Source organism: Lathyrus oleraceus, chromosome 1 (assembly GCF_024323335.1).
Source record: "Lathyrus oleraceus cultivar Zhongwan6 chromosome 1, CAAS_Psat_ZW6_1.0, whole genome shotgun sequence".
Classification (NCBI taxonomy): Eukaryota; Viridiplantae; Streptophyta; class Magnoliopsida; order Fabales; family Fabaceae; genus Lathyrus; species Lathyrus oleraceus.
In genome coordinates, this window is record NC_066579.1 from 153,603,387 (window position 1) to 153,675,475 (window position 72,089).

A 72,089-nucleotide genomic window follows, 5' to 3' on the forward strand; every position below is an offset into this window, starting at 1 on the left:
TTGACAGCACAACCCTTGTACCGTCATGAACCCTAATGCAACAATTTCATACCGTCAAACACACCTCGATTGTTAATTCAGTATGATTGATCAACACATCATTGCTTCACCATACTAACATCGGATTCCGAAGCAAATGACCATTGATCACTCAAAGGAAAACAACCATAAAGTGTTTGAATGAACGAAACAGAAATAGTATATCATATATATCGTATTTTGCATCAGAATTACTTATATCATATATATAACTTGATAGATCTCAATTGTGTAACATATGGACGATCGATGTATCACTGCTTCACCATACTAATGCCGGATTCCGAAGCATAGTCAACATCATCCAAATCGTACACACATGATGCCAAATTTAATCACTCGTTTATCATTTAATTCATTCTATCTTTTAATCATATTAATACAGAAAATACAGAAAATAAACAGCTATCAGATGCATGGTTTCGTAAGTGGCTTTGATACCACTTAAGGAGAATAGTGATCCAAAATGCAGCGGAAATTAAAATTTTCTACTTCAGTGATCCTTATGAATGGGCACGATCAGTGATAGATTGTGGCAATTGAAACCTTTGATGCAGATCTAAGGAGTGATCACGAACGTTGAATGGTGATAACGTCTCTACTCAGTCCATACAAATGGATTCCTTCAATCTCAGTGTTAGCTGCTACGAATGAAGGCTTTGAGTGTGTGTGTGTGTGTGTGTGTGAGAGAGAGAGAGAGAGAAACAAAATTTTCATCTAATTCAATGCTTCTGTACAAGGGGTCTATTTATAGAACCACTTGTGTGGGCTGCAAGCTAAAAAGCTCACCTAAGTGTATGTGGCACATATCTTATGATATACCAAAATCATTTAAGCGTGTGGTACCTTACCATATTTCGTATTTTACTTAAGTGTGATGTACCTTACGATGTTCTACAATTCACTTAAGTGCATCGTACCTTACGATGTTCCTTATTTACTTTATCTCTCATTAATCCGTCCTTTTGTGTGTGACCCTGTAGGTTTTCGCGACATTGGTAATTATATTAAATCACGTATTTTACATAATAAAAATAGTGAGCGGTATCTAGCAATACATCACTGCTACCCAAGACACGAAAATGTCATGTGATATAACAAATCCTTTTGTGATAATACTTATGTCTACAACTACCCTTTTGCCCTTATGTCTATATTGAACACAAGGCACAAACCGTGTCATCCTTGTCCAGTTCAATATTGGACCCTTAGACATTTATCCTATTACGCAGGATGGGCAAATTCCACCTAGGTCACTCATGCCCCTCAGCATGCTTCGTGGAGTACCTATCAATTGTCTTTATGGTCATCCACTTACGGGTAAAGTTTGATCAACAATAAAGCACTCGACTCTACATCTAGGGTCCATAGTGGTTTCAGGTCGAAGGGTGGTATACACCACTATCACCATGAGAATAACTTATGAGACTTTGCATAACATTCTACATAGTGTTCTCATAGCGGGTCAATCCAATATAAATATTACTCATAATATTCATACTTATGTTTAAGACTTGATAGCTCCTTATCCATGATCCATGAGATGCGATCATCAGTCTATATACATAGTAGTCTTAATGCTTTAATGTTATCCCACTTCACAACAAAGCTCGACTACATATACTTTAAGAATAATTTCCTTATGTTTAATGGGATCTCATGATTAAGTCACACTTGATACACTAAATGGACTAGCTATTCTAGAGACTTTATTAAACAAACATAATAAAGAAAAAATTCTTTTATTATTATTAAATAATTCGATACAAGTATCAAAAGTATTGGCCTCTAGGGCTTACACCAACACTTCCCCCCAACGTTCATAAATTTCAAGCTTTCTCCCTCCATTTATTTGATTATTTAGATTGGGGGACAAAGTATTCTTTAAGCACATGAGGGTGTTTTATACTTTTCTTATTTTTACATTAGTTTAGTTCATGTGTGTTGTTTTTATTGAATAAATTATCGAAATTCCTATCTGTAAAATCATGCAGAATTTTGTTAAATGAATATTATGTGTGTTTGTATGGTAAAAATTACATTTTCACAATAAAATAAAACCTAAGGTTAGAAAAACAATTAGTCATTCATTCTTATTCTAACAGTTAGTATCCTTTGATTAAATTTTGTTTTTATCAGAGCCGGAAAGATAAGCCTAATTCTAACCAACTTCCTGATTGGAACATGAATTATGTAAGTAACATTATAAAGATTTTTTTTTGTATGTTTGTTTGGATTTACATGTTTTGTCTTGAGCTAAAATAAAAATACAAATAAAGGCAGTAAAAGGAAACTAGACTTACTAAGGATAAGAAGGAAATTAATGTGATAGTTTGTATGTGAAGGGGGTCAAGATCGTGGGCACAACAAGGGTAAAACAAGTTTTGAAAAGAAGATGTCAAAATCCAAGAATCTGAAAATAATTGAGTGTTATAGTTGCAAACAGATTCAAAATTGAAAGATAAATTATCGGCAAAATACCATTTTTGGTCCTTTAACTATACTCTTGGTTCAGATTGATCCCTCAATTATTTTTCATGTCAGATTGGTTTCTTAACTCTTAAAATGTGTCATGTTTGTCCTTTTTGTCTAATTAGCGAAGGAAAAACTTAAAAATCAGTCGCTAAATTCGTCGCTAATTAGACAAAAAAGACCAACATGACGCATTTTAGAGTTAAGGAACCAATCTGACACGAAAAATAATTAAGGGATCAATATGAACCCAATGGTATAGTTAAGGGGCCAAAAAAGGTATTTTGCCTAAACTGTCCAAACAAAAAGCATGACTTATCCAATTCTGCAGATGTGGTTCAAATCAATCATTCTAGCACTAAAATCGATGTGATGTGTTTTTCATCCAACAAGTACACACATGTGTGGATTCTTGATCCTGATTATTGTTACGACATGACGCCATACCAGAAATGGTTAAATACATCCAGGTCAAGCAATTTTAGACTTATTTATCTAGGTGATGATATAACATGCGCTATCACTAGTATGAGACAAATTAAAAGTTTCATGGATGATGTGGCGTAAGAACATTAAGTAATGTTAGATATATTATAGAATTAAGGAAGACCTTAATTTATATAGGTACTTTACAGACAAATGATTTTTCCTATAAGTTTGATAGAGATAGAGACATTATGAAGTTTAACAATGGTACCTTGAGTGTAATGAGAGCAAGGGCGGTTGCAGGTAACATCTACACATTGTAGGGGAACACTTGTTGGGATTTAAGATATATATATATATATATATATATATATATATATATATATATATATATATATATATATATATTTACAAAAAAATAATCATTTAGCAGAACAATCATGATGAAAAGATCATAATCAAATCATTAATCACAAATCAAATATCAAAGTTAGGATTATCAAATTACTTTTTAAAATCTGATTTAACTTTGATCACATATGCAGAAGATACTATGGCCTCTACATAGTCCACACAAGTTTAAAGTGAAAAACAATGCTAGTCGTTTTTTGAGAAAATATGACAATTAGGATTTATAAGAGAAAAAACTCCTCTATTTATATATAGAGCTTCTAAAACTCCAGTGCTCTTATTTTAGACTCTTTTAAAATATGTCAAATCTTATTTATATTTAATTAATTTTTTTTAATTAAAAATAAATCAGGAATTTAATTAATTGTAAAGTCTTATTTACTTAATTAAATTATTTAATCAAATAAATTATATGCGTTAATGTATTAATAACTTTAAATATGATTAAGACATAATTAAATTAACTCTTATTTAATTTAATCAATAGTTCCATTATCAATACGATCTTCCGGTAGGTTTTCGTAACGGTGCCAATAATATTAAATCATGTATTTAATATTATAAATAGTGAATGTTATCTAGCAACAAATCACTACCACTGAAGTGAAGAGAATATCATCTGATATGACATAATTTTTTATGATAATCATCATGTGTATAATTATTCTTTTGCCCTATTATATATACAAACACAATACTTAGAATGTGTCATCTTGTATAATCCAATATTATATTTTTGACTTATATATTCAATTGGTCTATATAAGTTTGGTGTTTTTGATTTTCATCCCTGTCTTTTTTTGTTGGAAATAACCTCTAAATATTAAACTTATTTTGGTTTTAGTCCTTAAAATTAAAATTTGCAGAAAAACCGTAGGAAACCTATAGACTCTTCAACAGATTTTAACTTTAGAGACTAAAACTAAATGAAATTTAACATTTAACGACTTTATGAAGAAAAAAATACAGGGACGAAAAACAAATACACACCAAATTATCGAGACCAATTGACTATTTAAACTTATGTTCTTTGATAATCGAGTATATTTGATAGCAATAACTAAACTCAATATCTAATATTAACTTATTTGAGCACAATCATATATTTTACAATCATACTCTATCAAAAGGCACATAGATATTACTCTTATATATTGATGGACATGATTGATTCAAACGGAATTTGCCCATTTGGCCTCTCACTAAACGTGTGTGTGTATATATATAAACACATTTGGGGAGAGGCCAACAGGCTAAAGGGGCAAATTCCGTTTGAATCAATCATGTCCCTCAATATGATTTGTATAATACCCATCGACTATCTTTATGGTCATCAAGTTACAATGTTTGAAAAACAATAAATATCCGACTCCACACGTATGTACTATATTGGTTTAAGGTCGAAGAGTGACATTAGGGATGTCAATTTGCATATGCTAATGGGAATTCCCGTGGAGATTATCTGTTTGGGAATTCGAAGTCGGGGACATCAATTTTCATATTTAATTTATATTTTGTCAAAAAAAAGTTTTCAATTTTTATGAGAGAGATCCTTATAATGTGATCATAATAATGAAAAAAAATTAATTGTAGATCATAATAATGTTTTTCGCCTCTAGAAAAATACATTCATCTCACGTGTACGTTCAATCATAAAAAAAGTTCGACGTGGACGTGACATGCCACGTCAGCTTCTTTTAATGACCGTTAGCATGAGGGATCAAAAGTATAAACGAAAAATATAATAAAGACCATTCTTTGAAGGAAATTTTAGAAGGATTAAAAATGAAAATAACCATATTTAACCTAAATTTTATTATGTCAATACCCTAATTGTATGGATTAAATATATTTTTCGTCCTTATAAATAACCCAACATTCAATTTTAGTCTCTATATAAAAAAATTCTTCTATCAATGATACTCATAAAGTTTTCCGCCTTCAATATTAGTCCCTAACATCTATTTTCTTTAACAGACGTTGACATTGACGTGTCACTCCATATCACTTAAAATCACCTTTAAAAAGTTAGTTACATTGTGGAGGTTACAAACCTCCCCTAAATAATTAGTCTTGGTTTTGAAGAACAACAAATTTACAAAATTTTATGAACATAATAACTTAAGCTAAGAAAAAAAAACTGAACCAGTATTCAATTTCAACAGAAACTTTTAAATTATGACTCGTCCCAAGCTTAAATAAAAAAACCCAACCAACCGACTCATCAATTTTAATTAAATTTTTTAATTTAAAATAAATCACGAATTTATTTAATTATAAAGTCTTATTTACTTAATTAATATATTTAATCAAATAAATTATATGCGTTAATGTATTAATAACGTTAAATATAATTAAGACATAATTAAATTAAGAGATTAATTACTATGCATTGTTTGTGTGAAAAGTTTTATACTATTGATTCATCACCATCATCCGTTTGCATTACTTTATAGATTTTTAAAATAAAACTCAAATTTATTTTAATATCCAACGTCTATTATTAGTTGACGGTGTAAAATTCTTTTACACTGTCAGTGTATTTCAATTAAATTCTTAAATTAACTCTTATTTAATTTAATCATTAGTTCCATCATCAATACTATGTGCCGGTAGGTTTTTCCTAACGGTATCAATAATATTAAATCATCTATTTAATATTATAAATAGTGAATGTTATCTAGCAACAAACCACTATCACTGAAGTGAAGAGAATATCATCTGATATGACATAATTTTCTATGATAATCATGATGTGTATAATTACTCTTTTACCCTATTATATATACAAACACAATAAATAGAATGTGTCACCTTGTATAATCCAACATTATATTTTTGGCTTATATATTCAATTGGTCTCTGTAAGTTTGGTGTATTTGATTTTCATCCCTGTCTTTTTTTGGTGGAAATAATCTCTGAATGTTAAAATTATTTTGGTTTTAGTCCTTAAAATTAAAATTTGCAGAAAAACCGTAGGAAACCTATAAATTTTTCAACAGATTTTAACTTTAGGGACTAAAACTAAATGAAATTTAACATTTAACGACTTTATGAAGAAAAAAATACAGAGACGAAAAACAAATACACACCAACTTACTGAGACCAATTTGTTGAATTGTAATTCCTTTGTGTCAAAGAAGGTTGCTCGACAGAATAAGAAAGTGTCTAACCACCTAGAATGTTGAGTTGTGTTAATGTCGAAGCATGTTGCTTCACACAGGATTTCAACTTAGGCCTATTTTAGTAGTGTTAGCTATTTTGGGCTTTTATAGTTTTGGATTTTCGCTTGAGGTCCAAGTTAACCTAAATCTATAAATAAAGGGAGTAACCCTTATTTTTGTAATGAAGGGAATAGAGCATTCATAACATTGTATTCACAGTATTTTGCAGTTGCAAAGTGAATAAGAAGTTTTCCACAGTTTGTGGGCAGAGAGAAACTCTGCAGAATTATATTACTCTTCTCCTTCATCGTTCTTTACTTTCTTTCTCCATTGTTCTTTTCTTTTCATTGGTATTGTGTGGGTTATAACAATCTTGTTCATCAATATTGATTGAAATTCTCCATAGATTTTTGGGGATTTCCAACATCTGGTATCAAGAGCTCCGGTTTAATCGATTCGTGGGAAGAAAATTACCATGGCAACGAATCATCCAAACGGACATTTTTCAGCAAATCTTTCGATTCTCAAGAACAACAATTATGAAAATTGGTGCAAGCAGATGAAGGTTGTGTTCTGTTATCAAGATATTTGGGATCTTGTGAAGGAAGGAGTAGCAATGCTTGCAGAAGTCGCGACAGATCAAGAAAAGGCTGCACATAAAGCATTAAAGAAGAAAGATTATAAAGCTCTCTTTATAATCCATCAATGTGTTGATGAAAATAACTTTGAAAAGGTTAGTGATGCAGAGTCAATGAAAGAAGCATGGGAAATTCTGGAAAATTGTTTGGAGGCGCGGAGAAGGTGAAAGAGGTGAGGTTACAAACTCACAAAAGAATGTATGAATTGCTTCAGATGGAAGATAATGAAAGCATAACTGATTTCTTCACCAAGGTTACGAAACTGATGAATCAAATCAAGGTATATGGAGAAGTGTTGACATCAAGATCTATTGTTAGAAAGATCTTGAGGTCGTTGGCTTCAAAGTTCGACCGTGTGGTAGTAGCCATAAAAGAGTCGAAAGATTTGTCAAAATTTACAAAGGAAGAGCTTCAAGGGACACTTGAATCTCATGAATAAAGAATGGCTAAAAGAGCTGCAGGAAAGTCGAAGAGTGATATGGCTTTGCATTCTCAATCAACAAAAGAAAGAAAAGGCAAAGGAAGTTGGAATAGAAACAAAGACAAAGGAGGTTACAACAATTCGACTGGTCGAAATCATCAAGAAGGAAACTGGTTGAATCAGAAAAAACCCTGGAACCAAGGCAACCAAAGAGATGGTGTTGCAAGTAGAGGAAGATGTGGTGGTCAAAATCCAGACAAGAGTCACATTCAGTGTTATAATTGTCAAAGGTATGGTCACTATTCTAGTGATTGTCCAGAAAAGTAGAAGAATCAAGAAACTTATGCAAAGCTGGCGAAAGACGAAGAAGAAGAGACGTTGCTGATGGTTACAACAAGAGAAGAAGAGAGATTCAAGGACCAATGGTACTTGGATTCAGGATGCTCATCACACATGTCTGGAAGAAAAGATTGGTTTGTCAACATAAAACCCTCAATGAAGAACATGGTGAAATTTTCAAATGACAACACTCTAGCAGCTGAAGGTGTTGGTGATGTTCTGATTATGAGGAAAGATGGCAAGAGGTTAGTAATTTCAAATGTGTTGTACATACCAGGGTCACGAAGAGTAATTTTCTCAGCATATGGCAATTAGTCGAAAAGAACTACAAGGTATCGATCGAAGACAAGATTATGAGAGTTCTCGACTCAAATGAAAAGTTGATCTTGAAGGCTCAAATGTCTCAGAATAGAACCTTCAAGATTGAACTAAATGTGATGGAGCATAAGTGCCTTGCAATAGCATCCAACAAAGATGAATGGATATGGCATTACAGACTTGGCCATCTCAATTTCAAAGACATCAGAGATTTGAAGAGAAGAAATATGGTTTCAGGATTACCAGAAATCGACATTCCAAACGAAGTGTGTGAAGAATGTATGCAGGCAAAGCAACATAAGAACAACTTTAGTAAAGATGCAGGAAGCATATCGAAGGCAATTCTTGAAGTCATATACTCCGATGTATGTGATCCTATCCAGGTGGATTCGATTGGAGGTAACAAATACTTTGTTACATTTGTAGATGATTTGAGTCGAAAACTATGGTATTACCTAATCAAGAAGAAAAGTGAAGTAATCGAGGTATTTGCCAAGTTTAAATCTATGGTCGAAAGACAGAACGGTCGAAAGATCAAGATTTTGAGGACTGATGGTGGTGGAGAATATATGTCGCAAGACTTCGATGTATTATGTGTGAAAGAATGGATTGTGCATGAGGTGATGCCATCCTACACTCCACAACATAATGGAGTCACAAAGAGGAAGAATATAACCATTATGAATATGGTTAGAAGTATGTTGAAAGGCAAGCATATACCCAAAGAATTATGGGGAGAAGTTGTGTCGACTGTGACATATATCCTGAATAGATGCCCGACGAAGAAGCTAGAAGGAATCACGCTAGAAGAATGTTGGTCTGGTGTCAAGCCTAGCTTGAGTCATCTGAGGGTGTTTGGATCTATAGCACATAGACATGTGCCAGGTCAGTTGAGAAGAAAACTTGATGACAAGTCGAGTCAGATGATCCTAATAGGATATCATTCAAATGGAGGATACAAGTTGTTCGACCCAGTGAATAAGCAAGTGGTGATCAGCAAGAATGTGATCATAGATGAGCTTAAGGAGTGAGATTGGACTGAGAATGTCAAGAAAGATTCAATGAGAATCTTTTGTGACGAATCGACTAGTGAAGTCGAAAGAGAAATTTGACAGGAAGAAGTCAGAGGTGAAGCAAGTCCAATCACACCTCAAAGAACAAGACACATGCCTGAAAGGTTGCAAGAATGTGTGATTACATCATATGATATGGTCAATGAAGAAGGTGAGCTGGTACATTATGCTTTCTACGCAGATGTCGAACCTGTCAATGCAGCTGAGACATTGAAAGATTCGAAGTGGATGAAAACAATGGCGAAGAGCTAAAGTCAATCGAAGTCAACAACACTTGGTCACTTGTCGAATTTCCCCAAGACAAAAAGGAAATCGATGTGAAGTGGGTATACAAGGTGAAGTTGAATCCCAGAGGATAAGTTACTCGACACAAGGCGAGACTTGTGGCGAAAGGATTTCTTCAGAAAGAAGTAATCGACTTCGATGAAGTTTTTGCACCTGTTGCTAGAATCGAAACAATCAGGTTGGTTGTTGGTCTAGCAAACATGAACAACTGGAAGATGTGTCAGATGGATGTAAAATGTGCATTCTTTAATGGCCCCTTAGAAAAAGAAGTTTATGTTGCACAACCAGCTGGGTTTATGAAACGTGTCGAAGAAAGAAAGGTGTACGGGCTGCATAAAGCCCTGTACGGACTTAAACAAGCTCCAAGAGCTTGGAACAAAAAGATAGATTGTTTTCTAAGGGAAAAGGAATTTGTGAAGTGCAAATCTGAACATGGAGTATATGTAAGAAGAAGCAATAGTGAATTGCTTATACTATGCCTCTATGTCGATGACCTGTTGATAATAGGTAGTTGCAAGAAGGAGATCGAAGACTTCAAAGGTGATCTCAATAAGGAATTCGAAATGTCAGATCTGGGTGACATTTCATATTTCCTTGGAATCGAATTCTACAAGAGTGGTAAAGGTTTGATGATGCATCAAAGAAGGTATGCAGGCGAAATTCGCAAGAGATTTGAGATGCAAGATTGCAACCCAACTTCGACTCCAGCTGAGCCCAGATTACAATTGTCGAAAGATTCAGATGAAGATGATGTCGATCCAACCCAATACAGAAGACTTATTGGGTCACTTCGATACCTTTGTCACACAAGGCCTGACTTAGCATACAGTGTAGGTATGGTGAGTAGGTTCATGCAGAAGCCAAAGGTATCCCATCTAGCAGCGACGAAGAGGATACTAAGGTATCTGAAAGGAACTCTCGACTATGGCATTTTATTTCCTGCAGCTGATGAAGGAAAAGAATGCAAATTAGTGGGATACACCGACTCAAGTTGGTGTAGTGATGCTAAGGATCGAAAATCCACAACGGACTATGTGTTTATGCTAGGTAGTGCACCAATTGCTTGGAGTTCGAGAAAAGAGCCAGTAGTGGCATTATCATCGTGCGAAGCAGAATACATAGTTGCTTCTCTTTGTGCATGTCAAGCAACATGGATGGTGAATCTAGTTGAAGAGATAACAGCGAAGAGTCGTTGAGCAATTACCATGAGGATCGATAACATGTCAACTATCAATCTGGCGAAGAATCCGATAGCACATGGTCGAAGCAAGCACATCGAAATGAGGTTCCATTATCTTCAAGAGCAGGTAGCAGATGGGAAGATGAATGTGGAACACTATAGAACTGAGAATCAGATTGCAGACATCATGACAAAGGGAGTGCAGATCGAAGTGTTCAGAAGATTAAAAGCTATGATGAATGTAGATAACTTAGATACAATGAATTAAGTGGTGTGTTGAATTGTAATTCCTTGTGTCGAAGCAGGTGACTCAACAGAACAAGGAAGTGTCGAGCCACCTAGAGTGTTGAGTTGTGTTAGTGTCGAAGTGTCGAAGCATGTTGCTTCACACAGAATTTTGACTTAGGCCTATTTTAGTAGTGTTGGCTATTTTGGGCTTTTATAGTTTTGGACTTTGGCTTGAGGTCCAAGTTAACCTAAATCTATAAATAGAGGGAGTAACCCTTATTTTTGTAATGAAGGGAATAAATCATTCATAACATTGTATTCACAGTATTTTACAATTGCAAAGTGAATAAGAAGTTTTCCACAGTTTATCGGCAGAGAGAAACTCTGTAGAATTATATTACTCTTCTCCTTCATCGTTCTTTACTTTCTTTCTCCATTGTTCTTTTCTTTTCATTGTTATTGTGTGGGTTATAACAATCTTGTTCATCAAGATTGATTGAAATTCTCCATAGATTTTGGGGGATTTCCAACACAATTGACTATTTAAACCTATGTTCTTTGATAATCGAGTATATTTGATAGCAACAACTAAACTCAATATCTAATATTAACTCATTTGAGCACAATCATGCATTTTACAGTCATACTCTATCAAAAGACCCATAGATATTACTCTTATATATTGAGGGACATGATTTATTCAAACGGAATTTGTCCCTTTGGCCTTTTGGCCACTCCCCAAACATGTGTGTGTGTATATATATATATATATATATATATATATATATATATATATATATATATATATATATATATATATATATATATATATATATATATATACACACACACACACACGTTTGGGGAGAGCCCAAAGGGGCAAATTTCGTTTGAATCAATCATGTCCCTCAATATGATTTGTATAATATCCATCGACTATCTTTATGGTCATCAAGTTACAATGTTTGAAAATGAATATATATATATATATATATATATATATATATATATATATATATATATATATATATATATATATATATATATATATATATATATATATATATATACACACACACACACACACACACGTTTGGGGAGAGCCCAAAGGGGCAAATTTCGTTTGAATCAATCATGTCCCTCAATATGATTTGTATAATATCCATCGACTATCTTTATGGTCATCAAGTTACAACGTTTGAAAATGAATAAATATTCGACTTCACACTTATGTACTATATTGGTTTGAGGTCGAAGAGTGACATTAGGGATGTCAATTTGCATATGCTAATGGAAATTCCCGTGGAGATTATCTGTTCGGGAATTCGAAGTCGGGGACATCAATTTTCATATTTAATTTATATTTTGTAAAAAAAAAATCAATTTTTATGGGAGATATCCTTATAATGTGATCATAATAATGAAAAAAAAACTAATTGTAGATTATAATAATGTTTTTCGCCTCTAGAAAAAATATATTCATGTCACGGGTTGATCAATCATCAAAAGAGTTTGATGTGACATGCCACATCAACTTCTTTTAATGACCGTAAGCATGAGGGATCAAAAGTATAAATAAAAAATATAATAAAGACCATTTTTTGAAGGAAATTTTAGAAGGATTAAAAATGAAAATAACCATATTTAACCTAAATTTTACTATGTCAATACAATAATTATATGTATTAAATATGTTTTTCGTCATTATAAATAACCCAACATTCAATTTTAGTCTCTATATAAAAAAATTCTTGATCAATTATACTCCTAAAATTTTCCCTTTAATATTAGTCCATAACATCTATTTTCTTTAACAAAAATTAACATTGACATGTCACGCCACGTTACTTAAAATCAATTTTAAAAACTTAAGCTAAGAAAAAAAAACCGAACCAGCATTCAATTTCAACATAAACTTTTAAATTATGACTCATCCCAAGCTTAAATAAAAAAAAAAACCAACCAACCGACTCATCAATTTTAAACAAACATAATGAAACAATGGTAAACTAAAAAGGCTAACCAAAAAGATGCAGCAGTTCCCATAACTAAGACAAGAGACACAGGAAAACAGAAGGCCTAATAGAGAAAACAAAGCATGTCTCTGGTAGCAGGAAACATGAAGTAGTGAAAACTTTGCAAATTTCATGTTGAACTTCCAAAAGGCAGAGGTTTATGGACTGAATATCACAAGGATCTCTGCCGCGTGAGAATGAATTGCAAGAACTAGAAGATGATGGAAACATAGGGTTTCAATTTTCAACCAATAAATCCAAAAACTTAAAAACTAGGACATGTACACGAATCAGGACAATATTAGAGGACTCAAATTTTTTAAAATTTTAATTTTTTTTATAAATATTAATAAAAATAAATAAAATATTATTAAAAAAATTCAATAATCAAAATAATTATAATTACATTTATTTTTAATTTATATATAAATGTATTTTTGATATTTCTTTTAATTATTATATTTATGTTTAAAATTTAATTAATCTAGAACAAGAGGAGAAAACAGCGTTTGAAAAAAGCTATGCTATGAAACAAACAACACCCTTTTATAAATTTCGTTTTATTTTTCCTATGTGTTTGGAATAACTTTTCATTCCTCTCTCGCTATCTTCAAATCCTTCCATTTCCATGAACCTTCTCCTCACGCTCCAACAAACGATTTCGTAGTAACATTCATCCCTTTCCGTTCTTTTTTGTTTGTATTCCCCTGTTTTTTTGGATCCGGTTGCATTTTATCTGCAGAATTTTCGTTTTGATTTTCCCTTTTTGCGTGTAGTGTGCGATTTTTAATTTTTTGTTTTGTTTTTTAGTGCATTTTTTTTATGATAGCATTCAAAGTTGGTGTGGTTTGTGTTTGTTTTGATTGTGTGTGGTTATAGTACAATTGGTTTTGGCATGATTCGTGAATTTCATGTATTTCTGTTTTGTAGATGTTGTGTTGAAGTGTTGTGTGACACTGATACATGAAGTTACATTCCATCTCAAATATGTCGTGTCTGGTGTTCCGGTTGGCGTCTGTCCTTTGTAGCGAATGAGCAAAGTACTTGTTTGTGTGTGTTGTTAAAGATTTGAAGGGAAATTTAGATATCTAGAGATTGCTGTTCTAGAATATTTTCCTTAAAGTTTATATGTTTGTAGTTTGAATGAATGAGGATTACTGAGTTTATGGCAAGATGAAAGATTCTGTTCTAGCAGTTCCTATTAGTCTTTGAGTAATGCTTCAGTTTATTTACCTTGCCATTGCATTTGTTTCGACTGTTGGTTACATATATATGTGCATAGTGCATGTTAAAAGACAGAAAGAAACACCGTATTTATTATTCGTAGTGGCGTGTCAATCGGGGATCACTGATAAATGCAGGTTGTTCAATTTTTTTTACGCCGCGGTGCAATAGCCAGCGCTGCTAATTGACAACATATTTTACTAAATAATGTATTGTGGAACATTAGTGATATATTTTTTTTTATTTTAAAATTCTGCCATGTTATAGTGCTTCTATAGTCATTATTTGACAACACTGATTATCAAGCCTATTAGCGCGTTACGCGTGAGCAAGTGACTTTAAGAAATTACTTGAATTTGTGTCTGAGATTGTTTAAATTTCATGGTAACTAGAGTGAGAATGTTTTTTCAGGAGCTGAATAACTTGCATATCCGACTTTAAAAATTGGTATTGGATCAAAGATTAAGAACAACAACTTATCTGCAATCAGGTTGTTTGATTATAGAGGTAACTGAAAGTTTGTCACGTCCTTTAAATTTATAAATTTCTGATGCAAACTCTCTTAAAAAATGATTTATGTTAATAGTTGAAGGTGAAAGGCACCCACGAGGAATTAGTAGGTTTTAGGGCCTATTTGAGAAAGCTTATGGAAGCAACTTATGAATTCAATTTGGGTTGTAGCTTTTTTATTGGCTATCTTACTAATTCGTATATTTATCCGGTCAATTTATTATTTCTCTTCAAATTTATGCAGGTTGTGCTAAGGTTTAGCTTGTACTTGAAGCATATTACATAGTTTTGCATAGAGAGAATGGGTTATATTGGGTCTCATGGTGTTGCAGCTCTGCATAGATACAAATATAGTGGTGTAGATCATTCCTATGTGGCAAAATATATACTACAGCCCTTCTGGACTCGCTTTGTTCACTTTTTCCCCCTATGGATGCCGTGAGTACTTTTTTTCTTTTCAAACTAAGTTGTTATTCTTTTTGCTATAACGTAATTATGTTATAATAAAATAGATGTTTTGCATTTTCTGACTCTTACCAAACACACACACACACTTGTAGAGACAATACTATTATTTACTCTTCTGTTGATACTATAGTTTAATTGTTCTACAATCTTATTTTTATTATCTTAATTCACTAACTTATAACTTTTTTCTTTTTTTTAATTCTCATTATTGGGCGTTTTGGCATTCTTCGTTATTTTGCAGTCCGAACATGGTACCCATTTGCTTCCTTTATTTTTGTAGTATCATCTTTAATTGTTACTCTTGTTATGGTCATAATCTATATTTCCTTGGTGCTGATATTTCTTAAATTGTTGATTCCAGATAACTCTGATGGGCTTTATGTTCTTATTATTGTCTGCAACGCTTGGCTATGTGAGTGGAATCCAAGTCCATTAATTTTTCTGATTCATAAATTGGAAAACACAATAGTGATAGTTTTCCAATGCCTCACATTAATTTTCATTTTTCCATGTGATATAAAATGAAATTTGCAATTTGTTGAAACAAATATATGAAATAGGTATCTTTAAGATTGCTGGTTAAGTTCATGGTTTATCGAGATTTTCTTTAGTGGAAGTGTTCAGTACATGGCCGTGGAAGGGAATTTGGATATAGTATGAATGGCTTTGTTGAAACAGTGAATTCTTTGATCCATTATACTGAAATCTATTTATTTATTCAGATATACTCACCTCATTTGGACTCACCTCCTCCAAGATGGGTTCATTTTGCACATGGGCTACTTTTGTTTTTGTACCAGGTTTGTAAAATTATCATGTTATAGTACCAATCTCTTGATTGGTAACCAATTCTGGTCAATTTTATGTTTAAATATATTTTTGATCCTTGAAAAAGAAGTCTTTTGAAATTAGTTCCTATTTATTTATTCTTTTATTTTGAGTTCCTTTAAAGAAATAGCTTGCTTTAGCCTTTTTTTTCCGTAAGACTTGCACTATCCGGAAATCACATTGGACTCCACTGATCACTAATCTGAGCCAATGGAGTACACTAAAACACTAACATAAATATAGTGTTAAGCTTTTTCAGCGCCTATTTTTAATCCTCACCAAGGACTTAAAACACGCTTTTAATGACTAAAACACACTATTTTTGTTAAGTATTCTTTTGATTCTTGTTTTCTTTCATATATGTGTGTTTGTTTATATGTAGACATTTGACGCTGTTGACGGGAAGCAAGCTAGACGGACAAATTCTTCAAGTCCATTGGGGGAGCTGTTTGATCATGGTTATTTTCATTCACCATGTTTTTCATTCAATTAATTTTTATCATGTATACACGTGTTTGTCATTAATGAAGATATTTTCAACTACATTGCAGGGTGTGATGCACTTGCTTGTACAGTATGTCTCTTTTAGCTCTTTGGCTATTGTTTTCAAACCATTTAAAGCAAATAAAGACAGTCATCTATTAGAACTACTTTTCAGTTTGAAGCACTTGCTTTTGGGAGCACATCCATGTGTGGAAGAAGTACTTTCTGGTGGTGGTTAATATCTGCAATTACATTTTATCTTGCAACCTGGGAGCAGTAAGTTATCACATTCAATTAATATTTAGTACAATTATTCTTTTTCCAGTAACAATACTTTTAAGCTTTTTATTTTAGAAGTCTTATGGTTGTTGTTGCCTTTTTGGATTTGACTTATTTGAGTTTATCTAGTGACATAGCACTTGTGATAATGTTTGAGGGAGTTTTTTTCGTAAACTATATACGAAATGTTTTAGGATAGCTTATATGAAAATAATTTGACTTTATTGAATCTTTTATTACAAAAATAGCTTATACCATAATCTATGTATACTTTTTACTTTAGACATTATAGTGATATTGTTTTTTTTTAAATGTTGTTTTGGATGCAGCTATTTCACCAATACACTTATACTGCCTGTTGTAAATGGACCTACAGAGGGTCTTATGATAATATACTTTGCTCACTTTTTCACTGCTGTCGTTGGTACGCCCTTTCGTTGAGTTTTTGTTATTATGTTATACATGCTTAAAACCCAATGCATATTGTAACTTACTATTTTTCTGCAGGTGCTGAGTGGTGGGCTCAGCAATTTGGAAAGTCTTTGCCTTTTTTGAATTGGTTGCCGGTTCTTGCTGGTAAGATTCTCCATCTTTATATTATGTTCTTTGTATATCTGGTATAAAGGCTTACATTTCTCTTTTCTATATTTGTACATAGTTAATCTCATTGTTGTGTAAGTTTTTGATGAATTGCTGCTTGATTTAAAATTTTTCTTTCTGGATTTCAGATGTCCCAACATTCACAGCTATATTGTGTTTGATGATAACTTTTGGTGTTATACCAACAGTCGCATTCAAGTATGTATAGCTAAAATTATCGAACTTTAATCTTTACTAGCTCGCAAATGCACATGTACAGTATTTTCTAACTTTTAAATCTGAGATAATTTCTTTTATGTTGACTTTTGATTACTTCCTCTGTTTCATGTTTATCATATTAGGAAAATAAAAATACTCAAAAATAAGTGTCGCATTATATTTTTAATGTAAAATTAATCATTATATTCCAATTCTACCCTCAAATTAATATGCATTTATGACAAGAGATTAATTACTATGCACTGTCGGTGTAAAAAGATTTACACTGTCGATTCATCATCCTCACCCATTTGCATTATTTTATAGATTTTTAAAATAAAAGTCAAACTTATTTTAATATCCAACGTCTAGGATTAACTGACGGTGTAAAATCCCTTTACACTGTCAGTGTATTTCAATTAAATCCTTATAAGGATAATTTTGTAAAATAGTTACACTTTTCATTTTTTTACAACTTCTTTTATGTGTGATAAAACCTAAAATGACACTTAATGCCAGAGCTGGAACCACTTGATGCCAGAACTGACCCTCGAACCAGATTAGTCGGTCCAGTGAAAAAAATCATCTTTATTATAATAGTAATAAGGGCACAAGTTAAAGAACTCAATATAGATATTTCATCTCAAAAGACATGCATTCAACTCTTTTTAAGTTTTAAAAGTTGTATTTTCCTATACAAAAGTTCTACAAGAACTTTTGTATTCTTTAACAAATGCCCTTAGAGCACAACATAACAGGACCCTAACAATAATAATATTTGTCTTTAGAGTACCTTGGGCGATCTTGTATGATTATTTCCTGATTTCATTAACTTCCTTTCCTTTTTTCCGTAATTGTTTTGGATTTGGAGGCTAATACTAGTAATCTCTCTATAATACATCATATAGATTTTATGTTCTATTATTTTGAATCTATATCCCACAATTCATCCGTTTTCTCTTTCCCTTTTCTAAAATCAATAATTTCAAAATTTCTTCTTCATATTGATTAATACAATTCTTTGCGAAGTTATCACACTAAAATATTGTACTCTTTGTTAGTGAGTGTACTTTTTTTATTTCCCCAAATTTTCTTGCCTTGTCAAGTTATCACGCTATTCGCCAAGAGAAATTCCAGCTACATTTGTGAATAATAACAACAATGATTTCTACTATTTCACTAATAAATTATGCTGGAGAATGATGATGATTCCTCCATCCGCTATCGATAATACTCATTGTTAATCAGTTTGGTTTTCAAATGTGTCTTTCTTTAATTAGTTTGGTCCTTGAATGCATCTCTCATCTGACAGTTTGACATACATCATTCTTATTGTTATATATGCAGCACCGACACTTCTATAAAAAGGTGTCCGTGTCCGTGTCGAACACTTGCACCGACACTTGTGATTTTGTTTAATTTATTCATTTTTCAAATTATTACTGGTCTCGCCGTGTCAGTGTCGGGGTCGTGTTCGGGGTGTCCGTGCTTCATATTCATTTAGTGATATTTTTTGTACGTGTAAACAACTATTTCTTAAATGACCCTTGTTGTTTTGTTTACTGTTTTCTAAGTTATTTGATGAAGATCTTTTCAAATGACAAAATTATTATCTATTGGTTCCATGCAGTGTTATTAATGTTTCTAAGGTTGTGAAGTCAAGAAATGGAAGTATAGCTCTTGCATTGGCAATGGTAACTACTTTTCATATTGGAATTCTTCCATATAATCTTGCTGCTGTATTGATAACTTCATTTTTTGTGCAGCTTTACCCATTTGTTGTCCTTGTCGGAGGAGTGCTTTTATGGTATAACTCAACTCAAGACGCGTCATTTTTTATTTGAAGATATGCATATTCCATTATTCTTTTGTATCTATATTAGCTTAAACAGGGGTGATTTTGGTGCAGGGATTATTTGTCACCATCTGACATCATTGCCAATTATCCACATTTAGTTGTTATGGGAACAGGACTTACTTTTGGATATCTTGTGGTAAGATAGCTATGTTTTAAATCCGTAAAACTGTTAGTTTTTGTAAAATAGCTTCTAGGGTCGAGGTAGGCTTAGGCCCTTGTTTGGATAAACAATTTTATTAAATGCTTATTGCATAGAAGCTTTTTATTTATATAAGTTTGTATGTCTAAAGTATTTCTATTGCAAAAAACAAAATAAAGTCAAATTATTATCATAAACTATCATGAAGAGGTTATGGAAATAAGCTGAAACAGATTCTTAATCATTTCTTATATAAATTTTAATTTTTTTATTCCTTGTGCATATACTCTAAATTCCTTGTATTATGACTTTTACTGAGGTAAGGTTAATTTTGCAGGGAAGGATGATTTTGTCTCACTTATGTGATGAACCAAAAGGCTTAAAAACTGGAATGTGCATGGTATTAAACTGTTTTATTTGGATGTTACTCTCAATTTTTTAAGATGCATATTATTTTACAAGTGATTAATTATTTAAGTTTGTTACACAAAGATAACTGATGTTAGCATTATTCATTTTATACAGTCCCTCATGTATCTCCCACTCGCAATCGCGAATGCACTTGCATCAAAGCTAAATGATGGGTATGTACTATGTACCGTAACTTTGCATTCTAAATTTCTCTGGTTCACATGGTTTAATGTTGATTAATTTGTTACTGTCACCCCTATCTTCTCATAGAATTTGTTCAATATATTTTTGGCAGGGTTCCTATAGTTAATGAGAGACTAGTTCTTTTTGGTTACTGTGCATTTACAGGTACATCTATACCTTTTTGCGTTTCGCAAATTGGATCTAACTCAACTCTTCAAAATTGGAGTTAAATTTTGTTTTTGGTTTATAATTGAGATGGAATACTTATCTATTTTATTATTGAACTTCTATTTCTCTTGTTTGATTATTCTGTTTCTGCAAATACAGCATCACTCTACTTGCATTTCGCGACGTCTGTCATTCGTGAAATTACCAATGCGTTGGGAATATATTGCTTCAGGTAAGTTAACTAGCATTAGATTAGTGTCATCGTTGGTGTCTTTAGTTTAGTGTTAGTGTATATAGAAAATTAGTTTTCTTTCTATTCTACAAATATGTGGATTATTTGGTTAAATTAGTACATAAGTGCGTTTTTGTTGAACTTCAATTGCGGAAAAGTTGATATTATCTTGTCCTTAGTGTGGTTTATCTATGAAACACTAACACTGAACACGTCGATACTTATAATAATTTGAACAAATGAATAAATTAAACAACGTAATCACATGTGAGTGTCGTGTCAGTGTCTGACACTAGACACACTTTCGTTTAGACGTGTGTGAGTGCTTCAGAGTGGTTTACTATTTTGCTTTAGGTCTTTATTAAGAACAATGTCTTTTGATTTAAAGTATCTTACCTTTTATAAAAATTGCAGGATAACTAGGAAGGAAGCTTGAATCTATCCATGATTTGATTTAGGTATATTTCCCTTTTATAATTCATTGCTTGAGTTTTTGGATTCTTTTTATTTCTAAATTGTCAATTTCAATTTATAATGGATTCACTTTTGTGAGAATCAAATGTGATTCTAGACATGTAAAATTGATTTTGCCTCTAGAATAAATTCTGACACAAAATCAGGATTAAGTTTTTTTTCTATTTATTACGCAATTCAATTCTACATGAATGGAATCAAACATTAATAATCACTTTACATTCAACTCATTTTCATCGCAGATCAAACACACTCAATCTATTTCCTCTCTCTCTCCATGTTAATTCACAATTTTTTGTGATTTCAGCTTGCAAGTAAAGAAAACTACTGGCAAGGGTTTATGTCAATACTAATTTTGCTACATGGATTTTTTCATTATGTATTGATTCTTAGATAGGCTAGGAGATCTATTTGTGGAAACTTAACTGTTTCACCATTATGAATATTAATGTTACTTTCAATATGTATTGGACTACTCTTTTGCATAGAATATTTTTTTTATGTAATTTTTTATTTTGCTTCCTTTGGCTCATAGGAGTGATATTGCCTTCTTTATGAGCTTTTAGGTTTTTCTTCAATATTTTTGAGTTGAATTTTAAATTTTTATTATAGTTAAAATACTCTCTTTACATCAATTCACTATAAATTTACCAAATATAAAAATAAGTATGAAAAATAGTAAGACAGTTATAGTTTTAGTCTCAATGTTTCAGTTCATTTACACAATTTATTTCTGTATTTTTGCATTCAAAATAGACTTGTCCTTTATTTTTAAATAATGAAGTGTAATTTATATTATTGATATGTCATGTTGCAAAAAGATTCATATATATAACTGTTAAAAAATGAACAAATTCATTAGCTTGTGAATGCAAAAATGATAGAAAGACAGATAATATTTAAATTTAAAGTAGTTTGATTAATTATTTGAATAAGACAAGATAGAGGAATTAAAATTATAATTTTAATATTTAAAAATGATTTAAATTAAACTACATGGAATTAAATTGAAGTGAAAAGTGATTGCACATGATTTTATCTATAACTCTTTCACATGTTTTACAAATATCGAATTATTATAGGATTAAATATGTTTGTGATTTTCTTAAATATCTCAAATTTCATTTAATTCCTTCAAAATTCTCCTAAAATTTTTCATCCACACTTTTGATCATTCATACAAACTTAACGACTGAATTAATAACTGTTTTAGCGGTGATTTATTCGCGATAGTTTTAGTAACATAATTTTTTAGTATTAAGTACCAAAATATGGATTAGAAATTTTAAGACCATTGATTTATTCGCGATAGTTTTAGTAACATAATTTTTTAGTATTAAGGACCAAAATATGGATTAGAAATTTTAAGACCATTGAATAAAATTTAAAATATTTAAGAGAACCGCCCAGATATTTAACCCATTATTTAATCCATTATTCTAATGATTGTCCCCACTTTTTTTGTTGTGTTTTACTGAAGATTTATTTTTATTGATTCATTATATATTGCTCTTTATTTAGTTTATTTTATTGTTTCATTATATAGTGTTCGTTCAAATTTAATTTGCCACTATATTTTATGTATTCACTAGTAGAAAATGTTTTTAAAAAAACAAGGAAAAGAATTGTGTTATCAAGGATAAAAGTGTACATAAAAAGTCTCACCAAAATTGATATTTATATTCTGAGTAAACCTTACATTATGATACAAATTGCATAGCTTCAAATGGCTTTCTCTAACCATTTTGGCAATGATAGTGAAGACTTCATTCCCATTCTAGTAAGAAAAACAGAATACAACATGTGCAGCAAGAACATGAAACATCCACTATTCAACAATACCTGAAATCAATCAAAACAACAACACATCAACAATGTTTCAATGTCTCAAGAAATGTAAATCAATAGAAAGAGAACATACCAAGGTTCCAAATAGGCTATATATGAAGTTCATTGAAGGAATAGAATTGACACCGACCGCAACGAGCACAAATGTAAGAGAAGCATGAATGTTGATGGTGATCTACAAGAAAATGAAAATGAATACGTTAGCGACTTTTTCGTATAAGTACATGTTTGGATTGATAGTGAATTCGGCAGACCACGTTGGTGACGTGATTATAGTGTAGATTTTGTTATGATCACGGTGGCACGCTGTGATTCTGTCAAAGTCGTTGTCAATCCAAACATGCACAAAGATGAATGAAAATTTGGGAGATAAAATCGGGGAATTTGTTACCAAAGCTAGTATGTTTTCCCTTATCAAGAAAGACGAAATCAAGACGAAGCCAACTGCGCCGAGTGATCGTACCTGTAAATCATGATTAAGCTTCTGTTATGAAAATTTGCTAAGAAAATCACATTAAATAGGTTTAAGTTTGATGCAAAAGGTGACAAATATTACAATTGTGCACACGAAAATTGATTGGCTCCAACTGGCTTCCAACCTGATAAGGCATAGAAAAACAGTTACAAAATCAATTCATTTAACATCAATTTTTGTCTTGCAGAACCAAACACACACTTATAGCTTATTTCAACTGAAAAAGTCAATATAGTTCACAATTTTCTATCTTTGTAAGACTAAGAAATTTTCGCAGTCTTGCAATAGAAATATGCATAGTATCAAAAGTTGTGTATAAGGAAATAGATTTCATACCTCCATAGAGTGCCCATTGTGTAACCGACTATACCATGCTTAAGCTGCACGAAAGAAATATTCACAAATCAAGTAATTTATACGAAGTTTTGCTACAGTACACAAACTAGGCACAGATATTTACCAGACGGAAGAAGAAGAATCGAGAGTTTGTTCTTTCATCAACACATTTATCGAGTATAAAGACGTTAATAAAAATAACCGACAACTAGAAGGGAAACACAGAATCGAGCATTTTATCGCCTAGCTAAGAAAATCAATGAAGTTAAAGGCAGGCTCACCAGGTAAGTTAGAGCTTTGACTGGACCAGATAGAACAAACAAAAGTATAGTTGTTGCAACCTACAACAAGAACAACAAAAATCTGATAATGCAATAATAACTATTCAAGAATTATCGACCGAATTTTTAGTTAAGCAACTAGCAAGTCTAACCAGAGTTTTCCTTCCAGCGTCAATACCCCATCTCATCGAGGATATCACTATCGGCAACGAGAAGAAACAACTGAAGTAATTCTGCAACCGGAAAACAAAAGAAAATGCCAAATAGTGAGGTCGAAAAATGTAAGAAATGCCTAAAACATGAATTGAATACTGTCTATCACAATCACCCATTTTTGTTCATACTAACCAATTCCCAACATAAAAAAAAAAGGAAAAAATACCGACTTTTGTTTTTGAATGGAAAAATAATCTATTAATAATAGAGAAGTGAAAACCACCGAAGTACACAAGGAAGGGATCAACTAGCACAAGAAGTGTTAAACGAAACACCAACAAGAAAAACAAAGATATAACAGAAAGCCAAAAAACAAAGAAACACCAACAAGAAAAGCCCAGAAGAAACATACAGAAAAAGCCAAAGCAACTACAAACTAGAACCACAACTCACCAAGAGAGAACCAAAAAACCAAACATACTACCGATTATTCTACTTTCTTTGACAAACTTTGCACACAAACAAATATTGAATTTTGGTTAGAGCCAACCGATTTTCAACCCCAAAGTAAAACCCTCGACAAGCAACCCGCGCAGTCACACTTTCAGTGAAATCGAAACCATAATTCTAGGTTACAATCTGCAACTGCAATTGTAGCGGCAATATAAAGATTACAGATGTTTCCGCAACAGCACCACAATCGTAATTGCAGCTGCATTTGCTTGCATGTTTATCAAGGTTCGCAGCGTAATTGCAATCACAATTTACAACCATAATCAAAACCATTCTGTGAGATCAGATGGTTCATATGATAAAACTACACAAGTCAGTTTCAACCATTCAAATTTCATAAAAAGCAATGATCCAAATTTTCAATCACAATAAAAACCTCAATGCCAAGAGAACTACCCAAAAAACATACCAAACCACACAAACAAAGATCAAATTTTTATCACATCCAACCAATTTTCAACCAAAAACATTACAAACTCATTATGCCAATCCCTTAACCAAACAATCCTATACAAAAACAAAAGACCCAAATTTTGATTCTAAATAACAAACCTCAATAGCAAGCAAATAGCCCCAAAAGTAGACAAAACCACAATCAAAGATGCAATTTTTGTTATATCTAATCAATTACAACCAAAGATAACACAAACCCATTATTCCAAATCCTTAACCAAACAAACCTATATAAAAACAAAGACCCAAATTTTGATTCTTAATAACAAACCTCAATGGCAAGAGAATTGCTCAAGAAATAGACCAAACCAGTGAGTGCAGCAAACATGGAACACTCAACCAACTGCAGTGTCTTCTGATACACTTCCCCTTTTGGCGATAAGTCCTGAAGTTGTTCATCGTTGCTGAACAGTGGTAATTCAATATTTGAAACCCTTTGAATGGGGAATGAAAGAGAGGATTGTTGGGGTTTGAGTTTGAGAGGAAGTTTTTGTGGGGGAGATGGTGGAAGAGAGAGAAAGTGCCGTTGGAGAGAGAATGTATGGAGGGGGTTTGGTTTGGAAATAGAGAAGAAGGAAGAATGGTGTTGATGAGTTTTCAGTGGAATCATGGAGGAGAAGATTTCAAGGTTGGGTTTGGTTCAATTGGAAAAAAAACATGAAAAAGTGTTGTAGAATTTTCTGTTTATTTTATTTTATTCAAAATATGTAGTTAAAAACCTCTTCTCTTTAAGGTTTTTATATAAAGAATAAAAAAATTATATTCCAAACTTTTTGATATTTTTGGATTGTTGCCCTAAATGGAATGAAATGAAATAAAGTGATAAATAACCGTATTTTATCAATATATAACAACATTTTATGATTGGGATTTGTAAGTAATGGAGAGGAATGAATTACAATGAAATTCATTCTACTATATTTCAATTAATTTGTGAATTTTCATTATCTTTTATTTAACTTATTCTTTTATGTTCCGTCAAACAAATGAATGAAATATTTGTTTCATTCCATTTCATGATGTTTTACTCCGCTATGTACCATTGCAAATATAATCGTTACATGTTGGGATAATGTCACTCATATACATATTATGACACAATTAAGTCGTCTAAAGCCATTATGTGGCATGTTAAAGTGGAATATCGACACGTTAAGGATCTAACACGATGTGATTAGGAAAAGAAATTATAGATACAAGTTGATTTTTCCTATTCTCCTTTGCTCATTCTGTTGGGGTTAGTTGAAAATATACATGTTGATACTCTTTATGGTGGAATCTGATTGTCAGTGAAGATAATGAAAGCTTATGTATTATTTTAAATCAAGGTGGAGATTATTGGGGTTGATTGAATATATATATGTTCAAGAAATCTTACATCGCTTAGTTTTGTGAATGAAGAGAGAGTCTAATGCAACATATATGATACAAGTTCTTTGAAGTCCTGCATTGCTTAGTTTTGTGAAGGAAGAGGGAGTCCAAGGTTATATATGTGATTCAAGTTCTTCATTCCAAGATGCACCAGTCAAAATCACTTTAAACTTGTATTTGACTTTCTTTATCATCTTATACTCTTGTATTAGAGTGTTGTGGGATATAGTTAAATATTTATTTTGGATGGTGTGGGTATACTGGAGGCTCGGGTTAGCCGAGGGTATATTATGTGCTGTAACAATCTTCACATAGTTTATTCTCTGGTTGTCTATTGACAACATTTCTCTACTTTTGAAGTTTCCACGTTATGTTCTTGTGTTGTGATTGTGTTCCTTTTTTTCTCTCTATACTTTGCTTTGTTTTTTCCCAACAAATGGTATCCGAGTTTTTGGTTCGATCCAGTGATAAGTGTTTTTAGTATGCTATATGGTTGCAGTTTGGGCTAGAGAAAATTGATGGAATAATTTTTTTTTAACTTGTGGAAAGTTCAAGTCAAAGATGTGTTGATACAATCAAGATTACATAAGATGCAAGATTGTGTCGGTGGTTGAAGAGCTTTCTGTTAACAAGGAAGTTGCACCACAATGTTTCAACCCGGTTTTCGACATGTGAAAATTCTTGAAGTGGTTTAGCTTCAAGTGAAGTATACTCTTCTATAGATGGAGTATGATAGTGTTTTAAAACTATGATTCTCATTGAAGACAAAGTGAAATTCTTGGAGTAGTTTTGCTTCAAGTGAAGTTTATTCTTCATGACAAAATATATGATTGTCGGTGATGACAATGTAAAATTTTTGAAGTGGTTTATCTTCAAGTAAAATATATTCTTCATGAGAGAGTATGATAGTTTTTAAAACTATAACTATCGGTGAAGACAATGTGAAAATTGTGTAGCTTCAAGTGACTATACTTTTTATGATGGAGTATGATTATCGGTGAAGACAATGAAAGTTTATGTATTATTTTCAATCAAGGTGGATATTGTTGGGGTTGGTTGAAAATATACATGTTGATACTTTTTATGGTGGAGTATGATTGTCGGTGAAGATAATGAAATCTTATGTATTATTTTCAATAAATGTGGAGATTATTGGGGTTGGTTGAAAATATACATGTTGAAAAAGTCTCACATCACTTAGTTTGTGAATGAAAAGAGAGTCCAAGACTATATATATGATATAAGTTCTTTGAAGTCCCAAATTGCTTTGTTTTGTGAATGAAAAGTGAGTCAAAGGCTATATATAGGATTCAAGTTCTTCAGTCCAATATGGATTAGTCAAAATCACTTTAAGCTTGTATTTGAATTTCTTTATTCTCTTATACTCTTGTATTCGAGTGTTGTGAGATATAGTTAAATATTTATTTTGGAGGGTGTGAGTGTACTGGGGGTCTGGGTTAGTTGATGGTATATTATATGTTGTAACATTTTTCACATAGTATTATTCTATGGTTGTCTATTGCTAACGGTCGTGGTTTTTTTCTTTGATTTTGGAGTTTCCACGTTATGTTCTTGTGTTTTGATTGTGTTTCTTTTTTTCTCTATGCTTTGCTTTGTTTTTCCCAATAACTGGTATCAGAGCTTTGGGTTCGATCCAGTGATAAATGTTCTTAAGATGCTCTATGTTTGTAGTTTTTTCTGATCTTCGACATCGTAAATGAGGGATAGTGTTGTGAAAGAATTGTTGAGTTGCAGTCACAAATTTTGTTGTGCATTTTGAGCTAGAGAAAATTGATGGAAGAATTTTTTAGACTTGTGGAAAGTTCAAGTCAAAGATGTACAATCAAGAATACACAAGATGCAAGATTATGTCGGTGGTTGAAGAGCTTTCTGTCAACAAGGAAGTTGCACAATAATGTTTCAACCTGATTTTCGAAATGTGAAAATTATTGAAGTGGTTTAGCTTCAAGTGAAGTATACTTTTCTTTAGGTGGAGTATGATAGTTTTTTAAAACTATGATTGTCGTTGAAGACAATGTGTAATTCTTACAATGGTTGATCTTCAAGTGAAATTTATTCTTCATGATAAAATATATGATTGTTGGTGATGGCAATGTAAAATTCTTGAAGTGGTTTATCTTCAAGTGAAATATATTCTTCATGATAGAATATGATACTTTTTAAAACAATAATGGTCGGTGAAGATAATTTGAAAATTCTTGGAGTGATTTAGCTTCAAGTGATTATACTTTTTATGATGGAATATGATTGTTGGTGAAGATGATGAAAATGTATGTGTTATTTTTAATCAAGGTCGAGATTGTTGAAGTTGGTTAAAAATATACATGTTGATACTCTTTATGATGGAGTATGATTATCGTTGAAGACACTGAAAGCTTATGTTGATACTCTTCAATCAAGGTGGAGATTGTTGGGGTTGGTTGAAAATGTACATGTTGAAGAAGTCCAACATCACATGGTTTTGTGAATGAAGAGAGAGTCCAAAGTTATATATATAATACAAGTTCTTTGAAGTCCCACATTGCTTAGTTTTGTGAAGGAAGAGGAAATCCAATGCTATATATAGGATTCAAGTTCTTCATTCCAAGATGCACCAGTCAAAAACACTTTAAGCTTGTATTTGAATTTCATTATTCTCTTATACTCTTCTATTAGAGTATTGTGAGATGTAGTTAAATATTTGTTTTAGATGGTGTGCGTGGGGGGCTGGGTTAGTTGACGGTATATTATATGTTGTAACAATTTTTACACAGTGTTATCCTCTAGTTGTCTATTGACAACAGTCATGGTTTTTTCTCTGGTTTTGGAGTTTCCACGTTATTTTATTGTGTTGTGATTGTGTTCCTCTTTTTTCTCTATGATTTGCTTTATTTTTTTCCAACAACTGGTATCATAGCTTTTATTTCTATCTGATGATAAGTGTTCTTAGTATGCTCCGTGGTTGCAGTTTTTTTTAATCTTCCACATAAAAAAAGAAGGGTAGTGTTGTGAAAGAGTTGTTGAGCTACAATCACAGATTTTGTTGTGAAGTTTGAGCTAGATAAAATTGATGGAATATTTTTTTTTACAGGTGCAAAGGTCAAGTCAAAGATGTGTTGATACAATCACTATTACACAAGGTGCAAGATTATGTTAATGGTTGGAGAACTTCCTGTCAACAAGGAAGTTGAACCATAATGTTTTAACCTGATTTTCGACATATGAAAATTCTTAAAGTTGTTTAGATTCAAGTTAAGTATACTCTTCTTTAAGTGGAGTATGATAGTTTTTTAAAACTACGATTGTCGGTGAAGACAATGTAAAATTATTGGAGTGATTTAACTTCAAGTGAAATGTATTCTTCATGATAAAATATATGATTGTCGGTGATGACAACGTAAATTTTTTGAAGTATTTTATCTTCAAGTAAAATATATTCTTCATGAGAGAGTATGATAGTTTTTAAAACTATAATTGTCGGTGAAAAAATGTGAAAATTATTGGACTGATTTAACTTCAATTGACTATACTTTTTTATAATGAAGTATGATTGTCGATGAAGACAATTGAAGTTTATGTATTATTTTTAATCAATGTGGAAATTGTTGGGGTTGGTTGAAAATATACATGTTGATACTCTTTATGGTTGAGTATGATTGTCGGTGAAAACAATGCAATCTTATGTATTATTTTCAATCAAGGTGGAGATTATTAGGGTTGGTTGAAAATATACATGTTGAAGAAGTCCCACATCACTTAGTTTTGTGAATGAAAAGAGATTCCAAGACTATATATATGATACAAGTTCTTTGAAGTCCCAAATTGCTTTGTTTTGTGAAGGGAGAGGGAGTCAAAGACTATATATAGGATTCAAATTCTTCGGTCCAAGATGCACCAGTCAAAAACACTTTAAGCTTGTATTTGACTTTATTTATTCTCTTATACTCTTGTATTAGGTTATTGTGAGATGTAGTTAAATAAATATTTGTTTTAGAGGGTATGAGTGTACTGGGGGTCTAGGTTAGTTGATAGTATATTATGTAATATAACAATTTTCACATAGTGTTATTCTTTGGTTGTCTATTGACAACAGTCATGATTTTTTCTCTAGTTTTGAAGTTTCCACGTTATGTTCTTCTGTTGTGATTGTGTTCCTCTTTTTTTCTCTATGATTTGCTTTATTTTTTTCCAACATATGGTATCAGAGTTTTTGGTTTGATTTGGTGATAAGTTTTCTTAGTATGCTTCGTGATTGTAGTTTTTTCTGATCTTCCACATCAGAAAAGAATGATAGTGTTGTGAAAGAGTTGTTGAGTTGCAGTCATAAATTTTGTTATGCAGTTATGGTATCATGTTTAGTAGTGAACAATGCGATTATCCAATTGTAGGATATGTTGATATCGGAAAAATAACAAAAAAATAAATTTCTATGCACGCGGAAGCATACCCACAGAAAGAAAAAGAGAAAAAAATTTGAAACAAAAAGTCATAAATTCATAATTAAACTTGTAATTTTACGAGGACAAAATTACAAACCCTTATATACAATTGCAATTTTAAGGAGAAAACTACAAATCCTCCAAATTACAATTTTTGAATTAAAAATTTGTAAACCTTGTCTTAATTACAATTTTTGGAAAAAAAATTGCAAACCCTCTCTCAAGATGGAAAAATTGAAAATCATCTCTCAACTATGATTTTTCAACGGAAAAATTGTAAACCCTCTCAACAAACTATTTTTGAACGGAAAAATAGAAAATCCTCTCTAAACAAACAATTACTCAAATCTCCAATACATCCAAAAGACTATATTTAGTTGTTCTGTTGAAAATTCACTTGGATGAATATACTATTTGATCCAACAGTTGATTCGGACTATGTTGGTTACATGGATGATAGGAGGTCTACAACATGGTATGTCTCTTACTTTAGCCAGAGGACCTATTTGTTGGAAAACACTGGTTCAATCCATAATGATCATGCCAACAATTGAAGCAGAGTACATGGCGGTAGGTAGAACTTCTAAAGAAGCCTTATGACTTACATGATTGGTGGAAGAACTGGATGTTGAGCAATGTAGAGTTCATTTGTATTATGATAATCAGAGTGTCATTTATTTAAAAAAAGCAATTAGGTGTGCCATGGAAAGACCAAACATGTTGATGTGAGGTCAAAAAATACTTCAAATATCAATAGAGGTATTTTACTATAAAAAAATACCTCAAATATCAAAGAAAGCTTAAGACCTCTAGATCATTAGTATAGTCAAAAAGATAAAGATTTATATTTGATTTGTGGGGCCAACAACTCTCAAATATTGACCGATGTAAACTTTGAAATTTTATTTTACGAGTTAGAGTTAGATTTTAATGATAAAAATACAATATATTTTCATTTTTTAAATAAAGAAAGATGTATGATTGAGGTAGACTTCAAATTCAACAAATAAGTTAGGTGTAAACATAAAAGCACAAAAAAGGAGTATAAAGCTAAACTTCTTTTCATTCATTTCAATACAAGGTACATGAAATTAGTACTTTTCATATAGCTTTCACACATAAAAGACCATGAAACAACATTTTGGAAAAGACTAAAAAACACACAAAGCAACCCACTCTCTTTTATTGATTATGTTTCACAATCATAAAGAGAACTAGAGAAAGCAAAGTTACAATAACAAAACGAAGCAATGAGCTAGAAATCATGTCATGTGATGAACTGAATATATGATATCCAAAGCATATACTTGTGCTTGGTTTTATTAATTGGGCCATTACTTATATCTTTATATGGTTTCATCCAATGCTAAGATGGTGCTGAGGTTCATTGGATTCATGTAAGCCTTAGAGCCAGACATGATATCATTGACAATAAGCTTGTTTGCCTTTTCAGATGGATGAAATGCATCCCAAAATGCATGCTCATCTCTATTGGAACACAAGTTTGAAAGTGGTGTGCATAGACCTATTCCATTGTTTGGTCCTTGTCCACAACATGCTATTTTTGATGTTTTGAAACCATATTGTCCCGGGTTGCTTATGAAATTAAGGTGAGTTTTTCCCGTGTTCGCCGCGATGAAAACATCTCTACCAAGCTTCTTGTTGAGTGCTAGTAACATGTTTTCAAGTTGAGGATTGAACAATGATGAAGCTCTTTGAATCTCTGTTGAACATTCTCCATTTCTTCCACGTTGAGCTATTTCGGATGGAACACATCCCATTGGTCCTGTTCCTGTCACAAGAACTCTTCTAGCTCCCAAATCATACAGTTTCTGTAACAACAAACCATATTCAACTTAATGCACCAACACAGACACACAAACACCAGACACGTTGACATCACAGACACACAAACATCAGACACGTTAACATCAGTAATAATATTAAGGAGGGCGTTACCTGCAAAAGTTTTTTGTACTCAGAAATGAGAAACTTGACATATTGAGGTAATGGATATTGCTGGGACCTTGCGGAATAAGGAACCAAGTAGTAATTATTCACAAAATCATTACCACCAACAGTGATTAGAACAAGTGCTTGATTCACACGAGTTTTTGCTTGTGATGCTCCAATAAGTGCACTTAATCTATTTTGATACTCTTCAAAATACTCATATTGTCTATACATTCTTATAATGTTAACAAATTGAATTCCAGTGTCATTGAGTATTCCAATTCCAGCAGAAGCAAAGTTAGCTCCAACGAGAAGCTTTTGTCCTCTTAATTCAGGACTTAAATATGGCAATGTTGCTTCTGCACCAAGTTTCTGACCTGAAACAATAATTCTATTTTAGTTAGATACAAAACTGAATGAAGGTTAATTATATATATAAAAAAAGAATGAATATGAACTTAACTGATAAGATCAGGAATGTTGAAACCATTGGAGAATCGACCAGTTGGTCTGTGAGTTGGATAATCGATTCCATACGGCGGAGCATCGGCACGAGCAGTTGTAGCCAAGTAATTGTTATTTCCATTATCAACAAGTGAATCTCCAAACACAAAAAATGTTCTTGGAATTGCTTCAACAAATAATATTCCTCCAAAAAATAAAACACCAACAACAACAAAACTTAATGACAAACAAGAATGTGCCATTTCAAAACACTACTATAGTTGTTGCTTAGATGTTTTTGGATGTGGAAAATTACGTATGATTTATGTGTTTATATAATGATGAATTCTTTCATAGTTTTATTGTGATTCCTACTAACATAGGAGGCTCTTTAATAATTGAAGGTTTTTCTTTCTGATACTTTGTTTTGTGTAAATGGTGGCAATGTTAGAAAGATTAAAAGGGATTGGTTGGATTCAATAAATAAGATTCAACTAGAATGGTAGATCATTATGTTTTCCATGCTACTTAATATATGCAGCTTATAAGTGTTGATCAAATTATTCAGCCTAATAATAAAGTGTTCAACCAAATCATAAATGATAGGCATGCAAAAGCACTTTTTCTTCTTTTCTGGTATTCCATTTTGGCACTTGTTTTCAAACTTGATGATATAATTCATTACACTGTTAGGGTTATATATATGCATATAGTCAATTACAAACTTATGATATATCAATAATGGTCCTAGATGAGTCAAAAATGGTCCTATTTGTCATTGTATTTCACCTTTCTCGAATATAAACAATAAAAATACCATATTTACAAATTTTTGTTGTGCAATGGTCATACTTAGAAATTTTAAAATAAAGAAAATAGTTACTAAATTTATTTTACTTAATAATAATTTGCCGGTGAGATTTGGTTTTGATGGTATCTGGAGGATATGGATTAGAGTGTGTCTTTTCATGGGATATTTTTCAGTGTTGGTGAATGAATACCCAATGAAAGAGATAAGTATTCAAAAAAGTCTTAAGCAAGGAGACTCCATAACACCCTTCTCTTTCTTTTGGTTGTTAAAGACCTTAACGCTTCTTTGAAAAGAGCGGTTTAGGTTGTATTTTTGAAGGATTTAAGTTTGGGAGCGAAGGGTTACAAGTGTCCCGTCTCTAGTATGCTAGTATGTTGATGATACGATGTTTATCGGGGTTTCATTGATTGACAATCTTTTGACTATTAAGGAGGTTCTCTGAATTTTTGAGTTTGCCTTAAACTCTTAAAGTGAACTTTGCTAAGAGTTGTTTGTTTGGAGTTAATATGGATAGACCTCTTTTAGATCGGGTTGAGGAGTATTTGCATTGCAAGGAGGGTACCCTTCCCTTTAAGTATTAAGACTTCCAGTGGATGCAACATCCTCTACTTAAGTTAGTATATAAGAGATTAGCTTCTTGGAGGAATATATTTGTGAATCTCATAAAAGGGTGGTCTTGTTGAAACTCTATCCCCGTGTTCTTTTTGTCTTGCATGAAGATGTTAGTTTCGGTCTGGTAGAAATTGATTGGTATGTAGAGACGTTTTATCTAGGGGGCTCCAAAAAGGGTGATAAGGTTGTATGGGTTGAATGGGCAGATGTGTTTAAGGCCAAAATGATAGGTGGTTTAGGGGTTAAGGATCTTAGACCCGTTAATCTTGGAGGGTATGGTAAGAGGTCTTAGGAGGGTGCCTCATTGGTGGATATGAGTTTCGCTTCTCTGGGCTCCCCTTGATTTGGAGTATGATTGCTTCGCCTCTTCACGTGTTAAGAGGCTTGGGGACGGTTATAAGACCGGATTTTGGCAATGACATTTAGGTTGTTACAACTTCGTTGTGTGTCTCTTCGTAGTGGGTTCTTTAGGAGTGTGGGATGGGTACGTTTGAGTTTGGAGGTTTAGATGGAAGGGTCTTCTCGTGGTGTGGGAGGAGAGGCTTATAGAGTCTTTACTTGATCTCCTTTCTGGGTTAGTGAGGTTTGGTCAGGAGGATGTTTGGATTTGGAAAACATACCCTTTAGGAAGCTTTTCAGTTAGAGTTGCATGTGATTATCTTGTTACCTTGATCGGCCTTCCATAGAATATGTTCGAGCTAGTGTTTCGAGGGCTCGCTAGGATTTGGAAGAGTTGGGAGCCTTCTAAAGTTTTAGTGTTCTCTTGGCAGTTGCTTCTTAATAGATTATAGAGTAGGTAAAATCTTCTAAGACGTCATCTTGCGTTGGATAGTAGTAATGTGGGGTGTGTTAGGCAAGTCGAATCGAATCACCATCTTTTTGTGTTGTGTGAGGTTGCTTCAGATATCTAGTATATGATTTTTACGTGGGTGGGGCGGTCTGGGCCTTTGTCGTGGTCAATTTCAAGGGTGTTCTAAATGTTTCCGTGTTTAGGTAAGGGAAAGCCCGCCGTCTTTAGGTATGGTTTCAATCTTGCATTTTGTGATCTGGATTATTTGAAAATTGTAGAATAAAGTTATTTTTAAATAGGAACGCTTGACAATTAATCACTAGATGTCTTCAATTACCGGTTTGGCATGAAATTAAGTTCTATCACATGCTTAAGTTTTTGTCATTTCTCTAATTTATTGAGACTTAACATGCTAAAATAGTTGGATATTTTGGGATGTGTTGAATGGTCGGTTGCCATTCTTTTGATTTGACAGGTGTTTGAATCTTCCTTCGTCCATCTTATTCTCTCTGAAATTCTATTGTGCTTGTCAGTTATCCTTTTTTATCTTTTTATATCAATCTAATACTTATTTCTAGCTTGTTTTTTTTCTCTTTTATATTCTATTGTTGTTTGGATTGTTCTCTTTTGGGTGTTTGCGAACTAGGTTGTTCTCGGTTCTAGTCTAATTTTGTTGGAAATGGAAGGAATATTCTATTGTTGTTTGGAGTGTTCTCTTTTGGGTGTTTGTGGACTAGGTTGTTCTCCTTTCTAGTCTAATTTTGTTGGAAATGGAAGGAATAATATATATATATATATATATATATATATATATATATATATATATATATATATATATATATATATATATATATATATATATGAAAAATTAATAATATTATACTCATGTTTTACATGAATAAGTTATTTGAAATATATAAAAATATTACTGCTACAGAAGAAACAAATATATAATAAAATGGAATGCACTCTTTTTATGTAGAATGAGATTTCAATGCAAATGTGATCTTTAGGGTGATGTTGTTGGGACAGTGATAATGCATGGCGTTACGCAAATGTCTGTGAGAATGATAATGGTTTGTGTCGGATGCTGATAATAGTGATGAAGAGTGTCAAAAAATGTGACACTCATAAATTTAAGTAATAATAGTTTTATTTTTAATAAAAGATATAAAAGGTGGTACTAAAGTCTTATTTAATGTGATTTTATGGTCTAGAGTTGTAGGTGCTATTAAAGTCTTATTTCTCTTGACCAATGACTTCATTTCTTTTTAGAGGTGAGACAGAGACGGGGGAAGAGAAAAACATATTCTAAGAATCTATTTGTTTGGTTAGAGGTAGAGAAAATATATCATCTTTATAATTTAATTACATTTATTATATTATTTTTTACTTTTAAATATTATTTTTATTTTTATTTTTATTTTTACAATTTCAAAATTATCCTTAATGAGAGTTTTAAAGTCAAACTACCTCTCTTTGCTATATTTTACTTAAGAAATCATATCGATTTCATGTGCCTCCATTAGTTCTATCTTTATCTTATATTTGCATGTCCCTTTCTTCATATCTTATCATCTTCTTAATCACATTCAACACATATCTTTCAATTTGAAAGAGATATGTTAAGATCTACTAAGCTCACATGTTTTGTTTTTGTCCCGACTCAAATTTAAGACTTTCTTTTAAAATTATTTTTTTTTACGTCCATCATGCTGGACATTCACATTGCTTGTGCATAAGGTTAAAGATAAAGATAAAGATGAAAAGAGAGAAAAGAGTGAGAAAAACGTAACTAATTTTTTAATGAAAGATGATATATGCAATTCTGTTACACAACTTGTTTAAATATAAAATTAAAAAATGTCATGTAGGCAAAATGCTAACATACACTAGCTGAGCAATGCATCTTCTGAAAACTTAAAAACAAATACAACTCAGAAGCTAACACTAAGATTCTGAGCACCAACTTCTCTGTTATGCTGAGTAAGGTTCTGAAGCCTATAACTTCTGAACAACAACACTTATGAACTATGAATTATATCTAACATCATCCCTTAATTCATATTCAGCTAACTAAAATCTACAACGCAAATTTCATCCCTCAAATGGATAAAGTGTTTAGTCTTGACAACTTTAGTCATCACATCTACAAGTTGCTTCTGAGTACTACAATACAGAACTTCTAGTACTCCATTCTGAACCTGATTCCTCAGAAAATGAAACTTTGTGTTAATATGCTTGCTTCTTCCATGCATCTCTGAATTTTTCGCAAAGCTTATGCCTGATTTGTTGTCAATCATTAGCTTCACAGGCTTGTTCACTTTGATATTTAGATCCTGCAACAAAATACAACCACTGGTTGCTTCTTGGAGCACCAAGAGGTAAGACCTCCTAGATACTTAAAGAAATATCCAAAAGTACTTCTTCTGTCAACTTTATCCCTACACCAATCGCAATTTGAATAACATATAAATTTTGATTCAGACTTAACACCAGAAGGGAATAACACTCAATACTTCAGAGTCCCCTTAATATACCTCAAAATCATGACAACAACTTGATAATGTGACAACTTTAGTTTGTTTCATAAAACTACTTACCATTGCAACTGCATAACAGATGTCAGATTTGGTGTTATAGAGATATCTCAATGAGCCAACCAACTGTTTAAAAATTGTAGCATCTACATCATCATCCTTAACATCAGAATCCAACTTATGATTCATTTCAACAGGTGTGATTGCAGTATTGTAATTTTTTAGCTCGAATTTCTTCAGAAGTTCAAGTTCATACATCAGCTGATGCAAAATGATATCCTTCTCAGAGTAGATAATCTCCATTCCTAGAAAATATACCATATTTCTTAGATCAGACATCTCAAATTCATTCATCAGCACCTTCTTGAACTTCACTATCTCATCTGAACAACTTCCTGTCAATAACATGTCATCAACATAGAGACACACCAGAATCATATTGTCTTCAGAAGTATGTTGAACATAAACGTCATACTCCATCTCACACTTTCTGAATCCCTAGAGCTTGAAAAATGGAACAATTTTCAGATTCCAAACTTCAGGAGCTTATTTTAGTCCATACAATGCTTTATGTAACTTGTACACCATCCCTTCCTAGTTCTTTTTCATAAATCCATGAGGTTGTGACACATATACCTCTTCTTGCAATGGACCATTCAGAAATGCAAATTTCACATCCAGATGTATTAGAGACCAATTCTTATTTGCAACTATAGCAATCACCAATCTGACTGTTTCATGTCTAGCTACAGATGCAAACACTTCAAAGTAATCTAACCTAGATTTTTGTAGAAATCCTCTTGCTACTAACTTTTCTTTATGTTTTCCAATTGATCCATCTAGATCCAGTTTCACCTTGAAAACCCATATGGCACTGATGGCCTTCTTGTTATTTGGAAGCCCAACCAACTCCTAAGTCTTGTTTCTTTCTATAGCCTCAAGTTCTTCTTTCATGGTCTTCAGCCACACTTTCTTCTTGAGCTCTTCTTCAACACTAACTGGTTCAGAGTCTACTAACATGACACACTGAATAAATTCCCCTTCAGAGTCTATCTAAATATCTTACTGTCATACCCCAATTTTGTCCGGGTAAGGAAAAATCGTCAACCCAGCATTCCCTATCCAATGTTATAAGACATGTATTTTATCTTAAGACACAAGCTTCATCTTAAGATTTTCTCAGCCCTTAGTGACGACAAATCTTTAGTGATATTTTCATTTGTTAAAATCCTTAAGAAGACACTTGTTGCTTTTGTCTATTATAGCTATTAAACTGAAGCATGGGATAGTATGTGCACTTTGAGACTTTTTGGTTAGCAAAGCCCATTTTGGTTTATCCATGAGAACTTTTGGTTTAAAAACGGGGGTCCATTCACATGATTAATATTGCAAAGTGTGGTGTGAATCTTTTACATTACTAATCCAAAATCCATTTGATTATTAGTAAGTATTAAGAGTCATGGACATTTTTTTATGATCGTTTGTTTAAGCTCATTTCCACATGTTTAGGCCAAAGTTTCAATCCTTCATAAATCTCTAAATTCAAATTGCATTTTTAAACATATATTTGTTTTAAGCTAAGGTGGATTGTTGAAAACCTATGATAATGGACAATGTTTTAAAGCTCACTTTGAAATTGTTTCTTTTATTGCTTATGATGCACATTTCATATTGACTCATTTAAGTGAATAATAAGCATAATTAGAAGTGACCAAGTGGAAAGTCCAATTTTGATTAATATGACCCAACCCATTTTTAGTTTGAGATATAGTTTAAATTTTCTTTTGATTAATACAATTAAATTGTTAAGGCAAGGTTTAAAATTTAAAAAAAAAGAAGACTAATTGCACAAATCATATTCCAAATAATGTTCCAAATCATATTCCAAATCATATTCCAAATAATATTCCAAGTGATATTCCAAATCATATTCCAATTAAATCCAAATGTTACAAATTACTCTAAAAAGGCCAAGGCATAATTAAAGAGAGCTTAAATTAAAATTATAAAAATCTTGCAAATAATCCAAAGGGGCTTACACGAATGATCCAAAATTTCAATTAATTCCAAGTTCCTAATAATTTAAAAAAGGTAGTTACATAACTATCCAAAAAAGGAGAAGGTTTCAAATTAAATTTCTATGTATTACAAGCAGTCCTTAAATCCTTATACAATCCAAAAGTCTATGTTACATCAGAAATAATTTTTTTTTAAAAAAGATTGAATAAGCTGTAAAATACAGCAGTTAGAAGCAATTCTCCAAAGAGTTTTCCAGGAGCTCTTCTTACAGCCCCCCTAGTTCCAAAAGCTGGCGCCGCCCCCCTTTCTCAAATCAACATAACTTCACCTGCAAATGCAAAACCAGTTCAAAATTAAAAAAAAAGTAGCTTATCAAATAAGCTCTTAAAGAGCTATAAAATAAATGGTAAAATAAACAGATAAGTATATTGCACGATGAACCGAATTGAGCGCTCAAAAAACACATTCCGATATCCAAATCAACCACAAAATCTGGAAAGAGGATTCAACAAATTATCTCAAAAGGACCAACATTCATATATAACAAAATGAATTAACAGGAGAGGACACGTTTTGGAGATCCAAAGAGAAATTGTCAAGAACTTTTTTTGTTAAACAGCAAACCAAATACAAAAGACGTTTGAAAAATCCAGAAGAAATTATCTCATATTTTTTTTCTTCTGTTAACCTAAAACAACAAGAACATATTCAAAAATCCCAAAAAGAAACAATCAACATAATTCATCCAAAACCCTAACAGTAAAGCCAATCGACAACATTCAAAGAAGAAGAAGGAAGAACAGAGGGAGCGAAACTTATCTTAACGGGAGGGGAAGCGTCGCCAGAGGTTGACTTCAAAAAGTAAGTCCATTCTCGTTCACCTTTCCATGCCATCATCTTCGCCTCTTCGCGTGGGTTAAAACCCCTCTTTCAATTTCTTCAAAATACGTCTATAGAGCTTTGAATCTGGATTTTTAGGGTTAGGTTTTTGACGTTTGAGTTTTGTTGTTTAGGTTAAGGGCGAACCAGGGTTTGTTGGCTGCGAGAGAGAGAGAGACGGTATTAGGGTTTAGATTTTCTCTTCCTTTTGGGTACCGATCCGGACATTGGAGAAGGAGTTTGAAGAAAACAAGGTCGGATTCGGAAAGAGAGGCCAAAATAAGATAGGGTTTGCATTTGGATTTTTTGGATTGGGGATGTTGGTCACCGGAGGAGACGGCGGCGCCGCCACGGTTGGGCGACCGTTGTCGCATCCGCGAAAAACAACTGGCGGGAAAAACAAAACAAACAGAGCCGCCACCGTGCGTTATTTATCCCAAAGAGGGAAAGGAAACGCTCGAAGTAAACCTGGAAAAGACATGGTCTCGCGACCAAAGAGAGATGGGATCGGGAGTCGGTTATGCGAAGGGAAGGTATTAGCACCCCTACGCATCCGTCGTACTCGACGGGATCCACGCTCAAAAAGATAGAAGAAAAGGTTGCTAAACACTGCTCAAAAGAATGCAAACACACACACACTAGAAACAACACAGGTGGGAGAAGAGGGGAAATGGCTCGCTAGGATATCGCATCCTATGCCTACGTAACTCATCTGGAATGAGAATCAGAGCTACCGTAGTTCGGCTCACGCACGCCGAAACAAAACACACACAAACCGGCAAACATGGAAACCGAATGCCAATCGTTGGACTTACATCAGACTCCGAACCAACAAACCCACACAGGAAACCAACTGCCAATCGCTGGACTTACGTCAGACTCCACACAAACAACCACCAATAGGATACGGAATGCCAATGGCTGGTCTTACATCCATCTCCTAACACACAAGAGGATAACAAACAACAAGTTACTAAGGAGTCTGGCACTCGAGCCTAGTAACTGTCAAGCAAACACACGCAAAAAGGAAAAAGGGTGCCCGGAGAGATCTCGTACGATCTCCTGCCTACGTACCTCATCTGGTATGAGGATCAGGGCAACGTAGTTCCCCTTAACAGGGGAGAAACTTTCTCCTAACCAGAGACGGGGAAATGACAAACTAGAAGGGAGACTGACTCGAGCCTAATAGTTATCATGCAATCCACCATGGTCCTAGGTTGAGGTTTCTATCTAACTTGCACAGGCAGCAAGCTATCCTAAACAGCACAGGCAAAGCAAACATACAGACAATTAACACACACTATATACAAACAAAGTGGACTCACACAAGGTTAGGCTGTGAAACACAAGCCAACTAGAATCGGGTGTAGTTAGCTCTTAACCCTAACATTGAGAGTTAGGGTGAAGCAGATGAAATGGGAAGTGAGGGTAAGACCTCACAGCTCTTATCCCTGGCCTGGGAGAGCTTCAGACAAATGAAAGTGTGGGAGTTCAGAAAGTTGGAACTCTTCTCCACATGTGACTGACTCAACAAAGATCTTGGGTTAATATCCACAATGCATCAACACAAGGTGTGTGAGCAAAGTGAATGACACACTGAATAGCAGGAGATGGATTGCACATCTCTTTTATCTTCCAATTGCCTCTTAGAGGTCTTTTCCTGCTTGGCACAAAAGATAAACAAACACAAGCATTGCCTCTTAAGGAGGACTTCAGACAGGTGCCTGCCCAAGTAACAGGGCAGGTCTTCCAGACTACATGAAGTCAGTGAGTTATACCTCAAATGGTTAAGCAACCAAGCAAAGAAAAAGCAAGTTCAAAATGAACTTAAGCAACTTATGTACCTGAAAAAAATCTAACTCAATCAGTATACAACTCAAAAAAAGTCAAACAGACAACCAATAGTCAACAGTCAACAGTATACAGTCAAACAGGCAATGCAACAAGGTGCAAGCCACAAGCTCAACTCAAATGAGCTAAAATCCACCTACAAAACAAGTCAAGGTTAGTCAACATCAAACAAATACTCCATCCAAATGAGTGAACCACTTCACTTAAGGCAATGTGCTTCTTTATCCTGAAATCAAAGCTCAAACATAAGCAACAAACCACTAGGTCAAGGCCTAGGGTCAAAGATGGAGAAAAATCCAAAACAGAACATGAAATTCAACATGAATCAACCTCAATCAATTAAGAACATAATCCAAAATGTCTCATATCAATATCAATTACCAATTTCATTTCATGAACCAAATATGGCAAGGTATGCACATTGTAACCACATTGTGACAACAGAATGAACAAATGCACATTAATTCAAAAATGCTTCAATTAATTTTGGCAAAAATCATGGGTAAACAGAACACACAACATGATCATCACACAAAAAATTAGAGCATTTGGACAACATTAGGCATGGTAATCAAATTGCATAAGGCAAGGCAAGCACAAACAAGCACATAGATGACACAACTTGGTACATCAACTTAGCACAAGCCTAAAACAGAAATGATAATTGATAAAAACCCCAAACCAAATCCAAAACAAACTTTAACATGTCTAAAAACAATGTGCAAAATTTCACATTCATAGGATAAACCACAAGCATTTCACAAACAATTGAAGTTCAAGACAATTCAAAAGCTCACAAATGGCAATCCAGAAAGAAAAATCTCAATAAAATCAGAAATCAATCCAAAAATTCCACAAACAATCATGAGAATTCACAACATCCATAAGAAGCATCATACAAAAAATAACCTCAATTGGAATTCATTTGATATGGCAATTTCATCAATTAATTTGGACATCTCAAGGTGTGACACAAATTGTCACACCTAACTTAGGAAAATCATAAATCAGCAATGGAAATTGATAAAAATGCAAACTCAACACCAAAATGTCCAGCAAGATGTCTAGTTTCAACATGCAAAATTTCATAGGCATTGGATTAAAATTGAGCATTTCACAAATGAAGAAGCAAGGCAATGTCAAGAATGCATACATGTACAAGAACCCTAGGGCAAAATTAAATCCAGCCAGGCACAATTTGCAAAATAATATTCATAAAAAACTTGAGAAAAAATGTGACATAACAAAAAAAACCACATATTTTTTGGATCAATTTTCTATTTATTATGAATTTATGGAGCCAAGGAAAAAAATAAAAAAATGCATGAAGCCATGGCATATGAACATGTGAAGAAAATAAGTGGAGCATATGAAGAAATGCTGAAGCCAAGGATCGAAGCATGTAGCATTTTGAATATCCAGCGCGCCAGGCCAAACGACAGCGTTTCAATATGAAACCCTAACGCGCGCTCAAAACATATTTCAAAAAATCCGCAGGAAATTCCCTAAGTAATGCTATGAAGGTTGCAACAGAATTCGCAGGTAAACTTGTAGCAAATCTGGACATGCATGCACACGATGAAGAACACTATGAACAACTTCATCCAATTTCCAGAAATTTTTCAAACGTTCCAGAAATGCAAATCACGTATATCATTCAACTTATCATGCATAAAGCAACAAGAATCAATCATTATTTCATGAAATTACACACAAACACGCATGAATCGAAGGATCTAACATTTCACATCCAAACTTAAATCACACAGTTCTCCATGGATATGGCACCAAATCGCTCGATTCAAAGTGCAGATTACTCATCATTTAATGAACTACAAGAATATATCAACAATTTTGAGAATTAAGGAAGTGGAAAAAGTGACCTCTTGAAGTGCAGCTTTGAATCCACGTGCTTCCAAGGCTTGGCAAGGCTTAAATCTTCGTCCAATGTGCTTCTAGAGATGGATGATGATGAAATGGAGGCTCAAATGCTCTTGAATTCGACTGAATCTCCAACTGCCATGAAAGCTTCAATCTATGAACATGAACTCTTCAGCCACGATTTCCCTTGAATCTTGATCCAAATATGCTCCACAATACCTCTGGATGATGAATGAACCAAGGAAGAATGCAAGTGTTTGAAGAAATTTGGAGAAAAAAGTGAGAGAGAATTTTGAGAATTTTGAGAATTCTAGATCTAGAATTGGAAAATGTGATGAATTCTGTTATGATTAGGCATTTATAGTCCAAGTTAATCATGATTAGGAAAAGGTTTAAGCAAATGCTAATGGAATTAGTGAATCATGAGGTGTTTTGGCCAAAATGAATTTTCATGCTCATGCACCCCCATGCAAGCTTGGCTACGTGAACAATGCCATTACTTGGTCAAGTTTCACTTAAAACATTGTTTTGAAGCCAATGGAAGTGGTACCATGTTCAAATAATGCACACATTTCAAATTCCTTTTTCCCTCCAAAAATGCAAGTGAAATGCAACTATTTATATGAATGGAATGCATGCCATGTAATGCCAATTTTGGAAACTAGAAGTTAAAACAAGAATGTTGCAAAAAGAGCCATCTCATTTGGGCTTATGGTTTGAAAGTTATGCACATTTGAAGTTTCATGTTCACTTGACCAAGTTTTGATCATATCTCCTCAACCACACATGAGAAATTGATGATCTTGGACTTTTTGGAAATGGGAGAGAAAGATCTACAACTTTCATGTTCAATAAAATTTCATTTGAAGCCATCTTGATGATGTAATCTTGAGTTGAAAACCTTTCCATTTTTGGCAATTTTGAATTACAAGTCACTTTCTATTTTTGGAAAGTTTTGTCCTGACTTTATTTTCTTCAATGTTAATGTTTGAAATGTCAAATGAGACTTGTTCGAACATGAATGAAGTATTTCTACTCACTTCCCACCTCCAAATCTAACAGTTGACTTGTGGTTGACTTTTGTTGACTGATAGATGACTTGGTCATGCACAGATGAATTTGAACCTCAATCTCTTGATGAAATGGCTCCAAAATGAAACCCTAGCTTATACAAGCCCAATAAAACCATATGATGATCCCCATCTCAATGAAGACCTCATCTCCTTGAAAAACCCTGACTGGTATAAAGCAACTGATTAGGGTTAACCAGAGGTCAAAACCCTAATCCCAAGGAACATGATCAGGCACAATGAACCTCTTGGTGATGATAAGACCATGATGATGGTGATGTACCATTGCAACCAAGATAATACCCAATCTCCTGGAGGAACCAAGAAACCCTAACTGAAGCACAAACCCTCAGATGGCTAGTGATCAATTCATGAAACCCTCAAGCTTGAATCTCTTAACCTTTCTATCTTCTGAGAAAGACTTAGGAGGATGACTTGCTTATTGTTTCCACATGGGATGCAATATGCAATGACTAATGTCCTAAAAAAAATGAGATGCAACATGCTAAGCTAGTCCCAAGAGAGGAGGGCAAATTTTGAGGTGTTACAGCTGCCCCTATTCAATCCACTATGAACCTGTCGATATGAATAGCCTCGACTTTCAGATGATCAGGGTGAAGAGTGATTGAATACCAAGAACAGACGAACAATTTACACTCTGATGGGAAATAATTAACAATGCCTATCAGAATCGGCGAAGAAGCAATCTCAAAAGAAGAAAAATTCGTCTGGTACGGAGAAAGTCGACCTGAGTACCGAAACAAAATGTTGACCTGGATACCAAAATAAATGGTAACACAAGAATAACCATGGCCTGAACACCACCTATCCGCTGAGGATTATTATTACCTTTTTTGTTTGCTTTTCTTGAACCCCGAAACTTTCTGATGATTTCCTCTTTTTCGTTTTCTTGAACCCCGAACAAATATTTTCTTTTGCGCGAATGATCCCGGATCACCGCAGTTGAACCTCGACAACTTCATAGTAGTCTTGTTTGCCAAATAATGAACCCCGCTCTCCATTTTGAACCCCAGTCGCCTGACGATAACTTGTGATCGCCATTGTGAACCCCGTTCTCCAGAAAACACCTCGTGTCTCCCTTTCTCCATTTGGACCCCATTTGTCATACCCCAAAATTTGCCCATTAATATTTCAAGACATTTCAGGGCACTCCGACTCATTTTTATGACACTTAAAGGAACAAAGGCCCAGCTCGCGAATGACCCAAAATGGCCTACTCGCTACACGCTCACCTAGTGATAATATGAAAGTGGTTTATTTGGAAGCGGAGGAAAAGGGGTGCAAAAAGAAAGAAAACGAACCAAACAGCAAAGCCCAACCCAAAGTACAAGAACACGGGTGTGGCATCTGTGACGAGCGTCACAGAGGCTGTGACGAGCGTCACGCCTACCCCTGTGACGGGCGTCACACATGGTGTGACGAACGTCACACCGTTCCCCTACTTTTTGGGCGCAGATAATGCTTCGGAGACTTGAAGGTCCGTTGGGCCCTAGATCCACGCGCGCGTTGAAGACCTTTTTTGGCAGCAGGCATGACCTAATGACAACAATATAAATAGCCACCTTGAAAACCTAAAAGGGGGGCTTTTTTCCGAGATTCTTTTTCCTTTGCCGTTTTCGCCTTTGCATTTTTTCTTCTTTTCTAGCAGCTTAGGCATTGTGTTGTACAAGTGCTACACTATTTCTTTTGCAATTCTGGGTTCCCTTTTGGTATTTAGTTGATTCCTTTCGCACAATAGTTTCTACAACGGAAACTATTGTGTGCCTTTTTACCGAATCTAATCTTACGGCGGCAGCAAGGTCACCTCCGCTCAATTCTATCCGATCGGCCAATTCAAGGTTGCGACTCAATTGCAAACAGGTTTGCGTTACTATTATCGCTTTATGTTCCTAATTCACATGTGATATCATAATTGAGATTCATAAATATATTTGAGGCTTTGCATGTAACTTAAGTATGCCTGGATACTTTGAATTGTTGTAATGGATGCCGCTGTTCTTCGGCCTATTTTGATCTTTGCCCATCTGACCTGTTTTATCATAACCATGCTTTGTTTACCTATTACTTTGGTGCAACTCTCGATTGCACCCTGATTTGGTATTCTAACCCGTTTGCTGAATTTTGCAAAGGTTCATATGTCCCGGGAAAAGATTGCTGTTTAGGTCTCCCACTTTATTTGTGGGATACCCTTGTGGAGACTCACCCTAAGTGGCCTAATTAATTTTAATGTGTTCATTTTAATGTCTTAATTTTAATGTATTAATTTTAATGTATTAATTTTAATGCATTGATTTTAGTATGGACTTAATTACTTAATTGACTTTAAAATATGACCTTTAAATAAGTGATCTTGGACCTCTCTTTGCTGCCTTACGGTATTACGGCATAACGGTCATGTCCCGCGAATGTAGGGATACACTTAGCAAAGACCCTTCGATTAAATCATCATAAAATAAATCATGGTCCCTCGGATGTTGCCTTCGAAAATACGATTTTGTCCCGCGATGACCCTTCGGTGTAGCCTACGGTTAAATGATGATCGTCCCTTCGAATGCTAAGGTATCCTCACAACTGTTGCCTTCAATGACCTATCGATGACCCTACAATGACCCTTTTACATCCCAAGGATAAAACTACTTACTTCTCAATAGTCAGGACAGTTTTACCCTCATAAGGATAGGAAATGCCCGGAATGACCTCGGACAGGTATAACCTTAATTGCTCATTCATAACAAAAAAATACTTTTCCCACCTTACACCTTTCAAACATCCTTTTTTAGAAAATCACCACTTAGCATACATCCGTACTAGGATCATTGCCAAGTTATATTTTTCTAAACCATTTTCTAAATTAAACGAGATAACCACTTTGTATACATTCATGCAAGAATCATTACAAAGTTAAATTCTCATTTTCAAAACATTTTTCACACATTTCTCAACCACCTTTTTTTTCAAACAAAGAAAACATAAATGATTGAGCAATTAAGAGCCCATGGATAACCATGGATACGAAGGGTGCCTAACACCTTCCCTTCGTATAAAGTACCTCCCGAACCTAAGAATTTAAAATTAAGGTCTTTCCTGTTCTTTTCCACCTTTCCTTATGGGATAAAAGAAAAGTCGGTGGCGACTCTTGCTAACCGCGACATTGCGATTAAAACCACAAAAAGTCCAGTTCACCGTATGACAGAACTGGCGACTCTGCTGGGGACGAAAAGAGAGGTCCATCTTAAAAAAATCATTTATGTTTTAATTTGTTCTTTCGCTTTAAGGGTATTGTTGAGTGAAAGATCCTACACCCGGATCTAGTGTACCTTAGGTAAGTAGCAATAGATCATCGCGACTATCCGGCGTATACTGGAATGGTTAAAATGATAGCTACGGTTAATGCGACACTTTGGTTGTCCTGATGGTCCTCATGTTATTTGGGGAAAAATTTGGCTTCCGCGTGGTGTCATCAAAGCATTAACCAGACCTTTAGAACCCTAATTGACTCATCCTAGCCATTAGAAAGTAGTGAGATAACTGACTTCGGTTCCGACTGAGGTTGGTTGATACTCGATGCTACACTCTTTGAGATTGGACTTTAGGAAAGCGTCGGTCAACCACTTGGTGTTGCACTGAAGTGGACCTAAAGAAAGGTCGATGATCTGAGATCCTTCTAGAACCCGGTTACTATGCTAGGACAGGTTGAACCAACCAAACTTCAGTGGGGAGGGTACTTACCTATGGAACTCATGCAAGCCTTAAAACCTAGGAATGATGGTTGTGTGACTTGCTTGTGCTTGTTATTTATTTAACCTCATAACATCATAACATCATAACATCATAACATTGTGCTAACCATTTCAAGGACTTAGGAATTTAACTTTGCTCTGTTTTGTACAAAAAAAAAAAAAACAAAAAAAAAAAAAAAAAAAAAAAAAAAAAAAAAAAAAAAAAAAAAAAGAGTTTCCTTTTTTGGTAGTCTATACAAGGTTAAATTCCAAAAGTCCTTGAAAACATTTCATGCATTGCATCGCATAACATAACATTGCATAACAGGTACTCTAAGGGGATCAATGTTCTCACGGTTTTCCTCCATAACAGAAAAATGGATCTCGAACAAACTGTCAAAGATCTCCAGACTCAGAATGCTCAGTTCAAGGAGATGATGCTAAGCTTATCCAAGGGGCAGGAGGAACTGAAGGCTCTTTTGGCCGAAAAGAAGAAGGACAAGAAAGCTGTGAGCTTCATTAACCCGGGCAGAAGGCGTAAAGGACAGGCTACGGGAATCAAATTTGGAATCCCGAATGGTCCAGAAGAGGGGGCGGAGGATGATTCAGAGGAGGAGAATGTTGATTTCTCTAACCCTGAGGATGATGATGAAGAGTATGAAAATGAACAGTACTCTCCAAGAGATGATAAGTACAAACTGCTGGAAGAACGCATGCTAGCCATGGAGGGTCAGAAGACACCTGGTCTGGATTTCGAAAGTCTGGGTCTGGTCTCCGATGTGACCATTCCCCGCAAATTCAAAATCCCCACTTTCACTAAGTACGATGGTGCATCCTGCCCTCAGATGCATTTAAGGGCTTATGTGAGAAAGATTCAGCCGCATACCACTGATAAGAAACTGTGGATCCACTTCTTCCAAGAAAGTCTGTCTGGCACTCAGTTGGAATGGTATTATCATCTCGAGAGCTCTGACATCCGCACCTGGACTGATTTAGCAACAGCTTTCTATAAGCAGTACCAGTACAATTCTGAATTAGCGCCTACTCGGCTACAGCTACAAAATATGACCATGGGATCTAAAGAAAGCTTCAAAGAGTATGCTCAGAAATGGAGAGATTTGGCTGGCAGGGTCAAACCCCCTATGACTGACCGAGAGTTAGTAGACCTGTTCATGGGTACCCTGACTGGCCCATTCTACAGCCATCTACTGGGGAGTTCTTCCTCAGGTTTCACTGAACTTATACTGACAGGTGAACGGGTGGAGAGCGGCATTCGAAGTGGAAAGTTACAGGCAGCTACTTCTACAAGCAGTAAGAAATCCTATCATGGGAAGAATGAATCGAATGCTGTGTATGGTCAGAAGAATCATAATAAGAAAAATGGTGACCACGCCGTTGGAGCAGTGACAATTGCAGCCCCGCCAGCTCAGAACTTCCAGCAAAGGCAAGACAGACCAAGAAGGCAGTTTACCAAGCTCAATATGACTTTAGCACAAGCACTGCAAAGCATGCTGAAGGTAAATTTAATCACTCTCAGAGGTCCTCCTGCAAATGTCAACACTGCTTCGCCTCGTTATAATCCCAATGCCAGGTGTGCATATCACTCCGATAGCCCCGGGCACGATACAAACGATTGTTGGCTGTTAAAGAATAAAATTCAGGACATGATCGACGCTGGGGAAATTGAGTTCGAGCCTCCGGAGACCCCTAATGTCATCACCGCTCCTATGCCTAATCATGGCAAAGCTGTTAATGCTCTCGATGACAATCCTCTCATCACTACTGTAGCGGACTTAACATCTCCTCTCCCAATTATAAAGAGGAATTTATTGCAAGCTGGTTTATTTCCAGGTTGTACTGAAGATTGCAATCTCTGCATACTCCGGCCCGAGGACTGTTTGAAATTGAAGAATGGTATTCAACAGCTGATAGACGATCGTACAATTCTCTTTGAAAGGGTTTCTAAGACGGAAAACCCTGTTGAAGAAGTATCTGTGATTGCAAGGTCCAAGGTTCCAGTGAAGATTACTGCTCCCAGAATACCTGTAAAGATCATTGCTGAGCCCGGAGTAGCTCCCCTGATCATTACTGCACCTGGCCCGATCCCGTATTCCTCAAGCAAAGCTATTCCGTGGAATTATGGAGGTGATGTTTACATCCATGGTGTAAAGCAAGTGGGCAATTCTGCTAATCCTAATGACATTGTTGGGACTAGTGAAGTTACTCGAAGCGGAAGGATCTTCTCTCCAGAGATCTCACCTCCAGTTCCCGAGAACCGAGGAAAGGAACCAGTCAACCCTTCTCAGTCAGAGACACCGATCGAAGCTACTACTGAAGACGTTGCCAAACGAGAAATGGAAGAAGTGCTGAAAATCATCCGCAAGAGTGATTTTGATGTGGTAGAACAGTTAGGGCATACCCCTTCCAAAATCTCGATGTTGTCCTTGTTGTTGTCTTCTGAATCTCATGCCAATGCCTTGATAAAATTCCTGAAGACTGCCCATGTACCTCAGGAGACCTCCGTCGATCAGTTCGAAAACTATGTTGCTAACCTGACTGTTGACGACGGCCTAGGTTTTTCCAATGCTGACCTGACACCAGCAGGAAGGAACCACAATAAGGCCCTGCATATTTCTATTGAGTGTAAGGGAATCACTTTGGCTCATGTGTTGATTGATAATGGCTCTTCCTTGAATGTGCTACCGCAAGTCGTGCTCGATAAACTTGACTGTAAAGGCATTGAATTGAAGCCTAGTGATATTGTGGTACGTGCTTACGATGGTGCGGAGAGTGTTGTCCATGGCGAAGTAGTCCTCCCTATCAAGATAGGACCTCAAGTCTTCAATACTACCTTCCATGTAATGAACATTCGTCCTGCCTATTCCTGCTTACTGGGACGCCCTTGGATTCATGGGGCAGGTGCTGTAGCTTCGTCTCTCCATCAAAAGTTGAGATATCCGATAGAGGGTAAGATTGTCACTGTGTGTGGGGAAGAAGAATACATTGTCAGTAGTGTGCATACCTTCAGATACGTTGAGATGGATGGTGAATTCTTCGAGACTCCAACTCAGTCATTTGAAGTGGTTTCTCCGCCCGATCCTGTCCTTAAGCCAACTCCCTGTGTGCCCAAGGTTATTCGTGCTCCTCCTGCTATGATTTCTCTGAAAGATGCTCAAGCTGTGGTCGAAGATGGTGGCTGTACTGGCTGGGGTCAACTGATCAACGTACCGTACAAGTCTGACAAAGCTGGTCTGGGATTCAACTCTGAGAAGATGGTCAAAGATCAAATCAATGCTGTAGAAGATGCTGACGATGATTGCGACCTGGATAGCTGGATCTACCCAACAATTGGCGACGGACTCAATAATTGGAAGGCTGAAGACACTATCCCGATCTCCTTTAGTCAGGAGTAATTGCTATTGTCCATTTAGTTTTGCAAATCTTTATTTTTTCAATTGAACTTCTTAAAGCATTGTGTCTATACCCGGGGCACAATAGCTAATTTGTTAAGGGTTTGTCATTTCATAAGCATATTCATATTCAATAAATCAATGGACTTTTCCGCATTCAAATATTGCGCTCTTTATTTTTCCTGTCGTCTTTCAAACAAGCTATGCATTCTTACACACACTCACGTCATAAATCGCAGATCCGTATCCACTCTGGATCCTATTGACAATAATTCCGCTACTGTTCATTATGACTTTGAAAATCCGATCTACCAAGCCGAAGATGGAAGTGAGGAAGATTGTGAAGTCCCTGGAGAGCTTGCCAGACTGTTACTGCAAGAGGAAAGGACTATACAGCCGCATGAAGAGTCACTCGAAGTCGTAAATCTAGGTACCGAAGTGGAAAGAAAAGAAGTCAGAATAGGAGCAGGATTGGAAAACAGTGTCAAAGAAAGATTGATTCGGATGTTACATGACTATGTAGAGGTTTTCGCCTGGTCTTATGAAGACATGCCCGGGTTGGATACTGATATAGTGGTGCATCGACTGCCAACGAGGGAAGAATGTCGTCCTGTTAAGCAAAAGGTTCGTCGCATGCGTCCTGAAATGTCCGAGAAAATCAAAGCCGAGGTTATGAAACAGTTCAATGCCGGTTTCCTAGCCGTTACTTCTTACCCTCAATGGGTTGCTAATGTGGTACCAGTACCAAAGAAAGATGGTAAGGTGCGAATGTGCGTAGATTACCGAGACCTGAATAAAGCAAGTCCCAAAGATGACTTTCCACTCCCGCACATTGATGTTCTGGTAGATAACACCGCTCAACACAAAGTATTCTCATTCATGGATGGATTCTCGGGTTATAACCAGATTAAGATGGCACCTGAGGACATGGAGAAAACTACGTTTGTGACGCAATGGGGCACTTTTTGTTACAAAGTAATGCCATTCGGTCTAAAGAACGCCGGGGCAACGTACCAGCGTGCTATGGTGGTCTTGTTCCACGATATGATTCATCATGAGATAGAAGTATATGTGGATGACATGATAGCCAGATCTCATACTGAGGAAGAGCATCTCGATCATTTATATAAACTGTTCGAGAGGCTGAAGAAGTACAAGTTGAGATTAAATCCGAACAAATGCACTTTTGGAGTGAGATCCGGTAAACTCTTAGGCTTTATTGTCAGTGGCAAAGGAATTGAGGTTGACCCGGCTAAAGTGAGGGCTATTCAAGAAATGCCAGTTCCCCGTACAGAGAAAGAGGTCAGAGGTTTCTTGGGGCGCTTGAACTACATTGCTCGATTTATCTCCCACTTGACCGCTACCTGCAAACCCATCTTCAAATTATTGAGGAAGAATCAAGAGATGATATGGAATGACGAATGCCAAGAAGCTTTTGACAAAATCAAGAAGTATCTCCAGGAACCTCCGACACTGATGCCACCGGTTGAAGGAAGACCTCTAATCATGTATTTGACCGTGTTAGAAAATTCAATGGGGTGTGTGTTGGGGCAACATGACGAGTCTGGTCGAAAAGAGCATGCCATATACTACCTGAGCAAAAAGTTTACCGACTGTGAAACAAGATATTCACTGCTCGAGAGAACTTGCTGTGCTTTGGCCTGGGCTGCTCGCCGACTAAGACAGTATATGTTGAATCATACCACTTTGTTGATTTCTAGGATGGATCCCATCAAATACATGTTCGAGAAGCCTGCCCTCTCCGGAAGAATAGCGAGATGGCAGATGATCTTAACAGAGTATGATATCCAATGTACTACCCAGAAAGCAATCAAAGGAAGCGTGCTGGCTGATCATTTGGCTCATCAAGCGGTGGATGATTACCAATCTATGAATTTTGAGTTCCCAGATGAGGATGTCATGTTTGTTACGGATAATGAAAAACCTAAACCAGATGAAGGACCCGAAGGGGGATCCCGATGGACTATGGTCTTTGATGGATCTTCTAATGCATTGGGCCATGGTGTTGGGGTTGTACTCATTTCTCCCGGAGGTTACCATACACCTCTCACTGCTAGACTATGTTTTCATTGCACCAATAATATGGCTGAGTATGAAGCATGTATTTTTGGACTCAAAGCTGCTATAGACTGGCGAATCAAGCTTTTGAGTGTGTACGGAGATTCGGCCTTGGTAATCAGTCAGATCAAAGGGGAATGGGATACTAAACATCCAAATCTCATCCCTTATCGAGAGCAGGTGATGACATTGATCCCATACTTTGAAGAGATAACATTTGAACATATCCCACGAGAAGAGAATCAGTTGGCAGACGCATTAGCTACCATGTCGTCTATGTTCAGAGTCAGATGGGACGGTGAAGCTCCCATGATTACCATTGGACGGTTAGATGAACCAGCGTACTGTTATGGACTTAACACTGAGAAGGTACAGGAGAAACCTTGGTTCCACGACATAAGAAGATATTTGGAAGCTCAGGAATACCCTGAAGGGGCATCCATCAAGGACAGAAAATTCCTGAGGAAGTTCTCCGCTAAATTCTTTCTGAGTAACGGAGTATTATACAAACGTAATCATGATTCGACTCTGCTTCGCTGTGTGGATAAAAAGGAAGCAGAAAGGATTATGGAAGACATGCATGACGGTATTTTTGGGACTCATTCTAATGGACATACAATGGCCAAGAAGATTCTGAGATCAGGGTATTATTGGTCTACCATGGAAGCTGATTGCCATCATCACTCCAGAACCTGTCACAAGTGCCAGATTTATGCGGACAAAGTACATGTGCCTCCTGCTCCATTGAACGTGTTGACAGCTCCTTGGCCCTTTGCAATGTGGGGCATCGATATGATCGGAGAGATTAAACCTACGGCTTCCAACGGACATCGCTTCATTCTCGTCGCTATTGATTACTTCACAAAGTGGGTAGAGGCAGCCTCATTCGCTTCTGTCACCAAGAATGTGGTGGCACGGTTCATCAAGAATAGTCTTATTTGTCGATATGGCATCCCTGAAAGAATTATCACTGACAATGGTACTAATTTGAACAACAAGATGATTACTGAACTCTGCACGCAGTTCAAAATTAAGCATCACAACTCTTCTCCGTACCAACCAAAGATGAACGGCGCCGTAGAGGCTGCTAATAAGAACATCAAAAAGATCATACAAAAGATGACGGTAACGTACAAAGACTGGCAGGAGATGTTACCGTTTGCCCTTCACGGTTATCGCACTTCAGTACGCACTTCGACAGGGGCAACTCCTTTCTCTTTAGTTTATGGAACGGAAGCCGTTTTACCAGTGGAAGTCCAGATTCCCTCTCTAAGAATCATGAAAGAGGCAGGCTTAGATGAAGATGAATGGATTCAGACACGACTCGACCAGATAAACTTGATTGACGAAAAGAGACTTGCGGCTGTTTGTCATGGGCAGATATATCAGAAACGCATGACCCAGGCATTTAACAAAAGAGTCAAGAGACAGGTGTATCAAATTGGTAACTTGGTGATCAAGCGTATCATTCTACCCCAAGGTGATCCCAGAGGCAAATGGACTCCCACATACGAAGGGCCATTTGTAGTTAGGAAGGTATTCTCTGGTGGAGCCATGATACTTGCTACAATGGATGGCGAAGACTTCCCGCATCCTGTGAACGCGGACATAGTTAAAAAATACTACGCATAAAAGAGACCCGCTAGGTCGACGTACCTAGGCAAAAGTAAGGGCATCCCGGCGAACCAAAAGGGTTCGGGCAAAATTAGGGATAAACATATAAAGATGTACACCCGGCAAGTCGAAAACCTGAAAAGGTGGCTTGGGCAAAAAGGGTATCCTGGTGGACTGAAAACCTGAAAAGGCGGTCCAGGCAAAAATTAGGGATTAAAGCGTATGACTATGTCCCGTTCTCAGTCAACTTTCATCCAAGTTCCAGGGACTGACCAAGCCAATCACTTCTATCCGACAGCAGGGGATGAGATGCTTGAAGACATAATGGCAGTAGTAGACTTAAAATCAATAGGACCTTTTCTGCATAGCTGTCTCTTTGTTTTTGACAATTTCCTCTTACTAGGATTTCTGTCTCCTTGTATACAATTGCCTGTTTATAGGCCTCCTTTCAAAATCAATACAACCTTCTTTCAAAAAAGATACTTTTGTTTTTACTTTTTCTGTTTTGTTTGCGTAAACGTCCATTGATTTAATTTGAACTAATATGTGCATTTGAATATGACCAATGTTATCAAAAATACGTACATAAAATAGCAATAGCAATTACTACAAAACTTCGGGATCGAGAATAAGGTCTAATCATGCTTCCAATGAATCCACTACCAATTCTCTTCCTCCAGCAAGCCTGTTTTTCCCAGAAGAAATTGGCAGTATTCCCCGGCACAGCCAGCTATTCCCCAACAGAGGTCGGCCTCATCAGGCAGATTGATCATCTCATCCATCCCTAGCCAGGCTCTGTTGAATATCTCTACCATCAGACAGAAATCAGAACCCCCAGCCGAGAGAGGGTCCTCAACACGAATATCTCCAATCAGTAGATGGGGATTTATTTTCCCCCAGTAGAGTCCCCAAGCAGAACTTCTCATACCATAACTCATTACATCATTTCGCAGCATACGCCTGCATACAACATTCGCATTCATTTTCGAAAGCATAAAACATCTCATGCATCGTGACATGGCATAAAGCTAACTTTTCTTGGCAGGTTAATTATCCTCCTGATATAGTCAAAGTAAAAGGCTCATTCAGGCAGACGCCTTTATCAATCACAGACCAGATCTAGATACATATTCCAGATGCAATTTATGGGAACATTCATTCTGACAACACTTCGATATCCTCCTAGCGATGGCATCTTTAAGCCCATCCCAAACATTTATTGCAAATACAATGTATACAGATACAGCCTAACATACGGTTCATCCGGATTCATCTCAACATATGACTCCTTCAACAACTCAAATACAGTCTAATGTACGACCAAGTTAGACCTTCCAGGCATCAGATACAGTCTAATGTACGACCAAGTTAGACCAGATGCTGCTCAAATACGGTTTAATGTACGACCAAGTTAAACCTTCATCCTTTTCTCAGGTGCTACCTTCGGACAGGTACATTCCTGAATGGTAGTCTAGTATATGGCTACTCCCTTTCTCAGGTGCTACCTTCGGACAGGTACATTCCTGAATGGTAGTCTAGTATATGGCTACTCCCTTTCTCAGGTGCTACCTTCGGACAGGTACATTCCTGAATGGTAGTCTAGTATACGGCTACTCCTTTTCTCAGGTGCTACCTTCGGACAGGTACATTCCTGAATGGTAGTCTAGTATACGGCTATTCCCTTTCTCAGGTGCTACCTTCGGACAGGTACATTCCTGAATGGTAGTCTAGTATATGGCTATTCCCTTTCTCAGGTGCTACCTTCGGACAGGTACATTCCTGAATGGTAGTCTAGTATATGGCTATTCCCTTTCTCAGGTGCCACCTTCGGACAGGTACATTCCTGAATGGTAGTCTAGTATATGGCTACTCCCTTTCTCAGGTGCTACCTTCGGACAGGTACATTCCTGAATGGTAGTCTAGTATGCGACTACTCCCTTTTCAGCAGCTTCAGCCTAACGTACGGCTCATTCTGCAACTCAGATACGATCTAGCGTACGATCCATTCTGATCTTGCATCCACAGCAAAGTCATCTGCCTAAGGAACAGCTCACTCTGGTATTCAGACACGGTCTAACATATGATCCATTCTGATCCCTCATCCCCAGCAGTATAGCATACTCTGACTCCCCAGCGAAGTCAACAGCATGACGGGGGATTCACTATACGGTCTAGTGTATGACCCGGTATGACACCCATGTCTTCAGATATCGTCTAACGTACGACACAGTCTGAAGCTCCCATCATCAAACTTCCTGGATGGCATCTTTAAGCCCATCTCCATCAAGACCAATTGACAAGCGCAAATTTTCGGGGCATTCTAGTGTTCAATAATCTTCCACCTCCAGACCACGAATGGTGCACATACCATTCTACTCTCTCGGTTCAAGAATATTGAACAGGGGCAGCTGTCATACCCCAAAATTTGCCCATTAATATTTCAAGACATTTCAGGGCACTCCGACTCATTTTTATGACACTTAAAGGAACAAAGGCCCAGCTCGCGAATGACCCAAAATGGCCTACTCGCTACACGCTCACCTAGTGATAATATGAAAGTGGTTTATTTGGAAGCGGAGGAAAAGGGGTGCAAAAAGAAAGAAAACGAACCAAACAGCAAAGCCCAACCCAAAGTACAAGAACACGGGTGTGGCATCTGTGACGAGCGTCACAGAGGCTGTGACGAGCGTCACGCCTACCCCTGTGACGGGCGTCACACATGGTGTGACGAACGTCACACCGTTCCCCTACTTTTTGGGCGCAGATAATGCTTCGGAGACTTGAAGGTCCGTTGGGCCCTAGATCCACGCGCGCGTTGAAGACCTTTTTTGGCAGCAGGCATGACCTAATGACAACAATATAAATAGCCACCTTGAAAACCTAAAAGGGGGGCTTTTTTCCGAGATTCTTTTTCCTTTGCCGTTTTCGCCTTTGCATTTTTTCTTCTTTTCTAGCAGCTTAGGCATTGTGTTGTACAAGTGCTACACTATTTCTTTTGCAATTCTGGGTTCCCTTTTGGTATTTAGTTGATTCCTTTCGCACAATAGTTTCTACAACGGAAACTATTGTGTGCCTTTTTACCGAATCTAATCTTACGGCGGCAGCAAGGTCACCTCCGCTCAATTCTATCCGATCGGCCAATTCAAGGTTGCGACTCAATTGCAAACAGGTTTGCGTTACTATTATCGCTTTATGTTCCTAATTCACATGTGATATCATAATTGAGATTCATAAATATATTTGAGGCTTTGCATGTAACTTAAGTATGCCTGGATACTTTGAATTGTTGTAATGGATGCCGCTGTTCTTCGGCCTATTTTGATCTTTGCCCATCTGACCTGTTTTATCATAACCATGCTTTGTTTACCTATTACTTTGGTGCAACTCTCGATTGCACCCTGATTTGGTATTCTAACCCGTTTGCTGAATTTTGCAAAGGTTCATATGTCCCGGGAAAAGATTGCTGTTTAGGTCTCCCACTTTATTTGTGGGATACCCTTGTGGAGACTCACCCTAAGTGGCCTAATTAATTTTAATGTGTTCATTTTAATGTCTTAATTTTAATGTATTAATTTTAATGTATTAATTTTAATGCATTGATTTTAGTATGGACTTAATTACTTAATTGACTTTAAAATATGACCTTTAAATAAGTGATCTTGGACCTCTCTTTGCTGCCTTACGGTATTACGGCATAACGGTCATGTCCCGCGAATGTAGGGATACACTTAGCAAAGACCCTTCGATTAAATCATCATAAAATAAATCATGGTCCCTCGGATGTTGCCTTCGAAAATACGATTTTGTCCCGCGATGACCCTTCGGTGTAGCCTACGGTTAAATGATGATCGTCCCTTCGAATGCTAAGGTATCCTCACAACTGTTGCCTTCAATGACCTATCGATGACCCTACAATGACCCTTTTACATCCCAAGGATAAAACTACTTACTTCTCAATAGTCAGGACAGTTTTACCCTCATAAGGATAGGAAATGCCCGGAATGACCTCGGACAGGTATAACCTTAATTGCTCATTCATAACAAAAAAATACTTTTCCCACCTTACACCTTTCAAACATCCTTTTTTAGAAAATCACCACTTAGCATACATCCGTACTAGGATCATTGCCAAGTTATATTTTTCTAAACCATTTTCTAAATTAAACGAGATAACCACTTTGTATACATTCATGCAAGAATCATTACAAAGTTAAATTCTCATTTTCAAAACATTTTTCACACATTTCTCAACCACCTTTTTTTTCAAACAAAGAAAACATAAATGATTGAGCAATTAAGAGCCCATGGATAACCATGGATACGAAGGGTGCCTAACACCTTCCCTTCGTATAAAGTACCTCCCGAACCTAAGAATTTAAAATTAAGGTCTTTCCTGTTCTTTTCCACCTTTCCTTATGGGATAAAAGAAAAGTCGGTGGCGACTCTTGCTAACCGCGACATTGCGATTAAAACCACAAAAAGTCCAGTTCACCGTATGACACCATTCTCCAGAAAATGCCTCAACACTTCCTTTTCTCCATTTGAACCCCACTCTCCAGAAACTTGTGATAATTCCGCTGGCAATGTCGGAAATAACACCAAAACATCACTCTGATGGCGACATATCAGAGGGTACACCTTCACAAAAGGAAGGTAACATGTGCATCTCTTCCTCAGAAGACACCCATAACGACCTCTGTTAACCTCATCCAAAGTCTAAGGTGACACATGAACAGAAGATAATCCTGAGGACCTCATCCCGGATATAATCTTCAACTCCAATCTCCATTTGAACCCCGCTCTCCAGAAAATGCCTCAACACTTCCTTTTCTCCATTTGAACCCCGCTCTCCAGAAAATGCCGCAACACTTCCTTTTCTCCATTTGAACTGTATTTTCGCGCTGATCGCGTAACGTCCTTTGATTTTATTTCCATCTCCGCCCGACAGAAAATTTCCTCCAGTATCGCACTACTGGGGAACATTGCTAACCTGACGTCATGATGCTAAACTCCTCAGAGCAACATCTCCAAATTCTATCTCGCACGACAGAAATTTCCTCCAGTATCGCACTACTGGGGAGTACCGTTGACCCAACGTCACGATGCTAAGCTCCTCAGAGTAACATCTTCACCATCCGGCAAAACCAAATCTCAAGCGGTAACCACGGCTCGAGTAACTGATACTTGCAATGCTGCTGATTTTCCAACTAGCAAAACCACTTCTCAAACGGTAACCACGGTTTGAGTAGCATCTTCACCCACTAGTAAAACCAAATCTCAAACGGTAACCACGACTTGAGACTAGCTTATGCTTGCAATGATGATGCATGACTTTTTTCAGCGTAATGCTCCGTAATCATGGAAGTGCTACGCAATTTATGCAATATGCTATGCTTATTCTACATGACGAATGCATAAAAAGTATCCCCCTCAAGGGACTCTTCTGGGGAGCTCGAGGCACACTGCTGAGGAACTCGACAACACTCCAATCTCCACCCTGCTGGGGAATAACGCTGCTGCTGGGAAATAGGCCACCCTCACCAGGGATAACCTCCTCTGCGCCCGATCCGCTTGGGGACTTCGCTGGGGAAAGAACCACCAACGCAATCTGTGGGGAAACCAACAATCTCTGACTTGCTGAGGATACAACAATCCCGACTCTGCTTGGAGAAACCACTACCAATAGATACCTCCGCTGGGAAGTAACAACCTTCAGGCCTGGCTGCTGAAGAAACGCCGATCTCAAACCCGCTGGGGAGATAACCATCCCGACCCTGCTAGGGAAACACAGACCTCGAATCTGCTGAAGAGGTAATAATCCCAACTCTGCTTGGGGAAACCAGGAAAGTCTGGCGCAGAACACCCGTCGACTCGTCGAACCATGGCATTCACCGTCTAAATCCACTGTCAGCTTTCCAATTTTGGTACAAACCTTCTAATCTTCAGACTTTGAAGAGTCTTCTTGATTAATATCCAAGATCGTCGTACGTCTCGCCGTCTTTTCACCATTTCTCCATCCATTCGTCCCTGATCGGACTCCTCGGGGATCTTTCGTCAAAAGGCTTCCACATCACAACCTGCAAGTGAGTGAGGATACCTAACAGTACCTGCAAAAGAGATCGTTAGATAAAAACGTGCCCCAGGCGTGTTAAGATTTCAACACTTGGGTCACTCAACCTTCCGAATAAGATTTCGAGCTTTCAATCTTATAAGCATGCATTGGAAGGGACCTGTACGTCTTAAAATGCAAGATTCTTTATCACAAACAATTGGATGTTTTTGCAATCAAAGCGGTAATGAAAACAAAAACAAAATTATTTGACTGAATATGCATTTTATTGATTGAAAAAGTGTGGCTCAAACTGAGCAATACAAAGGAAGCAATTCCTGAAAAGAGGTAATTGCGCACAAAAGGAAAAATCTATCCTAATGGCAATGTGAAACCGCGACCTCATCGAGTTCCAACTCGGTTACACCCCATATGTCCTCAGACTCTCCTTGCTTTCTACCTTCTGAACAAGATGCTTCCGACTGATCCCTACCGGGGATTATCCATGTGTCATATCCAAAGTACAAACGATCATGCTGGACGCAGTTGTTCGTTTCAATCCCTCTTTTGCCTGGACCGCCCTTTCGGGTTTTCAGTCCACCGGGATACCATTTTTTGCCCAAGCCGCCCTTGTGGGTTTTCGACTTGCCGGGTGTACAGTGTTTCCTTTTTATCCCTAATTTTTCCCGAACCTTTTCATTTTTCTTTGGTTCGCCGGGATGCCCTTTTTTTTCCTGGACTATTTTATTCTTTTTGTCCAGCGGGTCTCTTATACGAAGTATTTTTTAACTGCATCCGCATTCACAGGGGATGGAAAATCTTCGCCATCCATGGTCGTTAACAACAAGGCTCCGCCAGAGAAAACCTTCTTGACCACGAATGGACCTTCATAATTGGGTGTCCACTTGCCCCTACGATCGTTTTGAGGAGGAAGGATCCTTTTCAGCATCATATCACCTACGTGATACACACGAGGTCGCACCTTTCGGTCAAAAGCACGCTTCATTCGCTGCTGGTACAACTGCCCATGACAAATGGCCGCCAGCCTCTTTTCCTCAATCAGGCTCAACTCTTCATACCAGGTTCTTACCCATTCAGCCTCTTGCAATTTTACGTCCATCAGGACTCTTAAAGAGGGAATATGAACCTCAACCGGTAACACCGCTTCCATTCCATATACCAAAGAGAAAGGCGTTGCCCCAGTAGATGTACGCACAGAGGTTCAATACCCATGCAATGCAAACGGCAACATCTCATGCCAGTCCTTATAAGTCACAACCATCTTCTGCATAATCTTCTTAATATTCTTATTGGCTGCCTGGACCGCCCCATTCATCTTCGGACGATAAGGAGAAGAATTGTGATGTTCGATCTTGAATTCCCGGCACAGTTCTGCCATCATCTTATTGTTCAAATTAGAACCATTATCAGTAATGATTCTTTCGGAAACCCCATATCTGCAAATGATGTCTCTCTTCAGAAATCTGGCAACGACCTGTTTCGTCACATTTGTACAAGAGGCTGCTTCTACCCACTTGGTGAAGTAATCAATAGCCATTAATATGAACCGATGCCCATTCGAAGCCGTATGCTCAATCTTCCCAATCATATCAATGCCCAACATAACGAACGGTCATGGAGATGACATTAAGCTCAACGGATTTGGAGGCACGTGCACCTTGTCAGCATAAATCTGGCATTTATGACACTTCCGCACGAAATTGAAACATTGGGCCTCCATTGTCATCCAATAATAACCTGCCCTCAGCAGCTTCTTCACCATTGCATTCCCACTGGCATGGGTACCGAACGACCCCTCATGAACCTCTTTCATCAATTGGCTTGCTTCTTTATCATCAACACATCTGAGCAAGACCCAATCGAAATTCCTCTTGTACAAAACCCCATCCTTATTCAGATAGAACACCATAGCTAACCTCCGCAGAGTCTTTCGGTCCTTCTTGGATGATCCCTCAGGATACTCTTGGGTCTCCAGATAGCGCTTGATATCGTAATACCACGGCTTCTCATCATCAGGCGCTGTGTCAACAGAAAACGCATAAGATGGTCTATCCAGACGTCCCACCTCAACACTGGGGAACTGATTCCACCACTGCACCTTAATCAAGGCAGCCAGAGTAGCCAAAGCATCTCCCAAAGGATTCTCTTCTCTAGGCACATGATGCATTTTCACCTTGGTAAAAAACGTCAACAATCTCCTCGTATAATCCCGGTATGGAATTAAATGAGACTGATGCGTATACCATTTTCCGTTAACCTGATTCACAACCAAAGCTGAATCTCCATATATGACAAGGTCCTTGATCCTCAAATCAATCGCCTCTTCAATCCCCAAGATACAAGCTTCGTATTCAGCCACGTTATTGGTGCACTCAAATGTTAGCCGGGCAGCAAAAGGAATATGGGATCCTTTCAGCGTAACCAAAACAGCACCAACACCGCTACCATTCACGTTAACGGCCCCATCAAACATCAGAATCCATTCGGATTCAGGGTCAGGCCCCTCCTCCGGGATTGGTTCCTCACAATCTTTCGATTTGAGAAACATGATGTCCTCATCAGGGAATTCAAACTTCATCGGTTGATAATCCTCAATGGGTTGCTGGGCGAGGTAATCAGACAATACACTCCCCTTGATTGCCTTCTGAGAGGTATACTGGATATCATATTCAGTCAAAATCATTTGCCACCTCGCAACCCGTCCGGTCAATGCTGGCTTTTCAAAGATATACTTGATTGGATCCATCTTGGAAATCAATAAAGTGGTATGAACCAGCATATACTGCCTTAGCCGGCGAGCAGCCCAGACCAAAGCACAGCAAGTTTTCTCGAGCAGTGAATATCTTGTTTCACAGTCGGTAAACTTTTTGCTAAGGTAGTAAATCGCATGCTCTTTTCGACCAGACTCGTCATGCTGCCCCAATACACACCCCATAGACCCCTCGAGGACCGTCAAGTACAGAATTAACGGTCGTCCCTCCACAGGAGGCATCAGAATCGGAGGCTCCTGCAAATATTCTTTTATCTTTTCAAATGCCGCTTGGCAATCATTATTTCACCTGACCGTTTGATCTTTTCTCAATAACTTGAATATCGGTTCACACGTGGCTGTTAGATGAAATATGAACCGTGAAATGTAGTTCAATCTACCTAAAAAACCACGAACCTCTTTCTCCGTTCTCAGTTCAGGCATTTCTCTTATTGCTTTTACTTTAGCAGGATCAACCTCGATTCCTTTCTAACTTACAATGAACCCCATCAGTTTACCGGACCGCACTCCGAAAGTGCACTTGTTCGGATTCAACCTCAGTCTGAACTGTCTCAGCCGGTCGAACAACTTGGCCAGATCTACCAAATGCCCCTCTTCTGTCTGGGACTTTGCTATCATGTCATCAACATAGCATTCGATTTCATGATGAATCATATCATGAAACAAAGTCACCATAGCTCTCTGATAAGTAGCACCGACGTTCTTGAGACCAAACGGCATCACCTTATAACAGAAAGTCCCCCACGGTGTGATGAACGTTGTTTTCTCCATATCATCTGGCGACATTTTGATTTGATTATAGCCAGAAAAGCCATCCATGAAGGAAAACACCGAGAATTGAGTTGTATTATCTACCAACACATCAATGTGAGGTAGTGGGAAATCATCCTTCGGACTAGCTCTATTCAGATCCCGGTAGTCCACACACATTCTCACCTTCCCATCTTTCTTCGGGACCGGCACAATATTCGCGACCCAAGGCGGATAATTAGTGACAACAAGGAAACCAACATCCCACTGCTTCTGCACTTCCTCTTTAATTTTCATGGCCATCTTAGGTCGAGTTCTGCGTAACTTCTGCTTCACTGGAGGACAGTCTGCTCTCAATGGTAGCTTGTGCACAATGATATCGGTATCCAACCCTGGCATATCTTGATAAGACCAGGCAAAGATGTCGACATACTCTTTCAACAAGGCTACCATTCTGCTCTTAACACTTTCCTCCAAAGCAGCCCCGATCTTCACTTCTTTTCTGACCTCGTCCGTACCCAAATTCACTATCTCAACTTGCTCCTCGTGCGGCCGAATCAGCTTCTCCTCTTGCTTTAACAACCTGGCTAATTCATCTGGCAGTTCACAATCTTCTTCGCCTTCTTCTTCGGCATGATATATCGGATTGTCGAAGTCATATGAGGGTGTAACAAGATTGTTATCAATGAGATCCGGAGAATGATCGCATCTGCATGAATGTTGATTCATGCATTGCTTTAGAACCGGAGCGAAACAAATTGGAAAGAAAAATGAAAACATTGCCATTTTTATTTTTGTTTTTAAACTGCAAAAATAAATGAAAAACAGGGAACACCGCTTTTAATTGAAAAACATCCATTTATTTATGATGCAAATTTTTGCAAAATGAAACATGAGGTGGCCCTTACAATGAACCATTACGTTTCGGGCAAAACATATGGCTTCCATGCAAATAAAATTGAAAACAGAAAATTATTACTCTTCAAGTAGAGTGACAGTGATGATCTTTTCAGCCTTCCAGTTCTGGACTCCCATCCCTGGTGCGCACAACTTTATCTATCGATCCATCTCGCAGTCACTGTCAACTTCTCCATCCACCATACAGATGTGATCTGGATCCAGCATTCCAGCACTGGTGAATGTGAACGACGGACGACGTCCTCTGCCTTGTCCAGACGAGCCTCGGCCCGGCTGATAACCCACTCCGAATCTGTCTTTCTTAGCGGCGATGTCCATCATTTTCCCCCAACCAGGAGCTTCTCCACTCTTCACCGCCTCAGCGACCTGCTTATACGAAGAAATTGACGGTTTCTCCTCTTCTTTGGCAAAAAGAGCATTCTCCATCTTAACGGTTTCGAATGCTTGACTCAGTGTTTCCCATATCTCACCGTCCATTTCCACGTACTTGAACGATGACAAGTGGCTGACGAAGATATCCTCCTCTCCACAGACTGTAACGACCTGCCCGTCCCAGATATACTTCAGTTTCTGGTGCAAAGTCGAAGTCACTGCCCGAGCAGCATGAATCCATGGGCGACCCAACAGGCAACTGTATGCCGGCTGAATATCCATGACATAAAAAACTGACTTGAACACCTCGGGCCCGATCTTCACCGGGAGCTCTACTTCCCCAAACACAACCCGCTTTGAACCGTCGAACGCTCTCACTATCAGGTCAGTGGGCGTCAAGATTAAACCTTCGCAGTCCAGCTTCGCCAAGGCTTTCTTTGGCAACACATTTAATGATGAGCCGGTATCAACCAACACGTGTGAAAGCACGACCCCTTTACATTCTATAGCAATGTGTAAAGCCCGATTATGATTCCGCCCATCCACAGTTAGATCCAAATCGGTAAAACCCAGCCCATGACTGGCATTAACATTTGACACTACCGTCTCCAACTGGTTGATCGTGATCTCTTGAGGAACATAGGCTCTCTTCAAAATTTTCAGCAAAGCCTCCCTATGCCCCTCAGAGCTTAGCAACAGCGGCAAGATTGAGATCTTAGATGGGGTTTGCTGCAGATGGTCAACAAGCTTGTACTCAGACTTCTTGATTATTCTCAGAAATTCTTCTGCTTCATCATCAAGTTCTTTCTCCGACCCAACAGGCGCCGGTGTCACCACTGGAGTACCTTCATTCACCACTTGTTTTCCCCTTGCCCTGGCTAAAGCCTTGGCCTTTTCTTTCTTTTCTCTCTCTCCATCCCCACTTCTCAAAGCATCAGGAGCAAATAACCTTCCACTACGAGTGAAACCACTGGGTCCGGCATTATCCACCTTTGAAACGGTGGTTTCACTTGCAGTTTGATCCTCCAGCTTCTCTCCATTACAGTACACCTCCCCACCATAATGCCACGGCACGGCATCATCTTTGTCATAAGGAATTGGCCCAGGTACCGTGATAGTAACTGGAGCCGTATCTGCCAGCGTTGACAAATCAACCGGGTCGAAGTAGATAGTTATGGTGGAGACATCTTCCTTCCCCGAATCAACCTTCTCAAACTTGAGGCCTCCCTCGTCCATCAGTCTCTGGATAGCCTCCCTCAACAATATACACCCATTCGGAGCAACAATGCACGCAGCACAGCAATCACCACAGCCCGGAAAGACCCTATTCCTCAACAGTAACCTCTTGACCCCAGCCAAGGGAGTCCTCAACTGATCAACATTCAACAGCCCTATTCTGTCCTCCTCAAAGATTGCATTCACCCCCATCTGACCATGCGCAGGCATGGGATTATCATTCATATTTGGAGATGGAGCAAAGTTGATCGCTTTGGAATCCACCAAGTCCTGGACCACATGCTTAAAAGCTTTGCAATTTTCTATGTTGTGTCCAGGTGCACCCGAGTGAAATTCACATTTGGCGTTTTCATCAAAACTGGATGGCCTCTGATCAGGTCTCAAAGGAGCCAAAGTTCTCAGTTGTACCAACCCCAAATCCTTCAGCTTTTTCAACAAGAAAGAATAGGTCACAGGTGGCCTATCAAACTGACGATCATTCATTCTCCCGCGCACCTGATACCCAGCCCTCTGCGGTCTCTGTTGAAACGGCTGACGTTGTTGTTGCGGTTGTTGTTGTTACTGTTGTGCAGGCTGATTATCAACAGGAATGGTTACCGCAACAACATGCTGGTAGTAACGATCCCTACTCTGTCCTCTTTGGGTATATACTGCACTTGTATCACCCTCCTTCTTCCTCTGACCATTTCCAAAGGGCTTCTTCGATCCAGATGACGAAGCATTACCACCCTGGATTTTCCCCAGCTTTAACCAACTCTCTATTCTTTCTTCGGCCACCACAATGTCAGCGAAATTGGTAATCGGGCATCCAACCATTCTTTTAGCAAATGCCCCCTGCAGGGTACCCATGAACAAATCTGACATCTCTCTATCCACCAATGGAGGTTGGACCCTGGCAGCCAGCTCCCTCCACCTCTATGCATACTTCTTAAACCCCTCATTAGACTTCTGAGACATACCCTGCAGCTGGGTACGACTAGAAGCCATATCAGTGTTGAACTGGTATTGTTTAAAGAATGCATCGCCAAGATCCTGCCAGCTCTTGATGTCAGAAGATTTCAACTTAGTGTACCATTCCAAGGACCCTCCAGACAGACTGTCCTGGAAAAAGTACATCCACAGCTTCTGATCCATCGTATAAGCAGAAATCTTGCGGACAAAAGCTTGGAGGTGAGTTTCCGGGCAAGAACTCCCATTATATCTGTCAAACGCAGGCGCTTTAAACTTCTGTGGGATCACAATCCCCTCAACCAGCCCCATATTTGACATATTGACAAACCCCGGAGTGGCATGGCTTTCCAGAGCCCTGATCTTCTCTGCCAGCACCCGAATCTCCTTATTTGGTGGCTGGACACCATACTGACCAAATGGCTCATTCAGCATAGAGAATTGATCTGCTTCCCTGTCCTCCTCTCTATCCTCCTCAGCCCCAAAGAAAGGAGGAAACATACTGTCCTTCATATTGTTACCCACCGGACCTGGTCTACCGCTCGTGGCAGCATCAAAACCTCCAGCATTATTAGTCACCACACCCACAGTTGTCCTCTTCCCAAGATCTCCTCCATCCCTGGAACCACCAAGGCCATGGTTAGAGACACCCTCCAAATTAACACCACTGTTGGCAGCTGAAGCCCGCTCAAGCTTCTCTACTTTATCAGCTAGTGCTTTCTGGCCCACAGCAAACCCTTGCATGATGTTAATCAATTCATTCATCTTCTCCTTCAGCTCGAGAACATCTGTATTGGGTAGATCCATCAGCCTAGGTGTGTTGCGTCTGGTGAAATATCTGTGTGGACGTGTTGAGTGCAAGGGTACAACTCTACGCGCACGAGCAATGATTCCTGAAACAATCAAGCACGTTAGCAACTGACACCTGCAAAATAGAAAACAAGTTATTATGATTTATGCATGAATGCAACGTCTATCCATATGAGGAACACTCCGTCCTTCAATCCTGGCTTCATCGAGACAGATAATAATCCGGCAGCAATATTCTGACATTCATCATTTGATTTCATCATACAGATCAGAGATATATGATGTAGCAAAGATACCACCCAACCATGTGTGTGCTGTGTGAGTGCCTACAGGAAAGCAAATAAAACTTGAAGATCAATCACTGAATGAAAACAACCACTGCATATCAAAAGTGCACAATAAGTGCGAGAGTCATACATCAAGTCTGATACAAATCAAATACAATTCTCCAGAATTAGAAAGAAAATACAAACAAGTGAATTCCGTCAACAGGCCTGACGGTAATCCAACACAAATATGAAAGGTCTAGTCTGACGAAGGTCCCACAGAAGGCCCTACATCATCAACCATCTTGGTGAACTTCACCGCGAACCTAAGCTCAGTGTTCTCCTGCTGTAATCTCCCTATCTCCTTCTGGTGAATCTTCATCTGTCGGAAGTAATGATCTCTCTCAACAATGTAGTGATCTCTCTCGGCAATATAATGATCTCTCTCAGCAATGATCTTCACGTTCTCTGTTTCCTTAATCTTCAGCTTTGCCTCCCACTCGGCGATAAGGACTCTGACCCTGTCTTCCCTTTGATCCCTCACAAGGGTTTGTCTCCTCTTCTCGTCTTCAATGACCTTCGAAGCTCTAGCCAACCTCTCCTTGGTGATGTCGTGCTCCCTTGTGGATGACTCTAAAGCTTGGTTGACCTTGCCATAATATGCAGTGTCTATCCCGAAGCGCTTTACTTCCATGGCATGTCGCTTATCCTGATCTTCCATTCTCCCTCTGATCTCCTGATTAGCCATCTGAATCCTAGCAACACTCATCTCCAATTCAGTCTTCTTTGCTTGCAGCTGATCTCTGGCTTTCTTCATCTCAAGGAACTCTTCCATACTGACAGAAGAACGTGGCCCCTCAATCAAAGGACACCAAGGATCACCTCCCGGAAATGGTAGATGTGTGAGCTCAATCCTCTTCCTGAGCCAATCATCAAATGGAGGAAAAGACCTGCTGTTAACCTTGCCAAAAGGAACCTTGCCCTTTCTCTGAATATCGCGCCACTCATCAGACACTTGTCTCAACTTTGGTTGATTACCCTCAATTGGGAAGTAGAAAGACTCCTGAATCTCTCGCCCGAGAGGAGGACCCTCCACAGCAAACCCCATCTGTCTCCTTAGAAGCACCGGGTTGTAATTAATGCAACCTTGAACTCCTATAAGAGGCACATTGGGAAGACTTCCACAACTGTATATGAAATCTTGTCCAGCCATACCATTGTGAGTCCAAGCTATGTCCTTGGCCCGCAAACCCATCATCCTGAATGACCATTTGACAGTAGGGTCAAGAAAGACAAAGGCACCTCTGGAAGGCAAATACC

At 37.0% G+C, this 72,089-nt stretch overlaps 3 protein-coding genes across 3 annotated transcripts; 1 reads left to right on the forward strand and 2 right to left on the reverse strand.

Annotated features, from left to right (window-relative positions):
* The first annotated feature begins 13,482 nt into the window (after positions 1 to 13,482).
* LOC127123465 (choline/ethanolaminephosphotransferase 1) lies at positions 13,483 to 21,587 on the forward strand. Its single transcript, XM_051053685.1, has 21 exons — positions 13,483 to 13,675; positions 14,645 to 14,740; positions 14,988 to 15,181; positions 15,453 to 15,462; positions 15,573 to 15,623; positions 15,934 to 16,011; positions 16,422 to 16,497; positions 16,591 to 16,613; positions 16,698 to 16,798; positions 17,131 to 17,225; positions 17,309 to 17,377; positions 17,530 to 17,599; positions 19,230 to 19,293; positions 19,366 to 19,406; positions 19,509 to 19,593; positions 19,934 to 19,996; positions 20,122 to 20,180; positions 20,303 to 20,355; positions 20,518 to 20,590; positions 21,005 to 21,048; positions 21,372 to 21,587. The coding sequence occupies exons 3-20, from the start codon at positions 15,045 to 15,047 to the stop codon at positions 21,024 to 21,026; spliced, it is 1,170 nt and encodes a 389-aa protein (XP_050909642.1). The 5' UTR covers positions 13,483 to 13,675; positions 14,645 to 14,740; positions 14,988 to 15,044; the 3' UTR covers positions 21,027 to 21,048; positions 21,372 to 21,587.
* A 1,102-nt stretch (positions 21,588 to 22,689) lies between these two features.
* LOC127123474 (uncharacterized) lies at positions 22,690 to 25,830 on the reverse strand. Its single transcript, XM_051053692.1, has 8 exons — positions 25,398 to 25,830; positions 24,157 to 24,237; positions 24,005 to 24,064; positions 23,724 to 23,767; positions 23,469 to 23,511; positions 23,304 to 23,375; positions 22,986 to 23,087; positions 22,690 to 22,906 (listed from the first exon to the last, which is right to left on the reverse strand). Exons 1-8 carry the CDS (start codon positions 25,734 to 25,736, stop codon positions 22,787 to 22,789), a joined length of 861 nt encoding a protein of 286 aa, XP_050909649.1. The 5' UTR covers positions 25,737 to 25,830; the 3' UTR covers positions 22,690 to 22,786.
* A 6,149-nt stretch (positions 25,831 to 31,979) lies between these two features.
* Positions 31,980 to 33,757, reverse strand: LOC127123480 (GDSL esterase/lipase At5g33370). Its single transcript, XM_051053697.1, has 3 exons — positions 33,353 to 33,757; positions 32,896 to 33,266; positions 31,980 to 32,768 (listed from the first exon to the last, which is right to left on the reverse strand). Exons 1-3 carry the CDS (start codon positions 33,594 to 33,596, stop codon positions 32,283 to 32,285), a joined length of 1,101 nt encoding a protein of 366 aa, XP_050909654.1. The 5' UTR covers positions 33,597 to 33,757; the 3' UTR covers positions 31,980 to 32,282.
* Positions 33,758 to 72,089: the final 38,332 nt, after the last annotated feature.

Excerpts from the sequence above, each read along its gene's own strand:
- LOC127123480 (XM_051053697.1), bottom strand. The coding sequence starts at position 33,596 with ATGGCACATTCTTGTTTGTCATTAAGTTTTGTTGTTGTTGGTGTTTTA. Across the intron at positions 33,267-33,352 it reads CAACATTCCTGATCTTATCA|GTCAGAAACTTGGTGCAGAA; the intron begins GTTAAGTTCATA and ends TTATTGTTTCAG. Across the intron at positions 32,769-32,895 it reads AGTACAAAAAACTTTTGCAG|AAACTGTATGATTTGGGAGC; the intron begins GTAACGCCCTCC and ends TTGTTGTTACAG.
- LOC127123465 (XM_051053685.1), top strand. The coding sequence starts at position 15,045 with ATGGGTTATATTGGGTCTCATGGTGTTGCAGCTCTGCATAGATACAAA. Across the intron at positions 16,498-16,590 it reads GGGGGAGCTGTTTGATCATG|GGTGTGATGCACTTGCTTGT; the intron begins GTTATTTTCATT and ends ACTACATTGCAG. Across the intron at positions 17,600-19,229 it reads ATACCAACAGTCGCATTCAA|TGTTATTAATGTTTCTAAGG; the intron begins GTATGTATAGCT and ends GGTTCCATGCAG.
- LOC127123474 (XM_051053692.1), bottom strand. The coding sequence starts at position 25,736 with ATGATTCCACTGAAAACTCATCAACACCATTCTTCCTTCTTCTCTATT. Across the intron at positions 24,238-25,397 it reads GCAATTCTCTTGCCATTGAG|AATTACTTCAGTTGTTTCTT; the intron begins GTTTGTTATTAA and ends TTCCGGTTGCAG. Across the intron at positions 23,376-23,468 it reads CAATTTTCGTGTGCACAATT|GTACGATCACTCGGCGCAGT; the intron begins GTAATATTTGTC and ends CATGATTTACAG.